The 72,089-nt window shown below is 36.9% G+C and overlaps 3 protein-coding genes and 1 long non-coding RNA gene across 4 annotated transcripts in view; all 4 read left to right on the forward strand.

The window, feature by feature from the left end:
- The first annotated feature begins 27,724 nt into the window (after window positions 1–27,724).
- On the forward strand, window positions 27,725–35,378 carry LOC113721871 (uncharacterized). The gene is made up of 3 exons (XM_072070042.1): window positions 27,725–31,088; window positions 31,465–34,789; window positions 35,303–35,378. Exons 1-3 carry the CDS (start codon window positions 27,725–27,727, stop codon window positions 35,376–35,378), a joined length of 6,765 nt encoding a protein of 2,254 aa, XP_071926143.1.
- An 11,271-nt stretch (window positions 35,379–46,649) lies between these two features.
- On the forward strand, window positions 46,650–53,463 carry LOC113717240 (E3 ubiquitin ligase BIG BROTHER-related). Its single transcript, XM_027241960.2, has 7 exons — window positions 46,650–47,132; window positions 48,207–48,546; window positions 48,646–48,695; window positions 51,670–51,711; window positions 51,839–51,960; window positions 52,396–52,504; window positions 53,233–53,463. Exons 1-7 carry the CDS (start codon window positions 46,935–46,937, stop codon window positions 53,278–53,280), a joined length of 909 nt encoding a protein of 302 aa, XP_027097761.1. The 5' UTR covers window positions 46,650–46,934; the 3' UTR covers window positions 53,281–53,463.
- A 9,354-nt stretch (window positions 53,464–62,817) lies between these two features.
- LOC113715950 (protein FAR1-RELATED SEQUENCE 5-like) lies at window positions 62,818–63,168 on the forward strand. The gene has a single exon (XM_027240253.1). The coding sequence runs from the start codon at window positions 62,818–62,820 to the stop codon at window positions 63,166–63,168; it is 351 nt and encodes a 116-aa protein (XP_027096054.1).
- An 8,376-nt stretch (window positions 63,169–71,544) lies between these two features.
- The window catches only part of LOC140016967 (uncharacterized), a 7,323-nt gene continuing 6,778 nt past the window's right edge, over window positions 71,545–72,089 (forward strand). The window contains exon 1 of the long non-coding RNA XR_011823250.1: window positions 71,545–72,048. This is a non-coding gene — a long non-coding RNA (uncharacterized lncRNA). The remainder of the gene's footprint in view (window positions 72,049–72,089) is intronic.

Consider the following 72,089-nt stretch of genomic DNA (forward strand, 5'->3'; position numbering starts at 1 on the left):
AATTCGAGGAAAACACCAATGAAACCTCTTAAAACCTTTCATTTTCCACTCCAATTCACTACTCATACCAAGGTTACTGTCTATGTGAGGACTCATATTTTTATTTTTAATTTTTATTTATTTTAAAATTATTTGCATTAGTGTTATTTAATTTTATCACTTTAGCATGAATTTTACTTAAATCAAATTTTATCGCTTACGCGTCAAATTTTTCAAAAGTCGCACCGGCACAACTAATTGGGGATTTGGAGAACTTATCTTGGACTAGTAAGGATGAGTATTAATGGTGCAAGAGAAATTACCTTGGAAGATTAGTATTTGAGGGTAGCAAACAAGAAGGAAACTAGTAGTGCATGGCACTATTCGGGCTACTATTCATAGTTGACCTTTTTTCCACCAAAAAGCTAGCTTTCTTCTCACCTTCACATCACAACTCAAGCTTCATCTTCTCTCCTTTTTCTCTCTAAGTGGCCGGCCCTTATAGCTCCAAAACAAGGGAAGAAAGACTCCAACTTTAATCACAAATCTTGCTCAAAGATTCATAAGAAAATCCTCAAAACATTTAGTAGTTGATCTACTTTGAAGGAAGCTTCCATCTTGTGGTGAGTTCTTGGTGGATTAGTGGTGCATAGCTTGGCTCTACCTAGGGTTCAATAAGCCTTGAAGAGGTAACAAATTTCACTTCCCTTAATTTTTATTTTTATGCAAGAGTTAGTAGTGGTTATGGGTTGTTATACTAGGAGGTTTGAAACCCTAACCAAAACTAGGCTAGATGACTTGAGGAAACCCTTGCTTTCTTACTTTATATCTAGGTAGATGTCTTGAGGTGGCCTATTAGGTAGCGAACTTGAGGATTCTTGCTTGTTTGGTTGTTATCTTGTGGTTTATGGCTTGATTTGTGGCATGAATGTTGGAAAGAAGACTTGATGAGGAAGAGGGGAGGCTGTCCAAAATTTTGCTGTTTTGTTCCCTTGAATTATTTTCAAATTTTGTTGTTTAAATCGCTGCAAAAATGTTTGTTATATGTTGGATTGTGTGTGTGAAAATTATCTCTCAAAAATTGTTTCATTTGATCGGATAAAAGTTGAGTTTTTTGAGAAGAGAAGTAAATCTGGAAAACTAGTTCAGGACAGCCGACCAGGGTGTATTTAACAGCTTATATGTTTTTGTACAAGAGTCAAAATCAAGTGCCGTTTGTGGCATATGAAACTAGACTCCAAGGGCTTTCTAATGATATAAAATTCCCCTGCTAATTCGTTTCCTGTGAGCCGTACCGAACCGACAAACTGGACTGATTTGCTTCTACTGTTTACCCGAGAAACTTGTACAGCTGCGTCTTGTAGCTCAATTTCACTCTTCTTGTGAAAGGAAATTAAACACAATTTCTTCTGATGATTTATAGCCTTTTGAATCTAGTTTTCAATAACATAAACTATTTTCAATTTGGACTTGTGTAGCATGAGTTATGACCTGATTTCAAAAACTGTGTCGAAGCTCCAAGACTGAGAATTCGTGGAACAGGTTCCAAAACCCAGTTTTCTTAAAACTGTTGTAACTTGATGTAGGAAGACCCAAATTGAGTTTTGCTTGTTGCGTTTGAAAATAGACTTGAAGTTCTTTCTGTATTCCAAATTTCAGAGAGTAATTTGATTCCTATGAATTCTACTGAATTCTCAAATTCTACTGAAAATCAAGACCCCTGTTTTAATGAAGCAGCAAGTTTGAGTTGAGATTTGAATGGTTTGTGATTTGAATCTGGAAAAAGTGTCTTCTAGAGAATTTTACTTCATTGAATCTATTTTCCAACGGTATAAGATTTGCAAATTTTGGATTATAAAACTCAAGTTATGATTTTTCAAAAAATACTGTCCAAAACAGACTTTTTCCTTATATAGAAGCAAAAACCTCAAAAGTAGTTTGGAAACATTTCCTAGGTATTAAACCTAGTTTACTTGATTATTTGCACCACATTTGATACTTGAGAAATGAATTTCACCTCCTAGTCTTGTGCCCTCGATTTCCATGAAAATGAATCATAAATGGAGCGTTTTAACTAGAGTAATTCTTAAGGAACTTCATTAGTTTTACAGTGGAACTTGGAACTTTTAACTTCCATATTTACTATGAAAATAAGTAGTGTTTGGATGGATTTTGACTCCATAATATTTGAAAACATGAACGCTCCTTTATATTTTAAAACTTGAGCATAGGATTAGAAGTTTTGAGATATGAAAACCATCTTCCCTGTTCTCAATTTTCGTGCCAAAAATTAAGTAGGGTACTTTCTTCTTGGAATCAAGATTCCTTACCACGACTTGACTCGAAAACAACTTCTGAGTTCTCCTTGTTCTCCTTGGGTGTTATTTCAATGCTTAAGGGGAAAAGTCTCTTTTAACTCAACTTGAACTTGTGGTTTTGAATGTGGGTAGCAAGAGGATATTTTTCTCATTAGCCTTGGATGAATACCTAGGTACTCATGATTGTACATGTCTCAGGTGATCACATGAACACCGAGGAGCTCATTTGACCTCTCGTTTTTGCTCTTGACTTTTGGTGAGTGTCAAGTGCATTTTTCATGTACTATGATTGAAATAATATTTGTACAAGTGTTACATGAAATTGTTATGGTTATGAACTTGCCGAGGCGACGGTGTATTTTATCGCCCTTGTCCTCTCCCTCTTGAATACTTGTTACTTGAAATATGAAGTGCGTGACTTGGACTTATACTTGAACATGCTTGTAATCGTGAGTACTGAGCAGCAGTATGCACCACACCCTATTCAGGTGGTAGGTGCCTCTCATCCCAACTCAGTACTATAACCGATTTTAAGTCTATTGGAGCATTGTCTCATCGATCACTTATACTCGCGAGGACGCACAAAACCCATTGGCTAGTCTTGTAACTCAAGCCGGCAAGGGCTTGGTCGAGAAGCTTGGTGAACCATGGGAAATTATAAAGCTTGGTCTTTTGAGATCTTGCTTGGCATACTCGAGTAGTATTGACATCTCATGCGTGTTTGGTTCCAAATCCGAGAGGGTGATATGGTGGATAGAGGAAGTAAGTGGAACTCTACGGGCATGTTACCACTTGAGTTGACGGAGGGTCAACCAAAGATGGCTTGAACCAGTTGTGATGTGGAAATAGCTCTTGAGAGCTTATGTATCCTTTTCATTTGTGTTTTACTTCCTACTTGCTCGTTGATATGAAATTTGTGTTAAGTCTCTCTTAAGTGTGTTATTTGAGTTAGTTCGTGCTACTTGTTTGCTTGCTTGGATTGATTTCTTGGCTTCACTGAGCATTAGCTTACCCCAAGTTGTTTTCCTTAATAGGTTTGGAAATGGAAGTTGGTGATTCTAGATTAACGGTTTTTGGTGGAAGCTAGTACATCTTTTGTATGTTATGGGAGACATTTGAAGTGTAAAATTTTGTTATACTTGGATATTTTGGATTATAATTGTAAATGGTAGCCTTGAGAGTTTGGGACTTGTATATTCGAAGTATTTCTTTATTATAAGTCAATGGTTGACTTGTGGTTCTTTATTAAGCTTGAATGAGTGCGTGAGTCCTGATGAGAGTTGGACAGGCGCCTCGCTGATACCCTAGGGTTTACCCTAGGAAGAGGTAGGGGCGTCACAGTCTAATCATGTGTTTAGGACATTAATACGCCAAGTTCACCACACAAAACCAAGAACAAAGCTATATAAAATCACTCTCTCTCTCTCGGTCAGCTTTGAGCAGAATTTCAGCCATGAAAAAAGTGAAAGGAATGGTGTTCTTACCACTTAAAGCTCATGATTTTGGTTCAAATCTAACAAATACTTATAGCTTAAAGTATTATAGAGTATTTTGAGCAAAATTGAGCTTAAATCATCATGAAAATTTAGAAATCAAGGCTGCAATTCCAGCCCTAAATTTTGGCCAGCAAGCAGAAATTTCTCCACTTGGTTTACACTCCTCCAACAATTTTCCCAATTTTCAACCATACATACCTAGCAATTCCATAAGATTTCATCACCAATAGAACAATAGATACATAAAGCCACAATCTCATCAAGAAAACCCCATAATCATATCTACATACAAACCCTAAAGCTTCATATATAAAGTTCAAGAATCATCAACTTGAGAAACTATCAAGATTCATCACCAAATCATGTCTTTATTCCAACAATCTAACTTGTTTTCAACATAAAGTGAAGAAAGAAGGATTATCTAGCATTTTACCTCTTTTGCTTTCCAACCAAGATGAAACTCAACCCAATCCTCCAACTCTTCTTCCTTTCCAAGCTTAAGCCAAGGTTGATAGAAAATCCCAAGTTATCTCCTTCCTTTTCTCTCAAAATCCATGCAAGATTAAAGCTTTTTCTCCCTTTTCTTCCTCAAGCTCTCAGCCTCTCTCTCTCTCTCACTTCCTCTTGTGTTTGTTTGTTATGTTTTAAGGCAAGAAATGAAAAAAAAATAGTAAAAAAGCTTGGTCAAAGTGGTCTTAAAGAAACAACACTTGGTTCCTATAGTGACACATGTCACAATCTAGTTAGGTTAGCCCTCAAATATCTAGATTCTTTCTTATTGTAATAAACTCCCTCTTTATTTCCAAAAGTTCCTTTCACACCCCATTAAAAAGTAAAATCTCATTTTACCTCACGCACTAACTCTCACATATAAAAATTAATAAAATCATTAAGACTAAAACCATTATCACATCTATAAACAAATAATTAAATAACTAAATGAATAAAATGCAATGGAGTTAAAAGGGATAAAATGACAAAAGTTTTAGGCCCTCACACCCTTGTAAAATACCCGTTTGTCCACTAAATTTAATACACACCTCACTAGTGAGTCCTACTTCCAAAACACACTACGAACTTAACATGTACTAACATATAGAAGAAAAATGATAAAAATCTTGACTCACTTAAAAATATATTTAAGAAATCAAGGCAATAAAGTAAATTAACAAAAATGTATTCAAAGAAATAAAATAAAATATAAAATAATTTTCAAGTCCTCACATAATTAACTAAGTTCCTTGTGAAAGTTTGCATTTTATGATTTAAGTGTGAAAAATTGCATTTTTATGTATTTTAATGGTGAAAACTTCATGTATATGTAGGTTTAATGATTCAACTATCAAATGGAGTGATTGAGAAGATAGTTGGATGATTTTTGATGATTTGAACTGGTTTTAAAGATAATATGAATGCAAGAGAAGAAATGCAATTAAGGGAGTTTTTCAGCTTTGACATCTATTGGTATTTCAGCTACACCTTGAGTTACAGGTATCAAATTGAGGTGATTCTTAAGTCATTTTGAAGCTAACACATAGCTCTATATTTCTTTTGCAGACATCAAAACCCAGTTCATCAGGTTTCCTTGTCAAAAAGTTGAAATGTAGTCAGCAATTCCTATTGTCAAAAGCTGAAATAAGGGATTGACTAGTCGAGGGTATGTTGGTCATTTATTAGTGCACAGAGCTCCAAATTAGATGATTTTTTATGCATTGGAAAGCTAACTCAAAGACTATAACTTTCATGTATTACACAAGAGCTAGTTTAGCCTCCATCATTGAGAAATATCAGTTGAAATTGCTACAAAAATAGAGTAAGTTGAACATTGACTAGAAATGAGCACACCTACAAAAAGCAAAACTTGGGGTCAATATGCAACCTTAGGTCACGTTTTCGAGATCACGTATTCTTGTTTTGCAATTGAAACTTGTTCTGTAACTTATCCCTATTTACACAAGTTTTTTGACTACTTTTCTACAAGAAATCTGGCTAGATATGAGCAAACAATCATAGAATCGTGTAGAAACAACTTTTGGGAGTTTCAAGAGACATGATTGCAACTAGAAACAATTCATCTTAAGCTTTAATTCCTCTATAAATAGAGCCTTTGGAGAGCTTGTTCCACAACTTTCGAAGGCTAAAATCACTACAAAAAAGTGTAGCCTTCACTAGTTTTTTTTAGTTCATTAGTTTAGTATAGTTAGTATAGTTTATCCTTCTTATATTTGTAGTTAGATTTGGATGAAGATTTGAGGAGCAAAGATGGAGAAATAGATCTCATGTGACAAGAGTGACTTCTCTCCTATCACTTTCTCTTTTGTTTAAGTTCATGTTTAACTATAATACAAGTTTGGATTTTGTTCTTCATGTTTAGTTAAAGTTTATGCCTAGAGTTATGGATGAACTTGGTAAATCTTGTTAGTGATATTTACTTGTTTGATAATATTATTTTGAGTAAGTTATTTATCATTTTTGCTTTTCTATACATGATTAACCAACCATTAATTATGATAATCTTAAAATGTTAAGTTTACAATGAGAATTGAAATTTAATACTAGTTCAAGGAAGTGATAAAACTGAGTACACTAACGAGAGTAGAGGTGTACCTTTGTGATTTTAATAACTTGTTTCATGTAATTTCATAGAAAGAATAAGCTTGTAGTTAATTTCATAACCACGAGAGTAGGTATAGTTTAATTATGGTTTAATTACAAGTATAGTTGATTCATTACGAGAGTAGATTTCACGTACATTAGGAAATTACACCATAACTAGCCAAGATAATAACATTCACTTAACCGGTAATTTTATTTACAAGAGTAGTGAGGAATTTCATACCTCTAGAAACTTTGTATTGTTATTTTTATTATTTTGATTTCATATTTGTAGTGTAGATTTAATATTTTACATTTATGATAGTTTAAATAATAAAGAAACTCGAAAAACATCTACAATTGACATTTTTTCCTGTGGTTCGACCCTTAATACTCTATACTTAATCTTGACTTGTATATTTGCGAAAAATAGCATGTGGGAAATTTAGAAATTTATAAATATAAAACTTGACTATGGATAAGTTAATTGTTATATGTATACCCCACGCTCATCAAGTTTTTGGTGCCATTGTTGGGGAAGATTTGTCAATATCAGTGCTAAGAACTAGTTTATTAATTTAGACAATTTTACTTGTTTTTGTTGTATTTTCTGTCTTAATTGTTGTGTTTAGTGTCTTGTTGAGTCATTTGTTTTGTGTTTTTTGTATGTGTCGAGTTACTTATTTTTCTTGACTAAACTTGTTTTTGAGCAACTTTGAAATCATGTTGAGGGACTCAAGGAGAGTAGGAAACATGGGCAAATAATACTTGAGAAATGAAAGATCGGCAATGGATTGTTAACAAGTGCAAAGTTCCTTGAATAGAGGTAATCAAGAAATTATCGAAAGTATGTCGTTTGAAAATGGTTTAAGGACTTTAAAGGCTAAACTTGATTCTATAATGTTAAAATTTCAATTGGGCACCATTACAAATATACTTGAACAAAAGAGGAATGTTAATGCTTTCAATTCTTATCATATGATTTGTGACTTGTGTGGAGGTTATCATCCTACTCATACCTATAGACAAGCACAAAATGTGAATTATTTTGATGAATTTGGACATTGCAATTCTTAATTTGATCAATATGGTGCTAATTTGGGTAATTCTCATGCTTATAGTGATTCTCAATGTTATCATGATTATCCATCAGAGTGTGTCCAATATGAATCTAAGCCATCTTGAGAATTAGCTATAGAAAAGCTGGCAAATGCAACTTCCGACTGTTTTGATAGGATTGAAAAAAGGTTAGATGAATTAACTTCTCACTTTGGTAGAATACAATAACAATTGCATGTTTTGTGTGAAGTTATTTCTTCTAATCATATGCAAAATTACGCTAACATGAATGTTGGGAAAGTTGCATGTCAAAATGGGTTGTATTTTGATAAAAATGATGCATCTAATGTGTGTTTCAATGAGAAAATGTCCATTTCACATGATATTGCCTTCGGAATGAAGTTTGAACCTCAAGAGGTAAGTATGAATGATTCATATATAACCTCTCTTGAGGAGTGTGTTACAAATGAAGGTTCTAAGGTTATAATCGCTAAGAAGGTTATATGGACGTTCCTTTGGTGATTACTCAAATGACACACATTCAAGGTAGTATCTATGAATCACTTGAGTTCGATAAGCCACTTCCACCTCTCATTTCATTTGAATATATGGCTTTTGATATCAAACCTCCATTTGTTGATCCACCACGTCTTCTAATGGTGGATTATTCATTAACACAGCTTCCTTGAAATATGACGTGAAGTAGTCAAACTAATGACTATAAAGAAGTGCTTGTTGGGAGGCAACCCAATATGTTAGTATTTTATTTCAATTTGGTGTGATTTTAGGGTTTAATTATGTATTGATGTTATGTTGTTATGTTTGTTTTATAGGAATGAGAAATAAAAATAAAGGTGACCAATTGAGATGAAAAAGACCAAACTCGATCAAAGATCTCAACCCTTCAAATTGAGTAATTGTGATTTTTGATGCGTTAAAGAGGGTTAGAATGCGTTAATTGGTTATTTGAGGGTTAGATGTATGTTTAGATCATTTTACATATGCGTTAATTGGTTATTTTAACAAATGAATGATCTAGAATGTATTTAGAAAAATGGGGTCAAGGGTGTAATTTTGAGAAAATTATAGAAATTCTGCTCTAAAAGTGCAGAAACACAAAACGCACCAAAGAAAACATGACCTAAGTCGCATTTATTAGCCACGTTTTAAGCAAACTTCAAGGAAAATTTTGAAAACACGGGAACAAAACGCAACATACCTCATCTTTTTTGTCCGTGTTTTAAGCCTACGCAGGAAAATAAAAAATGCAACGTAGAAAATGCAGGTTCATGCCCAAGTTTTCTACATGCGTTTTTTATTCTGCAAGTGTAAACCAGAAAACACACCCTATAAAACACAACTAGAGCCGCGTTTTGTGCCCCGTATTTTCTCCGTATTGTTTTAAAACAAAGAAAATGCAACTCATTTTTTTTTCTTCTTCTTCTTTTTCTCTCTTTCACCCGCATTTTCTTACTTTCACACCCATACTTTCACAAATCACCTATATTACTACATTTCTTTGTGAGAAATCATCAACCAAACATCTTTTAACCTTCATAGATCCTTGTTAACAGATTAAAATCCAAGAAAAACACCAAAAAATTAAATTTTAAAGAAATTGAGAGCTAGGGCTCTTGGTTCTTAAATTCATAAATTGGGGGTCAATTAGGGGTATTTCATAGGATTTTTTGCATTATTAACATCATAAGACATCCTTCTACTTGATTGAAGTAAGTTTCTTCATCAAATTTTCGTATTTTAGAAGTTGATATTTTTCAATTTTTTGAGTTTTCTGACATCGTCTAATTTCAAAATTTTGATGATATTTATTGATGTTTATGGCCTCCAATATGCTTATTAAGGATGTTTGAATATGTTTACACATTCAAATGTAGCAATTTGATGCTTTACAAATTGTTAAAATTTTAAATTTGCTATATTTGGATAAAATTATAAAAGTAGTTTGGATTGTTATTTGAGCCATTTTGATTGTTGATTATGACTAAAAATAGTTGGTTAATGATGTTTTAGCATGTACATTGTGTATAAAGAGTAATTTTGATGAATTTTGTGATTTTTGGAGATAATTTTTGCTCAATCATGTTTATAGCTAAAATGTTGATTATTCTTACTAATTAATACTTGCTATAAATTTGGTTATTCCCAAATTCATTAATTGGAACATATTTGTGACCTATTTTAATTAATTGGTGATTTTGACAATTCTTGAGAAATTTTTGATAATTTTAATGTCATGTCTCTCATGTTTTAATATTGGGTATTGTTGAATATTTAATTGATTCTTTATGACATGAAAATGTGAATTCGTGGTTATTTGAGTCCATTTTAATCCCTAATTATAAATGATAATTCTATAAAATACCTATAGTTACGACAAGTGAAAAGATTTTTCTTTTGTTTATTTCAGTGCGTAACTTTTAATGATTACAAAACAAATGGATGTTACTAGTGTTCTCTCAATAGACCCTTTCAGAAATGGAGCAAAACAGGTTCAAAGATTAAGCACAAAGGATGCTGAAGCTGCTGTCGGACGTACAAGAAAACTGGATCGGATGTCTAACAACCTTTGCGCAACTTCGGACGCATGAAGAACTTCACCTTCGGACATCCGAAGATATTGAGTCATTCTCTCTAAGTTCACTGATCTCGATCGGACACACATCATCAGAGCACCGGAAGTTCGACAAGCGTTGCGACACTTCGGATCAAAGCCTTGGAGGCATCGGACGTTCGAAAAGAATTGAAGAAGAATTCTTAGTTTTACCTCCTACCGTCGGAAGCATACATTGAAGGTACCGAACGTCTGAAATAATTCAAGAAAATTTCTTGAGCTCACTACCTACATTCGGACGCAGGAAGTTGATCTACCGGATGTCCGACACTACCAACGGTTAGTTGACTTTTCAACTGCCTTCTATCCGTTGAAAATATTAATTGAGAAACTTTTTGGTCCTATATAAATAGAACAAAGTCAACCACTTCAAAGTAATTATGCACATTGAGACTACATGAGATCTAGAGTGATTTTAGTGTGAAAATACTCTTCAAAAAAGATTTGTACTCTTAGTTTTGTAATTTTCAATAAGCTTTTCTAATGTGATTCAATTATTTCAATAGTGTAGTTTTGTGAGGGTTATTCGAGTGATAGTAAAACTTCCTTGCTTGACCAAGTGTGGCTTGGGGCAAGGAGGAAGTGATCCTTCCTTTGCACACAAAAGATTGGTTGTAAGTTGATCAACTTGAAGAAGTTTGCTCTATAAAGTGATATTCAAACTCAAGAGGAGTTTGGTATTTGGTTTGATACTCTATCTCTTTTACTTACTGCCTTAATATATAAATTGCTCATCTCTTCTACTCACAAACACTTGTGCTTTCTCATCAATTACTCCATTGTGTGGTCTTTTAGAAAAAGAGGACAAGTACTCAAAAAGTGACTCACAACTTGGCCAATTTTTGAACTACCTAATTCACCTCCCTCTTAAGTTGTCTTCAATCCTTACAATTGGTATCAGGGCTTGGTTTTCTAGAGATTAAGCTCAATCGGCTTTGGAGTAAAAATGACAACCAACAATGCCATATTTTTTGAAGGACAATCCGTCAATAGACCCCCAATGTTCAATGGATCAAATTATGTGAGTTGGAAGGAAAGGATGATTGTCTTCTTACAATCTATTGATATCGAGTTGTGGTTTATTGTCAATGAAAGTCCATATGATGCCTCTATTGTTGATGAAGTCGCTCATAGATCAAGACCAAAAACTAGAAATGAGTTGACTGGTGATGATAGAACCCATCTCACTTTGAATGCCAAGGCTATGAATGTGTTATACAGTGCTCTAGATTCAAATGAGTCTATTAGAGTTAAAGGCTGTAGATCTACAAAACAAATTTAGGATAAATTTAGAGAAATCCATGAAGGGAGTGAGAATATGAGAGAACAAAAGAAGTCTATTCTGGTCACTAAGTATAAATCTTTTAAGATGAAACCTCATGAAAATATTGATAAGATATATTGTAGATTCAATGATCTCATTAAGGACTTAGAAGTGTTGGAAAAGGAATATTCTCTAGGCGATAAAAATAAGAAAATTCTGAATGCTTTATCCAAGGATTGGGAGAGTAAAGTGACTGCTATTGAAGAAACTAGGGATCTAAATTCCATGCCTATTGAATCACATGTTAATTCTCTAACTTTTTATGAGCTTAAACTCAAGTCCAAGGTGCAGGAAGAAGAAGATGCAAAGGTGAGAAAGAGTATTGCTTTAAAAGCCTCGCAAAATTAAGATGACTCAACTTCCTTGGATGGAGATGATATGGAAGTTGATGACAGTGATATTGCACTCATCACAAGAAGTTTCAAGAGAATTCTCAACAAGAGAATATTCAGAAAAGGAGGACCTAACAATTCATTCCCAAATTAGTTCAACAACTCAAGAAACAAAGGGAAGCAAGAGTTCAATAAGAAACAAACTGACAAATGCTTCGAGCGCGGCCAACCTGGACACTATGCGAGCGAGTGTCCAATGAAAAAAAAGAAAGAAGAAAAAATTGAACGAAAATCTAAGTTTAACAACTTCCAGATCACTTGGAATGACTGCAACTCAGAAGGTGAAGTCGAAAAAGAAGAGGAATTTGCCCAAATGACTTTCATGGCCATTGGTGATAAAGAGGTAACTGCTTGTAACTCTCAAACTGATAGTGATGATGAATTTGATGATGATGTTAATTCTGTTATGGAAAGAATGCATAATAGTTTGAAAAAATCCTATGTTAGAAACAAGGAATTAAAACAAAAGATCAATTTTCTGATTCAAGACAATGCAAACCTTTGTCGACAAAACAAGAATCTTAAAAATGAAAACTTGAAAAGGTTTGAAAATGATTTACATGCTGAACTCGATAGAAAAACAAACTTCTGTGACATGTTCAAAAATGAACAAGGGAATTTGAAAAGAAGAATTGATGATCTTAATAAGTTGCTTCAACATAAGAAACAAAACTGCTTTCAAAGGAATGATACAAAACCTCATTTTGACATTCATGAGAAAAGGTTGAATTCTAGTCCAAACGAATTTACTATTTATAAGAGAAGGCAAATCAGATTTGTTAAACCTATCCATGCGAGCAACTCATTGACTATGTGCAACTTTTGTTGTCAAATTGGTCACATGAAAAGTAATTGTTATGTGAGGAAGAATATGAGAAATGGTATGAAATGCATGTGAATAGTTAGGTATAATGCTAACTCTCAAGAACGCAAAAAATAAAGGGTACCAAATATTATCTTGTGAACTTTTGTGTAGGTAAACTTGGTGAATATTATCAAGAAATCAAAATGGTTCATAGATAGTGGATGTTTAAGACATATGACTGGTGATCCATCACAATTCATCAAATTCAAGCCAAAAGCACGCGGAAAAGTAACTTTTGGAGACGATAACAAAGCCAAAACTGTTGGAATTGGTGATGTTGGTAAGAATGATCAAACCTTTGTTTACAATGTTCTTTTAGTTGACAATCTGAGCTATAACTTGTTAAGTGTTAGTCAATTGTGTGATCGAAATCTATTGGGTGTGTTATTTAAAAAGCATGAATGTCTTGTTCTTGACTCAAAATTCAACACTATTTTCAAAGAAAAAAGAGTTAATGACATTTATGTAGTTATTCTAGAAAATGTTGATTCTTCTAGTCTTAAATGTTTTAAAGTTGCAAATGAAGACCCTTGGTTGTGGCATAGAAAGTTTTGTCATTTCAACATGGATTTGCTAAAAGAGATTTTCAAAATGCCAAAAATCAAATTTGAAAAGGATAAAATCTGTGATGCTTGTCAATTTGGAAAACAAGTCAAAGTTTATTTTAAACCCAAAAAAAAAGTGTTTCTACCACAAAACCTTTGAAACTTTTATATCTTGATTTATTTGGTCCTACACAAACTACTAGTTTAGGTTGCAAAAGATATTGCCTTGTTGTTGTTGATAATTATTATTCTAGATACACTTGAGTGATGTTTCTTGCACACAAAGATGATACTTTCAAAAATTTTGTTTCATTATTTGCAAAGGTTCAAAATCTGATTGGGTTGAAAATCATCAAAATCAGAAGTGACAATGGCTCAGAATTTCATTTTTGTGGCTTTCCAGAATTTTGTGATAACAATGGAATTACACATGAATTTTCAATTGCAAGAGTTTCCCAACAAAATGGGGTTGTTGAAAGAAAGAATTGTGAGGACTCGTAAAATTCCTTATATTTTTCTTAAAAATTCCCTTTTATTTGGAAATTATTACTTTATAATAGTCCTACTACTCAATCACCCCATAATAAGTGCAAATGAACCTAGAAAGTAAGGTTTCACTTTTCATTTTTTAAGTTAGCATAAATTAGGGTTTTACGTCTATCCGTAGTGCGACTATCCGATACGAAGTGTGGATCAAATGTGGTGATTAAAAGTGAATTTTACATGATATTAAGTGTGGAATTAGAGGTAATAATAATAAGTTAGTGAATTGTAAGTTAAAACCCTAGTATACGCGATTTAAGAAAATTCGGCTTGAATCGGCGGGTATCGCTCACTATTGATTGACCACACCACTTGACTACCACTTTCTCACCATAAAACATCATTGATATTTGGTGCAAAATATCTCCCTCATCCTCAGCCCTCTTAGCCGAAATATTTGACCAAAAAATGCATGGAAAAGAAAAAAATTTGAAATGGATTTTGGTTGCGACAAGTGGCAACCATCCCTTAAGTGTTGACCAACCAATTTTTCTCCATATTTATCATCAAAAAACACACAAATTGCCCTCATTTTCTTCCTCCTAGCCGCGAACAAGAGAGAGAGAGTGAGCAAGAGAAAAACAACTTCACTTCATCTTGATTTGCACCATTTGAGTGGAAAAAACAAGATTCTAAACCGATTAACTTGTAAGTTGGAAGCTTGGGAAGTTTAAGGAACCAAAACTTTCAAGGAGAAGTGGTGAATAACTCTAGCAAGCTTTGTTTTGAGGTAATATGGCTGACCACTCTTTTCTTTTTCCTTAATCATGTTGGAGTTGCTTAGTAGCTTGTATTTGGGGTTGTAATGCTTATATCAAGTGATTTTTTTGAATGATTTCCTCCTCATACTTGTTATATGGATGGTATATGATGTATATAAGCTTGTATATGAGGTGATAGTGATGGTTTTAAACTAGAAATGGGAATTATATCTTGGTTGTAGCAAATTTCCAGAATTGAAGTTAGTATGCACCCTGTTCTGCCTGGTTCTAGTTCTCCATGTTAGAGGCCGAATTCGGCTTAGTATAAAACATGAAAGTTGTATAGAATGATGTTTTATAGTTTCTTACAAAATTTCAACCCAATTGGAGCAACGTAGCCTATAAAAAAACAAAAATACCCCTGACTACCATAGGTAGAACTTGAGGGACAGTTTTGACATTTCATCAATCTGACTGTGTTTGTTCACCCTGATGTGTACTGATTTAGCATTTGGGCAAAAAACAAAAGTTGTAGTGCCATGTCTTAGCTTTCCAACTCCCCTAAAAACACCTCAATCGGATCTCGGTAGCCTGAGTTATTGTGGATTAACCATAGTACGGTTAGCTACCCTGTTTGTGAGATTCTGGTTTTGTACATTGTGATTTTGACCTAGCTACACTATGAACTGGACTGAGTAGTCTTCATCAAAGTTATAGGCCTTTGTCTTAGCTTCGAAATAGTATAATTTACACCTCAATCCGATAAGCATAGCCTCGGTCGTGTCCGTTACGTAAAACAACGTCAAATCTGTCTTTTGTTTCTTGACTCAAACTTCATTTCCGTACATGTTCCTAGCTTGGTTTGGTACTTGTATAATGTTGAGCCTATTGAACGGCTATGGAAATGAGATGATTTTGTGTATGACTTTGGGTCTGACTGAGGAAAACTTGAAGCCATAAATGGCTGAAAAATAGGTAAATATAAAGGGCGTGCTGCCCAAATTTACGCTCGAGAATTAGAGAACTATACTTGCAACTTGAGTAAAGCTTGAGAGCGAATACCAAGTGAACCACCTAGGATATTTGTGTCTTCTTTTATCAAGGTAAATAAGTTAGATTTTGGCCGAACTTGTACCCTTGGAAAAATGAAATAATGACCACTAGAAATACGTTTTCATTGTTCTTTCAACTCAAATCGTATTTCCAAGTATAATTGCTATAAAATGTCCCCATTTGAAAAGCGAGCAAGTGTTTCACGAATATTCTCCAAATTAATTTCAATTACTTGATTCTTCTTGAACGAATCATTTAAGTTTCAACCTTAGTCGCCTTTCAAAGTTCTTAAACAAAGTTTTATCGCAGATTTGGACTCCAAACCCGGAGTACAACCTAGACGGGATCACTAAGGCACTACATTTTGGTAAGTGCATCCAAATATCTGATTGAACTTGATCTGTGTGTGTAACACTTGTCCAATGTGATTACATGATATATATAAATGAATTGATAAAGCAAGAGTGTACTTTATCGCACTTGCCCTAATATGATTTGTTCTTGTATCGAATGCACTTGACTTGCTATACATGTATATGAATTGTAACTTGCCTGGAATTCCAGAAACCCTATGGTTAGTTAGTCGAGTCGAGCCGGCAAGGGCCTGGTCGATTAGCTAACGAACCCTAGGTAGTTAGTGATGTCGAGTGGAGTGTTATCTCCTCGACTAATCGGTATACTCGAGTAGTACCACCAGTATTTATTGTGGAGTTCGGGCTAGGTAAGGGGTTTGATCGGTGGACGGAGATTGGAGTTAAATGGAGTTCTACTAGACTAGTTTCTTACTTGAAAGTTGACGGAGTGTCAACTACCAATCGATCAAGCTATTGTGAAGCCGATATATGAGAAATTGTATCCTTATATGTGAAATGCGAAAAATTTTAGTGTTTGGTTATATGGAATGTTGTTACTCATTTCTTGACTTGTTTTGCTCGCTAGTTCACTATTATGCTCCTTTTGCTTTATTTGATGAACAATTTGATATTTGAAACTTCACTGAGCTTTAGTTCACTCCTTTAGTTTTGTTTTCGTTACAGGGTACGAGCGGGGCGTAAGACGTGTACAGACTAGCATAGATTAGTTGTTTGACTTTTGATTTGTACTCACGCTATCATTCGTTTAGGATGTTTTGTACTTGGATTGTATACACTTTGAAGTACTTTGGATGTATAGAGGCTTTGTATCTGGATTGTGCATCGATGTATATTATAAGTTTGAATTGCGATGATAATTATTGTCTATGGATGTATGTGTGAGATCCGAGTGAGTGAGTCCTGACAAAAGTTGGGCAAGCGGTCCGCCGAACCCTTTGGTACACCTTAGGGGAAGGTGGGGTCGTCACAAGAATAGAACACTTCAAGAGGCTGCTAGAACCATGTTAAGTGAGTGCAATTTGCCAAAATATTTTTGAGTTGAAACCATAAATACAGCTTGCTATACTATCAATAGAATTCTTTTAAGACCAATCTTGAACAAAACCTCTTATAAATTGATGTTTGATAAAAAGCCTGTTGTTGGATACTTCAAAGTTTTTGGTTGCAAATATTTCATTTTAAACATCAAGGGACATCTTGGTAAGTTTGATAAAAAAAAATCTAATGAAGGAATTTTCTTAGGGTATTGTAAGAATAAGAGAGGTTTTAGAGTTTATAATCGAAGGACTCTGGTTATAGAGGAAGCTATACATATTACTTTTGATGAATCTAATGGTGATATTTTCAAAAGTTGTGGTGAAGATGATGATGCAGGTGTTCAAGAAGGGCTAAAGAATCTCACAATTAATGACCAAGACACTGCTTCACCAGAAAATTACTCAAAGGAAGATGATTCTCAAGACAGTCCAGCACTGGAAGACAATGACAGAGATGTTAGTACACCTAACGATCTTCCAAGAGCCTGAAAATTTGTTCAAAATCATCCTAAGGAGCTCATCATTAGTGATCCATCCGAGAAGGTCAGAACTCGTTCCTCCTTTAAACAATTGATGGATAATTTTGCTTTAGTCTCACATTTTGAACCCAAAAATGTTGTTGATGCCTTGAAAGATGAGAATTGGATTTTAGCTATAGAAGAGGAGCTAAATCAATATGAAAGGAACAAGATTTGGACATTAGTTGAAAGACCTCAAGATCATCCTATCATTGGCACAAAATGGATTTTTAGAAACAAAATAACTGACAAAGGTGAGATAGTAAGGAATAAGGTCAGACTTATAGCTAAAGGATATGCTGAAGAAGAAGGAATAAATTTTGATGAAAAGCCAGGCTAGAATCAATTAAGATGTTTTTGGCCTTTACATGTTTCAAGAATTTTAAATTATTTCAAATGGATGTTAAAAGTGTTTTCTTAAATGGCTTTATTGTTCAAGAAGTATATGTTGATCAACCTTCTAGTTTTGAAAATGAGATTTATTCTAATCATGTGTTTAAACTCTCAAAAACTTTGTATGGATTAAAACAAATTCCAAGGGCATGGTATGAACGCTTAAGTGGTTTTTTGATTGAAAATGGTTTTAAAAGAGGCATTGTAGATACTACTCTTTTCACTAAACAAAGTTCACGTGATCTTTTAATTGTGCAAATATATGTGGATGATATTATATTTGGTGCTAGTAATGAGAGATTGTGCAAGAATTTTTCCACAATTATGCAAAAAGAGTTTGAGATGAGCATGATGGAAGAATTAAATTTCTTCCTTGAACTCCAAGTGGTTCAAACCCGAGAAGGAACGTTCGTTAATCAAGCAAAATATACCAAGGAGCTGCTCAAAAGGTTTGGAATGGAAGATTCAAAACAAGTTGGAGCACCTATGTGCACATCTACCAAGCTTGACAAAGATGAAAAAGGTACAAAAGTTGATGAAAAGAAGTATAGAGGTATGATTGATAGTTTACTTTACTTAACTACTAGTAGACCTGATATCATGTTTGTTGTATGCTTGTGTGCTCGTTTTCAGTCTTGTTCAAAGGAATCTCACTTGAATGCGATAAAAAAAATTCTTAGATACCTAAAAGGAACCTTAAATTTTGGCCTATAGTATCCTAAGTGTCATGAATTTCCTTTATGTGAATTCTCGGATGCTGATTTTGGTGGTTGTAGGATAGATAGAAAGAGTACAACAGGTATATGTAACTTTCTTGAAAATTACCTAGTATCTTGGTTTAGTAAGAAACAAAATGTTATTTCGTTGTCTACAACTGAAGCGGAATATGTTGCCGCCAGAGCTTGTTGTGCTCAATTATTGTGGATGAAAAATACATTGAATGATTTTGGATTAATATATGATTGTGTACCTATGTATTGTGATAATACTAGTGCCATAAATTTGACAAAAAATCTCATTCAACATTCTAGGACAAAGCACATAGACATAAAGTATCATTTCATTCACGATCTTGTCCATAAGGGTGAAATTTGTGTTCAATATGTATGTTCAAAAGATCAAATTGCTGATATTTTCACAAAATGCTTACCATTGGATTAATTTGTGTTCTTGAGAACAAAATTGGGCGTCCCAGAAAAAATATTCTAAAAATTCTCTGATCACTCTTTATCGGACGTCCGACAGTGTTCTTGATCTGTTTTTCAGAAAGTTCTGGTTCGGATGGTTGTGTCAGACGCTTCACTTTGTTCGGCCGTCCGACACTCAAAAACTGCGTCTTATAAGACAGTTCCTTCCTTCATTCAGTTCAAATTCTTACCGTTGTCTCGGACACAACTCTTTGTCTTCTCCCATTTTCAAAATTCAAATTCGTCTCTCTTCTGAACAAGTTCCAAGAAATTGATTTGTCCGACACCATCATATTCCTATTGCCCTTTCAATTCCTCTCATAACTCCCTCCAACTGCCAACTACTCCATAAATCCTAATTCTCACCCAAAACCCTAACCTCTCAAAATTCACTCTCTGTGGACGATTAAAGTATCCATTGTAGTTCATACTGCACATTCAATCAATTTGATACATATTTGCATTACGCTCTACAACAAAAACACACTGCATTGCATCATGGTAAGAATAAGAGAATGATCTACTGGAGTCGGACGCACCTTCAGGCTTAGAGATGAAGATGTTGAGATTGTCGAACCTTCTACCAAATCTTCCAAAAAGGGAACTGGAACTCGTGGTGAAAAGACGAAATAGTCTACAAAGAAGAAGCAAAATGTTCAAACTAGTAAGCCATCTGTTGAACCATCTGTTAAGCAGATGGAGGAGCATCAAACTGAAGAGCATCTAGTCAGTGATAGTGAAGAAGAACTGGAGCAACCCACTAATGCTGATGCATCTGTCACGAAATCACCTAGAATAGTGACGGAATCTCATAATAAAAAGGGAAAAGGTCCGCTAAAAGGAAAAAAACTGTTCAAACTAAAGAAAGGCAAACTGCTAATCCTATTGTTGAGCAAAGTGAGGAACAGCAGGTTGCTGAGCAAAATGTTAACGTTTAGCAAGCCATGTGACTTCCACCAGAAAGTCACCAAGAACAAGATCTGGTGGACAGACTGATGCACCTATTGCTCAGTGAAGTGCAAAGAAGAAACGAACTGCCAGGGAGCAATCTGAGGCTCAAACTGCAGAGGAACCAACCCACTTAGCCAAGTTCATTGATGATGATGCCAGGGAGAGATGCGATGGATCTCGCAGAAAGGCTTTATCACTCAGAGAACTATCATCAAATACGAATTTCGTAAGCTTGACCTTGAACCAGTTCTTAAGCTTTTTGAATTCAAAAAATGGACTCATCTTCTGACCATTCCAAACACATACTATCCTGATATGCTTCATCAATTCTTTACCAACCTTAGGAAGGGTAGATCACACACTGATCTAGTTTCACGTGTCAATTCTATTAACATAAAGTTGAATCTTGACATTGTCAACACTGCTCTGGAAACCAAAATTGAAGATGATTTTAAAGGAAAATTTGTAAATTTCTTTTCATATAAAGAATTTTCTTCTGCTTATCATCATTTTTATATTGCTAAATTAATGACTTATTTTCAAACTCATTTTAATACTCCTGCCGAGGCAAGATTGGAGGATCTCAATTCTCAAAACTTGATCATCTTTTCCAAAATTTTGAATCTGTTGGTCCCTACTGATGGTCATAGGACTGATGCCAAAAAAAATAGAGCTTTACCTATTCTATTGCTTTCTTGAAAAAATCAGAATTGATTTTGGCTTTGTTATGTGCAAATTCTTGCTCAAAATCAGCACTGATAGCCGTAGGAAACTTTTCTATGGAAATTTCTGACTCCTATCTTTGCTCATCTTGAAATTCCCTTTACTGGAAAATTACCAAAAGAAAGTGCATCAACTGTTTTCTCCAAGGATTATTTTGAAAGAAAAAATTTGAAATTTTTTTAGGGTCATTGGTGCTACAAGGAAACTGTTTTGGAGTCTAGGAGAAAGAATTTTCATGAAACTCCTGTTACCCCTAGGACTCCTCGAGATCAGTCCATGTTTGTCTCACCCTTTACTATCCATCCTAGAAAGTCAGCCACTAAGTCCTCTTCATCCAATTCTGAAGTCATTTCTTTGTTTGAGGACCTCAAACAGCACATCCTACTCCTTAAAAATGGTCTAATGATGACCATGTTATCCGAACAACAAGCCACCTTCATTGACAAAAGAAATCTGCTTGTGCCTCCCATTCCTCAAGACAATGAGAATGTGTAGACACCAAATTTTTGGTGTAATTTCATTTACTATTTATTTTAGTTTTTTATTTTGTCGTGTTAGTTTTATTCGATTTTTAGTTTTTAGTTTATAGTTTTATTATTTTTAAGTTTTAGCATAGAATTTCTCGAAGTGAAAAGAAAAGCATTCAAAATATATATATATATATATATATATATATATATATGTTTTAATTTAAATTCAATGTTTTCTTGGGAAAAATGAAAAAAATGAGAATGAAAATGAAAAATGGAAAAAGTGAAAAATGAGGAAAATGAAAAATGGAAAATTGCAATTTTTTTGTTGTTTATCATTTTAAGTTTAGTTTTTTAGCCAATGTTAATTAATTTGTAGTTTTTTCTTCTTAATTTTATTATTATTATTATTATTATTAATGTTATTATCATTTTTGTTAGATTATTTTAAAAAAAAAAAAAAAAGCCAAAAGCTGCGTTTTGGCCGCAGCTTGCAAATGGAAGTTGCGGGAGGTCCTGGGGGGGAATTTTCGGCTGAAGAGGCCAGGTGTCTAGGACACTTGGAGGGGGGATGAATCTAGAATGATAGCTAGGTTTTGAGAGAGAGCAAGAGGGATAGAGAGCTGGGGAATTGACGGCGGCAGAAAAAAAAAGATCTGAGCCGAAAATCTGGAGAGGAAAAAGGAGAGTTTTAGCGGCTGAAAAAAGATGGAGGGAAGAACTGAGGGTTTTAGCAAGGGCAAGAGGTAAAAAGGTTGACGGCTAAAAAACAAGAAAACAAGAGAGAAACAGAGGGGGATTGATGGCCGCAAACAGAAAAGAAAGAAATCTTAGCAAGTGAGAGGAGAAGAAGTTGGCGGCCGCTAGAAAGGCAACAGGCTAGGAAAACAGAGAAAGTGACGGAAGAAAGGCTGGATAGGAGAGAATTTTTGAGGGAGCAAAAGAGAGAAACCAAGGTTGGCTGATGGCTGGGTTTTGAACAAGAACAACAGCAAGGCTAAGAAAGAAACGTAAGACAGGGAGAGGTCAGAATCTCTGGCTCGCATTTGCTTCACCGAAATCTGCAACTTCATCTCCTTCGATCTCTGGTGGAGCAAGTTGAATTTCTTGCGGGTGTCAACTGCAATCTCGAGCCCAAGAGCAGTAAAGAGGTAATCTTCGTTTGTTTTTTCTTCTTCCTGGTCGCTTCAAGATCTGGTCGAGATTGAATGTTCATGTTGTTTGTTCTTCGTGTTTTTCCCACGCTTTTCTTTCCGTTCATTTTTGGGTTAAAAAACTGTTCCTTTTTCTATTGAAGTTGATAGCTTGGTCGAGTCTCTCATCAGTTGCTATGCTAAGATTTGAAGATTGTATGAGATAGAATATTGGGTTTAGTTTGGGTTATAGAAATTCACGTAAGAAACTCAGCTGCAACTTTGCCCATTCGACTAGGCTGCGTTTTTCCCTTTGTTCGCTGTTCTACTTTCCTTTTCCGTTGATTGTTTGAACAGCCATGGCTTTGGTTGCTCAGTTTAAGAAGTGTCCAGTCTTGGGTTATTTTGCATGAATACCTCTGAACTGGGTAAGGAAGAAATGAATTTGTTTGTTGCAGAAATTGCTTGTTTGTTGCCTAAAGTTCACATGTTTGAATTTCTGTGGTTTTGATGTTTGAAACCATAGTCTTGGTTGTTGGGTTAAGAAGCTGGTTGTGTTTTGGATGAGGAAATTACGGCTGATGAACACTATAATTATAGCTAATCATAGCTGGAAAATTGAGGCAGCTTTGGTTCTTCAAATGTTAGTATGTTTCCAGATCAGTTTGTTGCATTTTATGAGTTCGAAAGTCTACTAGATTTTCCCCCTACCTTTGTTTCAAGGTCTTTGCATGTTGTGTTTGAATGAGTGGGGATGTAGCTGAGTCATTTGGCATGAATGTTAGCTGGAATTTGCCGAAGTTTAAGCTTCGAAACTTGCATGAATTGTTTAAGCTGGAATCTGTTGGGTTGTGTGAGATCCCCTGCCGAAATTTGCAGAATACATGAGTTTCTTCATGACTTTTTGCAGCAGCTCCTTCTATGTTTATTGCTTGTCTGGATGTCAAATTAGCATTGTGTGTCATTTATTTTTAAAGTTTGGGTGCTGGATGTTGGATTTGAACTTGGTGTTTGAATTTAGAATAAGAGTGCAGTAGTCCGTTTGTTTTAGTTGCGGAAATGTTTAGTTGCAGAAAACCTTTCAGCAGAAATGTTCTTGTTGCAGACCATACTTCCGTAGCTTTGCATGGATTTTTGCATGAAAATATTTCAAAGATTACACTTTAACCTATCAAGTTCCCCTTTATTTTACTATGACCCCATCAATTGAAAAGTTCTCAATTAGGTCCTTGACAGTTTCAATTGTTCAACTCATTTGCTTGTTTGCTTCCATTGATTACCATGTTTTGTCTAAGTGGTGCTTAATTCATAATTTCGTGAACTTCATGTCCAAATGAGTTTGTGTTTACCCGTTTTTCTTTAAATTTTCCTAAATAAATGGGTACCTTGACTTTTTTCTTGCTCGTGGACCTTTTGTGTGCTAAAATGTTTTCAATTGGCCTTGATGTTTTGATTAATGGTTATTTTTGAGTTTTCAAAATGCATGTTTAAATCATTCATGGACCCTTGTTCATTCTTGGACCTTCGATATTCCATACTGTTTGTTTGGATCTTGTTATTTACTTGGGGAACCTTTTGTGTTTTTTAATGTTCAATTAGGTTCAAATGATTGAGTAGTGCTTGTTTTTGGGTCTTTAGTAGATGTTATGCTTGGGGATTGGATGATCATGCCTTTTGCCTTGGTCTTTAAGTAGTTTTGACTTCATTGAGTTGCAATTGAGGGAAAGTTTGATGTTTTGGTGGATTCAAATTGTTTAGTTTATATCTTATCACTAAATTGGTGCATTAATCCTTTGTTTTTTGGTGATTTTAGCCTAAGTTAGTCTTTTCTTGGGTGACTCTAGCCAAGTTGAGTTTGTTTTTTTCACACACTTGCACACAAACACTTGGATTTTTTATACAATTTCACACGTTCACCTTTTTATACACTTGCACACTTGCACTTTAGCCATCATTTGCATTAATCGACCTCTATAAGGTTTTCCTTTATTGGCCGCCACAATTCATGTGGTTGGGACCAAAAACCTTACAAGAGACATTTTAGAATTTAGGTTTGCATTTTTTCCTTCTTTTTGCATTCATGTAGTGCATCCAAATGTAATAAATTCTTTGGTTAAAACAAGAAAATCTTTGATTAAATCATGCAACTAGCCTTGGCTAGGTCAAAGGGGTGCCTTGGATTTTATCCTTGCCTTCCCCTTTGTCAAATGTGACTCCCGAACCTTTTTCATTGGTTTACGTAGATTAGGAGTCGTTTAAAAAGGGTTTCTCACTACTTTTTCCTATTTTTCTTTAAAAATACATTTTTTAGGTGACTTGGTACACCTTAATTCATTACCAAGTGGCGACTCCGTATTTAGTTTTAAAAACCCTTTTTAAACTATAATTTTGGGTCAAATCGTCGCATTCTCAAAACCCCATTTAGACCCATTTTTCTTTTAAATCACGATTCATTTTCCAATCACAAAAATACATTTTTAAACCATTCATTTATTTCATCAAAAATGGGGCGCGACAGTTGGCGACTCCACTGGGGACTTTCGAGAGTCCGAGCAAATATGATTTAATCAACCTTTTTCTTCTTTTAACCCTTTCATTTATCACATTGGATGTTTAGGATTGCATTTTTTCTTTTTTTTAGGATTTTTGCATTTCGCGTATCAACTCACTTCCTCACACATTCGACTACGATTGTTTGGATGGATGGATGATTTATTTTTGTATGATTTCGCGCTTTGCATTGCATTTGGGGGGGTGTCACCTTTAGAGCCTTGTGTGGTTCTCAACCCCTTCCCTCAAAATAGGGAGCACTTCATACGTGCACGTTTATTTATTGTTATCCCCATTTTATTTTATTTTCGTGGGCGTTTCCCACACCGCCTTGTAGGATTAGGATCGATCGCCTTGGGTAGGCGGCTGGTGTGCTCTGCGCCCATAGCGCTACCTAAGGGATCACTCGAGCCACCGATCAAAGGCCCTGGGAGTGATGACCCTTCGCCTTTAGGTCTGAAGGCTTGGGAGCCGAGACTTATCGAGTCTAGTTGCATTAGTGAGCCCCAGCCTCATGCATCCATATTAGACTCGCCTAGGGTAGAGTCGGCCTCACCTTTTTTTAAGCACATTAGGCACGAGGGAAGGGGTTCCACCCCTTTTACTTGCTTTATTGTACTTCTTTTTCTTTCTTAATTGCTCCCAATATGTTACGTGTACTATCAATTGTACTAACTATTCTTGTGTTTTCTTGGCTTGCATTCATGTGCCATAGCAATAAGAGGCCTCTTTGGCACTCTTTTTGTGACTTACCCGCTAGATAGCTCACATGTTTAATTTCAGTCATTACACTTAATTTTCAATAACTACATTTCATTTTTAGACCTCTTTCCCCCCGATGCATTATTTATGCCCTTTAGGCCATATTTGTTGCATATTTTACTGCTTTAAATAACTGGCATCACGCATAAACCATAGAAAGGGAATGCCACGTAGGGAATCCCGTGTTTAGGAATAAGCCGCCACATGTCTCGGATATTTAATCCAATGGGACTTACACGTTTACTATTTCTGCATTACCTAAAGGGTAAAATCCCGAGGTAAGGTACTAAAGTGAATTTCTTCCCCAGATGGCTCCGTGTAGAATGCTCAATCAGATACCTCGTGAGCTAGTAGATTGGAAGAACAATATGGCACATGAAGTGAACAGACTTTTCCCGTATATAGGACATTTACCTAGTCTCTTGAACATAACTCCGAATGTAGCCATTGTCCAAGCTTTGCTCGAGTTCTGGGATCCAGACAGCTCTGTTTTCCGATTTGGAGAGTGCGAATTAACACTAACCCTGGAGGAGATAGAAGGATTGTTACAAGTGCCTGGGAAAGGTCACCCTATGGTATACCCAATGAATGGCACCAGAGAACAATTTTGTAAGTTCTTAGGGTTAAAACAGTTTAGCATGAGTCAACACCCGGACGTAAGATCATGCCCGCTGGAGTTCTTATACAAGCGATTCGGGGAAAAGGAATCCTATGATCATCACCACGAGGACTTTTTCGTTAGTAGAGAACAGTGGGAAGAGAAACGAGTACTAGCTTTTGGGATAACTCTGATTAATCTACTCCTGTTTCCGAAAAAGCATGGGAAAGTTACGTTTTCAACGGTCAACATGGTTCAGAGTGTGTTTTTGGGAATTAGAGGAAAAACTCCTACCTTAGTACCCGTTATCATTGCTGACATTTTCGCCGCTGTTACTGAGTGCCGAAAGAAGAGAGGGTTTTTCTATGCATCCAACCTGGTACTTCAAATATGGGCGATGGAGCATCTGTCAAAAAGAACACTGAATCCGTTGGGATCATGCCTTCCAACAGCAAATTGGGTTGAGTCGCACCGAGAGAGGGTTAGAAAATACTATCGAATAGAGTCTCCGAGTTTGTTTATTCAGGAATTCAATGCTTTGACTTCGGATAAGATACAATGGGTTCTTGATTGGACGAAAGTAAGGGATCCAGCTTTCAGGACAACACAACTTGATTTTATCCCGTTAGCAAGCACCGGTGGATTGATTGTGTATGTGCCACAACGAGTTATGAGACAGTTTGGGTATCCGCAGCGAGTGCCGACCATACAAAGGATGGGGAGCATCGAACTCAATACAGTCACCGAATGCCAGACTATGGTGCTGGAAGCTTGGGGGAATCTGTGTAGTCTGGACAACCTGCATTTGGACCAAGTGAATAAAGTAGAGCCTAAGGTCGTCTTAGAGTACAACGAATGGATCAAATCAATAATGGAACAAGGAAGAGAAAGGGCATCGTTGGTCTCCCTTAGTCTTGAGGAGCAGAATGAAAAGTTGAGGAAAGAGTTGGAGAATCGTCAGTTGCAGATCATGGTAGCCGATCAAGCATTGGAAGACGCCCGCTCACAATTGAAGAAAGAGGCCAAAAAGACCGAGAACTTGGAAAAGGCATTGAGTGCATTTGGCAAAATCCAAGATGAAATTCGGAAACTTAGTATCGGGAGTTCTAGGGAGTCCCAACACACTAAACTAGCTAGACATGAAGACTTTGTAAGAATGGTCAGTCGAACCATCAATGAAATTGTAAAGAAGGATTAAGCTTATCCATGATTAATGAGAATTCCTGTTTTTATATTCACTTACAGGTTTGAAAAATGGGATTTACCCCGAAGGCTTGCATCATGCTAGGCCTACCCTTGGCACAAAAAAGGGCTCCCCAATAGGACATGCATCCGAATTATTTTACTTTTTACTAACTCCTGTCTTTTTCTTTTTTTTTTTTTTCTTCTTTTTTTGGCAACAGTCAATCAAGAAGGGCATCTAATAAGGGTTTTCCTACGTCTCCAGGTAATATTTAAATATAGCTACCCGAAGAAGCCCCATTATCACCCGATCGCGTAGCCGAGCTTCGAGGGAAAGTGTAAACATGAGTACCCATCCGGAATCATCTGAAAGGCCCGCAACATCATCAACTGATTTGGCAAATCTGGGAGCTCAGCTGAGCGAGGTTCTCAACCGGTTTAATGAGCTAAGTGTTGAAATGATGGCCCAACGGCATGTAATCGATCAATTGGTAGCTAGTGGCGCTAGCGGTGAGCAGCAACATGCACCCTTACCCCCGGGCCAATCTGAACCAATACTCTTACCATATGCTCAAATCTCGGTTTCTTCACAAGCTATGAATCCACCCGAAGAAACCTTTACTTATCCCACTCATGGCCCACCACCTACATATGCACCTCACATCCAAACTAATCCTCCTCAAGTCCAAATTTCCCAGAATTATCCGCCCATTACTGTGAGCATGCCTTTCGAACCACAAGGACCACATTATTACGCCACCGCTGAACCATTCACCCTAGATACCGCCGTTCAAGGGAAAACTGAAGTTGGGGGGTCGTCCGTGCCCGTGGACAAGAATTTACTAAAGAGATTGGATCGGTTCGAGGAGTTTATAAGGAAAAGCCAAGGTGTGAGCAAACAAGGAGGTTTGGACTACAACGAGCTGTGCCTGTTTCCGGATATGCAGTTGCCGGTGGGTTTCAAAGCACCCAAATTTACCAAGTACGACGGAACGGGGAATCCCAAAACCCACCTTCGGATGTTTGCAAACAAGCTGGGAAGACCAATAGACGATGAGAATCTGCCGGTACGCTTATTTCCCGAGAGTTTAGAAGGCGACGCGTTGGATTGGTATTCCAATTTGAAGCCTGAAGATATGAAATCTTGGATGGATTTATCGACTGCTTTTGTGAGGCAGTATGAATATAATTGTGAGCTCGCTCCGACGAGGACCACATTGGAGGGGACCAAGAGGAAGCCATCGGAGGACCATAAGACATATGCGAAGAGATGGAGGAAATTGGCCGCCAAAGTGGAGCCGCCTATGACTGAAAACGAGATTGTTCGCACGTTTATTAAAGCTCATGACCCACCCTACTTTGAAGAGATTTTCCGTATGACTGGGTGTTCCTTTGCTGAAATTGTTAACAAATTGGAAGAGTATGACGAGTTTATAAGGGCAGGCAAGATTGTTAATGTTTCAGCTTTAAAGTCACAGTTGGAAGCTATGCAGAGTCAGAGTGGCAGTAGTAAAAAGGCTCAATTTAAGAAGAAAGATGAGGAAGCCTCTTTTGTCTGGGACCAGGGTTTTTCTTCTCGGCCTAGATACCAACAAAATCCCACCTACTCACCTTGTTACTTATATCAACCACACCCACGCCCTGTTTACAATACCACTATCAACCACCCCCGTCCTCGACCAAATTATCCAAACACACCATCGACGCCATTTCATGTTTCCCCACCAAACTTGCAAATTAGACCTCGCCCTCCTTTTAACCCAAGACCTATTCCATCTCCTAACCCAAATTACCAGTACCAACAAACCCGTGACACCCAAAATCCAACCCCATACCGAACCTTTACCAATCTAGGTCGACCTGTTGACCAGTTATATGAGCAATTAAAAGCTGCTGGGAAGATTGGTACGGTACCCCCTAAGACCTATCCCAGGGGATTTCCCCCTGGTTATGATCCTCAATCGTTTTGCGCTTATCATTCGGGATCCCCTGGACATCCGACGGCCAATTGCTGGGCACTTAAGCATAAAATTCAAGATATGATTGATGCTGGAGACATAATTCTGAGAAGGAAAGATGAACAAGGGCCAAGTGTTAGCAACAATCCTTTTCCTCAGCACAAGGATACTGTGGGGACTATCACCATAGAGGAAGGGATTGAGGACCCTACACAGTACATTGTAGACGAGGCCGAGATCATGGGGGTCATTGGAGAACCGTTTATATTGGAGGAGGAAGCCTATAAAGTTGAAGAGAATACTGATCCTTTTATTTTGGAAATGATACCCTTCGAATGTGAGCCTTCGGAACTCGTGGTACTTGAATTGCCTGAGCAAACTCCTGTTCTTAATTTACAAGAGGTCCCGTGGAATTATAGCGAACCTACACTGTTAATTGGAGAGAGGAAGGTGCCTAAGAAGGAAGTGGATGCCATCACTAGATCAGGGAGAATCATAGGGGAGCCTGCAGTTGATGAGTCCTCAAAAGCAAAAGAAGGTGCTACACCAACGAAACCCATAGTGACGGATGAAGAGGCTTTTAATTTCCTTAAGATGTTAAAGAAGAGTGAGTATAAGGTAGTCGAGCAATTGGACAAGATGCCCGCTCAAATTTCCATGTTAAATCTGCTCTTAACCTCGGAACTTCACCGAGAGGCTCTGGTCAAGGTCTTAACTGAGGCTCAAGTGCCTAAAAATATTCCAATTGACAAATTCGCCAATGTAGTTGAACATGTTTTGGCTTCCAGTCGGATTTCTTTTTCTGATGAAGATCTAACTGCCGAGGGGATTGGACACAACAAAGCTTTGTATATCTCAGTCCGCTGTAACGGGAAACTCTTGCCAAAGGTTCTGATAGACAATGGCTCCGCTCTCAATATCTGCCCTTGGAATACTTTGGTTAAGTTAGGATTTCAAGAGACTAAATTGCGGCCGTCAACCACTGTGGTGAGAGGATTTGATGGCGCAAAAAGTGAACCAATGGGGGAAGTGGATTTAGTGATAGAAATCGGACCTGCCCAGTTTCAGGTCATGTGCCAAGTCATGAATTTTTCAAGTGTTTATAACATTCTCCTTGGACGGCCTTGGATTCACACCTCGGGCGCTATACCCTCTTCACTTCATCAGTTGCTGAGATTTGTGGTGAATGATCAATTGATCACAGTTTTTGCGGAGGATGATTGCACAATGATTGTTAACTCTGGACCAAATGAGGAGGATAGTAAAACATCTCTGTTTTCTTCTCACCATGTGGCTGACATTGTTTCCGTAGGATGGATATCTAAGGAGAAGCCCGTGGTGGAAATGAATCTGCCAGAAGCTAGTGTTATGATGGCTAAAGAGATGATTCGAGGAAGATATGAGATGGGCAAGGGCCTCGGGCGCAACCTGCAGGGAGTTTTGGAGCCAATAGAACTTCAAGGAAAGAAGGATACTTTCGGATTAGGGTTTCAACCTACTGCCAGGGATAAGAAAGAAATGATGAATCGTAAAAAGGCGGAGAAGGAAGGAAGGCAGCTTATCATGAATGTCCCACCATTGTATTGTACTTTTCCTTACCCATCAGAGGTGATCAAATCTGAAGTAGACCCGATCGAGGAAGTGGAGGTTGGGTTCTCTGAGCTATTTGTGGGGGTTATTTCTGAAAGGGAGCCGTTGGAGGAGCCAGGATTTCCAGAGGTGCCTATTGAAGCAATGAAGAACTGGACCCGTGATCCTCTTCCCTCCTGCAGGGAATTTCGGTAAATTAGGGGATTGCCTTTGGTCGACATGAGACAAATCGTTTATACTACTTATCTTTTGTCTTTCAAGTTTGTAAATAGTTTTCAATCAAATGTTTTCCAATGCAAGTCTTGCGTTAATTTTCTTGTTAAGTAGCATGTCATGATGTTATCCTTTACTTTGAATTTCAATGAAATGCACAGTGTTTATGGCCCAAATGGATTTAACTTACTTCCTATTGTACTCATTTCATTTTTTTTTCAGATGGCCAGAAATAAAACACATTGACCCTTTGGATATCACTATTCTGGAATTTGATGATTGTAATCTCGATATCTCTCACGAATTTGAAATTTTGGAATCAGAAATTCAAGACGAGAGCGATAACGAGGAAGAATCTGAATCTTTATTAAAGGATTTTGAACAATATGAGGAGAAATCCAAACCGAACTTAGAAGAAACAGAAGCTGTTAATATTGGCACTGAGACTGAAGTTAAGGAGATAAAAGTTAGCATTCATTTGAATAAGAAACAGAGAAAAGAGATGATTGAGTTCTTGACCATGTTTCAAGATGTATTTGCCTGGTCCTATGATGATATGCCTGGAATTTCAACAGATATAGTGGTCCACCGATTACCGACTGATCCAAGTTTTCCACCAGTAAAGCAGAAACCTCGCAAGTTTAAGCCGGACATGAGCCTCAAAATTAAGGAGCAAATCGAGAAACAGCTCAATGCTAGAATTATTATGGTGTCTCATTATCCCATTTGGCTTTCAAACCCTGTACCTGTTCCGAAGAAAAGTGGAGAAGTGCGAGTATGTGTCGATTACAGGGATCTTAACAAGGCCAGCCCGAAAGATGATTTTCCATTGCCGAACATTCATATTCTTTTGGATAATACCGCAGGGCATGAGATTGAATCATTTGCTGATTGTTTTGCTGGATATCACCAGATCTTAATGGCTGAGGAGGATAGGGAGAAAACTGCTTTTATCACGCCATGGGGGACATTTTGTTACCGAGTAATGCCGTTTGGACTAAAAAATGCAGGCGCTACTTATCAAAGGACTATGACCACCCTTTTTCATGATATGATTCATAAGGAGATGGAGGTTTATGTGGACGATATCATTATCAAATCCGAGAGAACGGAGGATCATTTGATTGACTTGGGGAGGTTATTTGAAAGATTGAGGAAATATGATTTAAAACTAAACCCTGCAAAGTGTGCATTTGGGGCCCCTGCCGGAAAGTTATTGGGATTCATTGTCAGTAAGAAGGGTATTGAGATAGATCCGGCAAAGATTAAGGCCATTCGTGAGATGCCAGTGCCAAGAACGCAAAAAGACGTGAAGAGTTTTTTAGGAAAGATTAATTTTATTGGGAGATTCATTGCCCAATTGACCCATACGTGTGAGCCTTTGTTCAAATTATTAAAGAAAAATGTGTCCTTGCAATGGAATGAGGAATGCCAGCAAGCGTTTGATAAAATTAAAGATTACCTGTTGCACCCCCCGGTTTTAGTGCCACCCAAACCCGGGCGACCTTTGATCATGTATCTATCGGTGTTGGACGAAGCTATGGGGTGTGTATTGGGACAACATGACGAATCGGGGAAGAGGGAGCAAGCTATCTATTACCTTAGTAAGAAGTTCACTGCGTATGAGGCCAACTATTCTTTTCTTGAGAGGAGTTGCTGTGCTCTAGCTTGGGCCGTCCAAAAATTGAGACATTACTTGCTCAGTCATACTACTTACCTTATTTCCCGCTCCGACCCTTTGAAATATTTGTTGGGAAAGCCTATGCCGACGGGACGTATGGCGAAATGGCAGATGATTCTTTCGGAATTTGACATTATTTTCACTACTCAAAAGGCCATCAAAGGCCAGGCTGTGGCCGACCATTTAGCTGAAAATCCGCTGAAAGATGACTATCAACCACTTCACACTTATTTTCCGGATGAGGAGGCCTTGTTCGTGGGTATAGCAGAAGATATGAATGATCAATGCCCGGAGTGGAGGTTGTTCTTTGACGGTGCATCAAATTCCTTCGGGGCCGGTATTGGAGCTGTTCTAGTATCGCCTGAAGGAAAACATTACCCTGGTTCGGCCAAACTCCGATTTTCCTGTACTAACAACATGGCTGAATATGAAGCTTGCATTTTTGGGTTAAAAATGGCATTAGAAATGGAGATTAAGGATTTACTAGTATTCAGTGATTCAGATTTGCTTGTACATCAGACTCTTAAGGAGTGGATTACTCGGGATTCAAAGATCTTGCCCTATCATTGCAACTTACTGGAGTTAGCCAATAAATTTAGGAGTTTGGAGTTTCGGCATATTCCCCGTGTCAGAAATGTCTTCGCCGATGCATTGGCCACTTTATCTTCAATGATCCAACATCCGGATGAGTTAATAATTGAACCCATCCAGATTCATCTACAAGGGAAACCTGCTCACTGCCTAGTTGTGGAAAAGTCTTCCGATGGCCGTCCCTGGTACAATGATATCAAGGAATTTCTCAAAACAGGATCCTACCCATCTGGGGCTGATATGACTGCCAAAAGTTTCTTGCGTAGATTATCATCTAAATTCTTCTTGAATGGAGAAGTAGTATACAGAAGAACGTCGGATTTGGGCCTTCTGAGGTGTGTTGACGAAGATGAGGCGGAGTACCTGATGAAGGAAGTACATAGTGGAGTGTGTGGATCACATATGAATGGCCATTTATTAGCAAAGAAGATCATGAGGACTGGATATTTTTGGCTTACTATGGAGCATGATTGTATAGTTTTTGTTAGGAAATGCATCAAGTGTCAATTGCATGGAGATGTTATGCACACTCCCCCTACAGAATTACACAGTATGACTGCTCCTTGGCCATGTTCGATGTGGGGTATGGATGTGATTGGAGCCATTGACCCTCCCGCTTCAAATGGGCATCGGTTTATTCTGGTGGCAATTGAATACTTTACTAAGTGGGTCGAAGCTGAGTCTTATAAACATGTGACTAAGAAGGTGGTAACAGACTTTCTAAGAAAGAATATCATTTGTCGTTTCGGAGTGCCGGAGACATTAATCACTGATAATGCCAAAAATCTCAACAATGACATGGTGGATGGTTTGTGCGCACAGTTCAAAATCAAGCATCGAAACTCCTCTATTTATAGGCCACAAATGAATGGAGCAGTAGAGGCTGCGAATAAGAACTTGAAGAAAATAATCCGTAAGATGATTGAGAGACACCGTGATTGGCATGAAAAGCTCCCTTATGCGTTAATGGCATATAGAACTGTTATTCGGACTTCTACTGGGACGACTCCCTACAATCTCATGTATGGAATGGAAGCAGTTTTACCAGCCGAAGTCGAAATCCCTTCTTTGCGTATTTTAATGGAGGCCAAACTGGAGGAGGCTGAATGGATTCAACAACGTCACGAGCAGTTGTCTTTAATCGATGAGAAAAGGTTAAATGCCATTTGTCATGGTCAATGCTATCAAAAAAGGGTAGCCCGTGCTTACAATAAGAGGGTCAGACCACGGGTGTTCACAGAAGGAGATAAAGTGTTGAAACACATTTTGCCAGCACAAGAGGAAGCTAAGGGGAAATTTGCACCAAATTGGCAAGGCCCTTTCATCGTCCGGAAAGTTTTGCCCGGAGGAGCGCTCATTCTTGCAGAAATGGATGGGCAAGTGTTCCCTCAACCAATCAATTCAGATATGTGTAAGAAATTCTTTATATGATAAATGAAATCTTCCTTTTAGGGTTAATGTGAGGAACGGATTAAAAGTCAGGCCTTCTTCCTTCCCAATCAAACATTCTATCCCTAGTTGTCCCTTTTGAGCCTTCAGAGCAAATTATTTCGTTTGGCATCCCCTGAGAATCGCAAACCCCATACTGGGGCAAGTTTGAGTCGAAAAAGCTAAGAATGAGAAAGAAAGGAAAAGAAGAGAAAAGAAAAGAGAGGATTCAAAAGGAAAAGCTATAAAGGAAAATGAAAAGAAAAATGAAAAGAGGAAGATCTCGATTGAGAATAAACTGGGGCAATTATTAGTAAGGTTAATTTGAAAAATGCGATCTCAGATCATTTAAACCACACTTGAAATCCGCTTTCAAGCCTTAATCTTTTCTAAGCACCCCACCAGACCCCATTACAAAAACCTAAAAGTCCTGACTTCTGTTCTTTATACTGCCTTTTTAGGACAATTTCTAATCAGGTGGCACATGATGTCAAAAACATCTTCGCCTATTTTGCAAGGGAAGAATTGTTATACTGATGCCATTATTTCTTAAAACACATCTCCAGATTGATATGGGCGATAGACAAGATTGGTTTGCTAGGTGAAAACCCGCAAGGGCACCTAAAAAAAAAAAAAAAAAAAAAAAAAAAAAAAAAAAAAAAGGAAAAAGAAACACAGGAAAAGAAAATAATGGGCGGGGGCAACCTTAGTGAAAACCCGAAAGGGCGCTGAGGTAGGGTTTCATAAGGAAAAGTAAGTTTGGATTTGAAGAGCTGGTGACTTAGTTCATTGGAATTTCTCCTCACATTGTGGTTCTGTTGTCAAGTATTGGAACTCCGAAGAGATGATGTCCAAAGGGTCAAATGTAGCACTTTGTTCGAAAGCCAAAGTTTTTGACTTATCAGACACGAAATTTGAGTATACAGGCTTACTTATTTGAAATGATTTTTTTGTGCAATAAAAGTAGAGGATTGTGTTTATATTGTTAAGATCTTTCATCATTATGTGCAACTAGAATGTTTTTCATGTGTTGCATGGTCGCATTTGTCTCTTTTGTTCTATCAAATGGCAATCCCTATGATTTATCGAAGAGAATAGATACTAGATGATACGTGGGTCTGCATATTATGAGAATTTGACATGGTTTGCAGGGCCGGGTTGAAGTGCTCACTTCGTCGAACGAGAAGCCCAAATGCTCATGTTTACACTTTTCTTGAAGAAGAGGTTGATCGAATGATGGCGGTATTATCTATCATTATTTCTTTTCTTGCAGGTCGGACAATCCGATAAGCATCACACTGGGGCAATTTTAGAGGAAGTTGTTTACCATTTGTTTTCTCAAAAGCCTACGAAAGTTTATATGAATAGATCAACTGACCGCTTTTATGTTTCGTTGGGCATGGGTTTTATCCCTCCGACCTCGGCAGGCTTGGGTTTTATCCCACTGACCGCTTTTATTTTCGTTGGGCATGGGTTTTATCCCTCCGACCTCGGCAGGCTTGGGTTTTATCCCACTGACCGATTTTATGTTTCGTTGGGCATGGGTTTTATCCCTCCGACCTCGGCAGGCTTGGGTTTTATCCCACTGACCGCTTTTATGTTTCGTTGGGCATGGGTTTTATCCCTCCGACCTCGGCAGGCTTGGGTTTTATCCCACTGACCGCTTTTATTTTCGTTGGGCATGGGTTTTATCCCTCATGGGTTTTATCCCTCCGACCTCGGCAGGCTTGGGTTTTATCCCACTGACCGCTTTTATTTTTCGTTGGGCATGGGTTTTATCCCTCCGACCTCGGCAGGCTTGGGTTTTATCCCACTGACCGATTTTATGTTTCGTTGGGCATGGGTTTTATCCCTCCGACCTCGGCAGGCTTGGGTTTTATCCCACTGACCGCTTTTATTTTTCGTTGGGCATGGGTTTTATCCCTCCGACCTCGGCAGGCTCGGGTTTTATCCCACTGACCGCTTTTATGTTCCGTTGGGCATGGGTTTTATCCCTCCGACCTCGGCATGCTTGGGTTTTATCCCACTGACCGCTTTTATTTTTCGTTGGGCATGGGTTTTATCCCGCCGACCTCGGCAGGCTCGGGTTTTATCCCACTGACCGCTTTTTTTTGACCATCTGCTTGATCATTGGATTGATAGTTAGTCTGTCAGTCATTTTGTATTTCATGTTTAGAAGTTCTGAGAGTTTGACTTCTTCTACTTTGCAAAGATCAAATATAGTCAATGCACTTGCATCCGAACTACGTTTGACCTGATTCCCGTTATGGGATACGTAGGCAACTCTACATGAGTTCGGTCATATTTTCTGCAATGTTATTACATCATTTTGTCCAATAATTTCAGCCGAGTGTTGACTTGTTTGTTTTATTTTCAGAAGCAGATAGAAGAGACAGGTAAGTATTTGGTGTCTACATTTTTGAGGGAGCAAAAGAGAGAAACCAAGGTTGGCTGATGGCTGGGTTTTGAACAAGAACAACAGCAAGGCTAAGAAAGAAACGTAAGACAGGGAGAGGTCAGAATCTCTGGCTCGCATTTGCTTCACCGAAATCTGCAACTTCATCTCCTTCGATCTCTGGTGGAGCAAGTTGAATTTCTTGCGGGTGTCAACTGCAATCTCGAGCCTAATAGCAGTAAAGAGGTAATCTTCGTTTGTTTTTTCTTCTTCCTGGTCGCTTCAAGATCTGGTCGAGATTGAATGTTCATGTTGTTTGTTCTTCGTTTTTTTCCCACGCTTTTCTTTCCGTTCATTTTTGGGTTAAAAAACTGTTCCTTTTTCTATTGAAGTTGATAGCTTGGTCGAGTCTCTCATCAGTTGCTATGCTAAGATTTGAAGATTGTATGAGATAGAATATTGGGTTTAGTTTGGGTTATAGAAATTCACGTAAGAAACTCAGCTGCAACTTTGCCCATTCGACTAGGCTGCGTTTTTCCCTTTGTTCGCTGTTCTACTTTCCTTTTCCGTTGATTGTTTGAACAGCCATGGCTTTGGTTGCTCAGTTTAAGAAGTGTCCAGTCTTGGGTTATTTTGCATGAATACCTCTGAACTGGGTAAGGAAGAAATGAATTTGTTTGTTGCAGAAATTGCTTGTTTGTTGCCTAAAGTTCACATGTTTGAATTTCTGTGGTTTTGATGTTTGAAACCATAGTCTTGGTTGTTGGGTTAAGAAGCTGGTTGTGTTTTGGATGAGGAAATTACGGCTGATGAACACTATAATTATAGCTAATCATAGCTGGAAAATTGAGGCAGCTTTGGTTCTTCAAATGTTAGTATGTTTCCAGATCAGTTTGTTGCATTTTATGAGTTCGAAAGTCTACTAGATTTTCCCCCTACCTTTGTTTCAAGGTCTTTGCATGTTGTGTTTGAATGAGTGGGGATGTAGCTGAGTCATTTGGCATGAATGTTAGCTGGAATTTGCCGAAGTTTAAGCTTCGAAACTTGCATGAATTGTTTAAGCTGGAATCTGTTGGGTTGTGTGAGATCCCCTGCCGAAATTTGCAGAATGCATGAGTTTCTTCATGACTTTTTGCAGCAGCTCCTTCTATGTTTATTGCTTGTCTGGATGTCAAATTAGCATTGTGTGTCATTTATTTTTAAAGTTTGGGTGCTGGATGTTGGATTTGAACTTGGTGTTTGAATTTAGAATAAGAGTGCAGTAGTCCGTTTGTTTTAGTTGCGGAAATGTTTAGTTGCAGAAAACCTTTCAGCAGAAATGTTCTTGTTGCAGACCATACTTCCGTAGCTTTGCATGGATTTTTGCATGAAAATATTTCAAAGATTACACTTTAACCTATCAAGTTCCCCTTTATTTTACTATGACCCCATCAATTGAAAAGTTCTCAATTAGGTCCTTGACAGTTTCAATTGTTCAACTCATTTGCTTGTTTGCTTCCATTGATTACCATGTGTTTGTCTAAGTGGTGCTTAATTCATAATTTCGTGAACTTCATGTCCAAATGAGTTTGTGTTTACCCGTTTTTCTTTAAATTTTCCTAAATAAATGGGTACCTTGACTTTTTTCTTGCTCGTGGACCTTTTGTGTGCTAAAATGTTTTCAATTGGCCTTGATGTTTTGATTAATGGTTATTTTTGAGTTTTCAAAATGCATGTTTAAATCATTCATGGACCCTTGTTCATTCTTGGACCTTCGATATTCCATACTGTTTGTTTGGATCTTGTTATTTACTTGGGGAACCTTTTGTGTTTTTTAATGTTCAATTAGGTTCAAATGATTGAGTAGTGCTTGTTTTTGGGTCTTTAGTAGATGTTATGCTTGGGGATTGGATGATCATGCCTTTTGCCTTGGTCTTTAAGTAGTTTTGACTTCATTGAGTTGCAATTGAGGGAAAGTTTGATGTTTTGGTGGATTCAAATTGTTTAGTTTATATCTTATCACTAAATTGGTGCATTAATCCTTTGTTTTTTGGTGATTTTAGCCTAAGTTAGTCTTTTCTTGGGTGACTCTAGCCAAGTTGAGTTTGTTTACTTCCTTAGTATCACCAACGGGGAGGTATAATCTCTTTTACCCCTTTTGTTTCTCTCCTATGTGGACTAATGTGCTATTTGAAATCTGCATGTCTACTTGCTTTCCTAGCCGCTCCTTATTTCCTTTCATTTATTTCATTTACTTTTGATTTTTATTAATGGGGTATGTGTACACCTCTTGGCTTGTAATAGATAGGGCGTAGCAAGTAATTTGGTCCATTTTCCCTTTCCCCTTTGTTTTAGTTAGCAAATGTAATGGTTGCATGCCTATGTGTTATGTGTTAAAAGCTTTATTAGGATCTTGCATCTAGTCGAGCATGCTAAGTGTTATGTGCTGTGTGTTTATAAGTGATTCGCATGTCTACTCACTTTTTATAGAGTGGATGAATGGGATGGATGAATGTACGTCACCACACTAGTCCAACGCTAGTTGTGGCTTCTTTTATCGTTTCCACTAGTCCAACGCTAGTCGGAATTCATAGGAGGGGCTAGTCCAATGCTAGACCCAATAGGTTTTTTTTTCCTTTTTCATAAAGCGCATGATCACCACATATCACGCATTTTTCCTTAGTTTATCATTTGGTATGTTCCTCAAACCCCTTCCCCTTCACTTTAGGACTTGCATCTCATGCTAGTTAGGGTTCATTTGCGTGAAAATCCCCTCTTGATAAGGGAAACGAGCGAGTGTGGCTACTCGATAGCCTTAGCACGCTAGTTTCGCCTTCTAATCAAAGGGAAAATAGAAGTCGAAAAGTTAGGAGTCAACCCCCCCGTACCTGACTTGTTGCATTCCTCTAGGGTCATACTTTCATTTTTATCATCTACATACTCTTTTAACCACATTTTTTCACATTTCTCAAAACCATACTTTCTCACTACATTTTTCCTATCACACGCTCATTTTCACCTCACAAATGGAATTCCACTTTACCTTATATATCTATTATTCTATTTTCACACACTTGCACACAAACACTTGGATTTTTTATACAATTTCACACGTTCACCTTTTTATACACTTGCACACTTGCACTTTAGCCATCATTTGCATTAATCGACCTCTATAAGGTTTTCCTTTATTGGCCGCCACAATTCATGTGGTTGGGACCAAAAACCTTACAAGAGACATTTTAGAATTTAGGTTTGCATTTTTTCCTTCTTTTTGCATTCATGTAGTGCATCCAAATGTAATAAATTCTTTGGTTAAAACAAGAAAATCTTTGATTAAATCATGCAACTAGCCTTGGCTAGGTCAAAGGGGTGCCTTGGATTTTATCCTTGCCTTCCCCTTTGTCAAATGTGACTCCCGAACCTTTTTCATTGGTTTACGTAGATTAGGAGTCGTTTAAAAAGGGTTTCTCACTACTTTTTCCTATTTTTCTTTAAAAATACATTTTTTAGGTGACTTGGTACACCTTAACTCATTACCAAGTGGCGACTCCGTATTTAGTTTTAAAAACCCTTTTTAAACTATAATTTTGGGTCAAATCGTCGCATTCTCAAAACCCCATTTAGACCCATTTTTCTTTTAAATCACGATTCATTTTCCAATCACAAAAATACATTTTTAAACCATTCATTTATTTCATCAAAAATGGGGCGCGACAGTTTTGGGTCAAATCGTCGCATTCTCAAAACCCCATTTAGACCCATTTTTCTTTTAAATCACGATTCATTTTCCAATCACAAAAATACATTTTTAAACCATTTATTTATTTCATCAAAAATGGGGCGCGACAGAATGCATACCAAAAGCAGCCTAGAACTGAGCCAACTATTGAAACTGTGAGGACCCGTAAATTTTCTTTATTTCATACTATTTTATCTTATTTTCTCGCATGTATTTCCATCATTATACCCTATTATATTGATGTTTTTGAGATTTTTATGCATAAATATAGTTTTAAAATTATTTTTTTAGTATAAGTTAGTTTTTAAGAAATTAAGAGTGTATACCGGATGTGGGACCCGCTAGTGCAGTAAGTGCGGTAAATTCGGCCAATTAGGTTAAGTTTTGTATACCGAGAGTAATTTATTAAGTGCTAAGAGATAATTAGAGGTTACCTAAATGGATTAGTATTGGAGAGACAAGATGATAAGTTTAAACCAAAAAGGTGACAAGTGTCACCCTCCTATTCAATCTTGGGCTTTGACTACTATTCCTTAACTTTACTAAATGTTCAAATTGGACCCAAAATCATCTTCATTCTTCAACCATTTGGGCGAGCTTCTCAAGGAGGAAAAGAAAGGAAAGCTTTCACCTTGGTTCTTCATTTCTTGCTCCAATCTCACAACTTAACCGTTACAACTTGAAATTACTCCATAAAAACCCTTAGTTAAGTAGTATTGAGCTAGTTAGTGGAGTGGTTTGGAAGGGAGAAGTGCTAAGTTGTCTCTTTTCTTGAGCTGGTAAGGTGAGTAGCTAAGGAATGCTTTCTTTGATCTTGTTAATGTTGAATTAGTGATTTGTGTTAGTTAAATAGGCGTTTTTGTGGGTTATTTTATGACTTTTGGTAGAGATTGGGAAATTTTTATTTTTATTCATAATTTTTCTATTTTTATATGTTTAATGTTGGTTGGCCATGGATGATAGCTTAGTATGGTCTAGAATGAAACTTTGGTGTGTTAATTGTCGCTATTTGCGAAAAATTTCCGCTTTGTACGGAAAATTTCAGGTTTAGGGTTTTAATTTGATCATGATTGGGGGTGGTTTTGGAGCTACAATTGGTTGTATTTTAACAGTGTTTCCTAGACTATGATTGGTATGTGCAATTGTGATTGTTTGTTATGGAATTTGGTGGTTGATGGTACATGGTAAAATACGGAAATCTAGGTGTAGCTTTATTGAGGGTTATCTGAGTGATAGTAAAACTTCCTAATTTGACTAAGTGAGACTTAGGGCAAGGAGGAAGTGATCCCTCCATTGTATTGAGTTGATTATTTTTCATCAAAGAGAAGGTGCTCATCTTTGTGATTGGTCTTCAAATTTGAGGAAAGTTTGGTAGACAATCGGTTTGATACTCTATCTTATTCCTTTTGTTTAATAAAATTCTCATTACTTATATACACTCTTATTTCTGATCAACATTGCTCTCTTTTTTAAATTTACTTGGCTGATCATTACTAGAAAAGAAGGTAAATTTTTATTAAAGAAAAAGTGCATAAACTCAATAAAGTATTTTTAATCAACCTAATTCACCCCCCCTCTTAGGTTGTCTTTGGGCTTTACACGAATATTACCATGAAATCTGATGGAGAACTGGCCAATGAATTCAATACAATGAATGAATGACATGAACACTGAAGGAGTTTCACTTGCAAATGTTTTCTAATGTCGGAGGGATAAGGAAAATGGTTGGCGAATGAATGAATGACTCCAAATGAGCATGTATCATTTCAATGAATGAATGATTGATTCTTTAATGACTGTTTATTACTGTGCCAAGTGTGCAAAGTGCTAAATGTAAATGTTTCCGTATATGCCTATTTGATTGCTTGTTTGGAAACCTCACTGAGCTTTTAGCTCATCCCATTAGTTTCCTTTCCTTACAGGGGTGGAGGCTATAGCAAGTAGTGTATATAATCTCTCGCACTTGTACTTTTGTAGATGAAATGTATTTGGAATCTTTAGAAATGTAATCCTATGTTTTACTCTTGGCTTGTAAATTAAGTTTGAATTGTTGGTTGGAAATGGAACTTTTATGTTAATTTCGAGGCTTGAACAACTATTTCAAAAATGTTAGTGAGTGAGTTCTCGCGAGAGTTGGGCAGACAATCCGCCAAACCCTTGGGTGCGCCCTAGGGAGAGGTGGAGTCGTCACAAATTCCATACCTCTAGGAGCTTTATATTGTTATTTTTATAACTTTTATTTCATGTTTGCAATGTAGATTTAATATTTTGCTCTTATGATAGTCTAAATAATAGAGTTTGAAAAATATCGGTAATTGACATTTTTTCTTGTGAGTTCGACCCTTAATACCCTACACTTAACTTTCGACTTGTATACTTGCAGAAAATCGCGTGGTGAAACTTATAAATGTAAAATTTGACTGTGGATGAACTAATTGTTATATGTATACCCCACGCTCGTCACATAAAATGAGAAGAAATATATATTTCAAATCATTCTAAACCTAACATAGACATATGATTTACCAAATAACAATTGGAGTTTAAATATACACTTAGCTTGTTAAACAAGTTGTTAAGGTGTTTGTCTAAAGTTTTACTATAACTTACTATAGAATTTTTACAAAAAGTTTTATTTGTTTGGAATGTTTGAAAGATAGTTGTAAAACTTTGCCATCCTTCGCACATCACCCATGCCACTGAGCGCTACCATTTACTCCACCAGCAACTGCCACCACACACCATTTCCTCCACCTGCCACCCTCGTGTTCCCCTTCCCCCCACTCGCCACTCCTCTCCCTATCATGTATCTATCTCCCCTTTTCTCCTTTTCTCTCCCTTATTCCCCGCTGCCCCTTCCTACCCCTGATGTAGACCTTCCATTTTTCTTCCCTTTTTGCCACTACCTCCTTCCCCATTGTCCTTTCCTACCTTCGATCTTGACTAGTTTGATTTTGGATCAAATCTGGTCTAGATCAAGGATAGGTGGTAGTGAGAAAGGGAGGAAAGAGATGGAGAAGGAGGGAGTGTTGAAAAGATAGAAAAAGAGAGGAAGGGGGAAGGGAGTGGTTCATCTGGGGATAGGAAGTAGTGGGGAAAGGGAGAGAGCGAGATAGGAGGAAGGAAGGAGGGAGGTGTGGCTAGATGGGGAGAAAGAAGAAGACAGGAAAAGGGATGGGGTGCTGGTAGAGGGAAAGGCGGAAGATGGAGGCAGCTAGAAATGGAGGATTGGGTAGTAGAAAGAGAATAAGGAGGAGAAAGGCAGTAACTAATCTTTAGGGGTTGAGTGGTGGTAGTTGTATAAAGAGTGGTGGTAGTGGTGGTGGTGGTGGGGTGTTTTTTTGGATGTATTTTTGTTGGGTCTTTTTATACTTCCTCCATCATGTTTTTATAGTTTTGTTTTTTTATCTATTCTAAATTATAGTTTACTTTCCAATTAAGGAATATAATTAACTTTTAATTTCTCGAAAATACCCTAATTTAATGTAATTTGCTATCTATCTTATTTAATATTGTTAACTTTTCCAAAGCGTATTGGTATGGTGCACCTTTCTATTAATATTGTTGTTGTAATTAATATAAAGATATAATAATTAATCATACTCCTAATACTCTAACACAATTATTGCAATAATTGTTGTAATTAACATAAGAGTGTTTTAGGAAAACAGCAGGTTAGATTTATTTTTCCAAAAAAGTTAATTAATTTTTCTTAAATTATGTAAAAAAAAAAAAAAAGAAGACTATCAAAGTGGCATAGAAGAAGAAAAATTTTTGAATGTTTTAAGGTGTTTTTGACATGTTTGTGTCTTAAAAACATTGTCTTTTTATAATGCAGCAATAACCCATTTACCAAGTAGACTCGTATTAATATTCATATATTTCAATTTTTATGTGTGACTGTTAAAAGTTTCACTACTACCGCGTACATGTCTACGTACTAGTGCTTAAGGCACACTCGATGCTAGCGCAATAATAAATAAATATATTAAAAAATTTTAAAGATATTTGTTGATTTTTTATGAGATTTATTTTTATATTTTTATAAAACATACGGAAATTTGACATTTACATAAATAAAATATTCAAATAAATTATTTTGTGACAATGGGTAGTTATAAAAAAAGAAGCAGAAGTAGATATGATAGTTGATAGGAGAAACGAAGATAGATATGACAGTGGGTAGGAGAGACAAAAGTAGACATGACAGTGGATAGTCATATTTAGAGGTAATTTAGGAAAATCATAAGATAACAACTTTTTATTTACACCAAAAGATTCCTTACCCCTTTATATATGGTATAAATAGAGATAAAAGTATATTTGAAATCACACAAAGTTAACATCAAATTGGTGTTAATACCTACACGGGATTTATTATTGTAAAGATGTGAGATTATGAAATTTATGAGTTCACATACAAAAGAAACAACTTAAAATATGCTAGCATGGACACAAATATATAAACTCTAAAAAATCAGAAACTAGATATATATCTGTTGTATACGTTGTATGCTGTTAGAGTAGAAATTTCCTTGAAATCTACACCATATATAAAGTCTGAGGAAGGGGTTTGGGATTAACATTAGTGTTAATATTTATTATCATTTTATGAATTTTCATTTTTGTCTTTATAAAAATTACTTTTATTTTAACTACCTATAACTATCCATGACTATTTTTTATTTTAACTATTTAATTATATGTTTTTAACATAACTAACTAACGATATAAAATTATTTTATGAAAAATATTTAATAGATTAAAGTTTGTTTCAATAATAAAAATTTTTATTTAAAATATATAACTATAAATATTATGAATTTTTTATTGCACACGTAGTGAATGTGCACAAAGCACTAGTTAATTATTAGGGTTTTTATCAGTTTACCCTCTTAAAATATATCCCAACTATCAGTTTAGTCCCTAACGTTAATTTTTAGTCACTGAAGTCCTTGGACTAACGGTCAAATGAGAAGGCATTTTATAATTCACGTAAAAAGACATGTTTAGATCCAACTGAATTATAAATAGACAAATATACCCATAAATTGCCCTGCTAATATGTGAGAATTGCTTCAATTTGGAAAAACTCGCATGTTCTTATAATTTGGAAAATTATGAAAAGAAAAGGACCTGTAGGCAAAATTTTTTTACTAATATATCACTTGAGAAAAAATAGACTTTATAATGGAATAACTATAAAATTTTCCTTCTAAGATTGTCTTTGCTTGATGACGTGCAAACAGGTTATGAAATTCCACACTTCGATATCATCATATTTGCAATGTCTTGACAAGGTATTGCGCAAAATAAAAAATTTTGTAAACAATTTAAGAAAATAGAGGAGAGAAAAGCTTTCTAATCCTTGTTTTATACTTAAAGCACAAGGAGAGGGTATTTTTGTCATAAAATTTTTCACCAAACTTTAGTTAGTTAGCAAGGCAATTTATGGGTATATTTGTCCATTTATAATTAAGTTGTATCTAAACATATTTTTTCACGTGAATTATAAAATGGGGTTCTTATCAGTTTACCCACTTAAATTAGTCCAAGGATTTAAGTGATTAAAAGTTAATGTTAGAGACTAAACTGATAGTTAGGGTATAATTTAAGAGGATAAACCGATAAAAATTCTAATTATTATGCCTTCCCTGTACAAGAGTGGAAGAATTTCAAATTAAAGCATTTGAACAGCAGCGCACTAAAAGAATCAAACACCAAATCTCCACACTTCCTTTGGGCTTTTGTCTTTCTCATTTTTTGCTTCTCTCAGTTGCTTTTCCTTCTCTCTCTAATCATCCCTTTCTTCTACGTCTCCGATTTCTTCCTTTTCCATCTTATCCCTTCCCACTTTTCAGATTGGACGCTTTCTATATATAAACTATTTTTATTAACTAATTTCTATTTTTTCCCAATCATTGATAATAACTTTATTCTTCTCGTTTAATTTGAAGAATTTATCATTCCAATAATAATGGAGGATCGTAAATCCGAAAATAATTCCATCAACCAAGAAGAAAACCCTAGCACTATTCCAGTTAATAATTCTGCTGGTAACAGTAACAATAACGATACAGAACGAGGCGGCGGTGGCCGCCGGCAGAGAACGCCGTTCACCGACCTCAGTCAAGAAGACGCCGATCTTGCCCTAGCCCGGACTCTTCAAGAACAGGTACCAGAGATTGATTTTGATTAGAAAAGCAATTATCTTGGAACATTTATGCCTTTATATATTTGACGTTCAATTTTGCGAATTCCGGTATTTTTTTTAATATATGCACTGCTTTTAGAAGAGCTGTTTGGGTTACATGGTTTATGAGTTATTTTAGCTTTTAATGTTGATATTTAGGGCTTCTTTTTGTTATGGTTTATTGGTGGGTTGGGGGGAAGGGGGTTCTGGCAATTTGAAATTTGAATAGCACTTTGAGTTGGTGGCATTTTGGTCAGATGAGTTTGGAATATAGAGCTCTAATGGTGGTATATTTGTCTGTGTGTTTTGGTTTCGTGAGAATTCTTGAGAATATGTTACTTTTGATATTTTTACTGTACGTTTTTGTTTGGGCGGGGTTTATTGGTTTTATGGTGTTTGCGTATTGCTTCTATATTTAATGTTTATTTTTGCATAACGAAATATGCTTTTGGGGAAGTAATCTGTGGGGCATTGATGCTGTCAAGTTTAGATGTTTTGTAATTAAATTGTTTAAGAAGCGGGAAGGATTTAAAATCCAATTAGACTGTTAGTGTTTAAATGGCCTGTGAGGTCATCGTCCTAAATAGGAAAACAGACTTTCAATTAGAGTATGTCGAATGTGTCTTTCCCTACTATTAGCACTTAAGTCAGGAGGAACTTTGCTTTGAAGCACGAGTTTTTATGAAGTTTCATCAATCTATCGTACAACATTTTTTTGGGTTGTTGTTGTTGGGGGGGTGGGGGAGCAAAGATTTTGCAGGAATTGTTACAGAATATAAATTTCTGCTTGTGCTGTGTGCACTATTTCAATTCGGATCATTCTGACCGTTTCCTTATATTGTAGGTCAAATTAATCTTTCATTTTCATTACTAAAATGAATGAAATGTTTCCTTTTTTTTTTGTTAGTAACAAGATATTTTACATCTAAAACCAGATATCAACATCATTGAATCTTTAGAGTAAATGTTCCTCATGGGACATTGATCTTATATTTTAGTTGCTTATTGGTTTTGCTGTTTTGGGTTTATCAAACAAACTTACTGGTTATGCTACAGGAGAGAGCTTATATGATGTTAAGAATGAATGTTGGTGAGGGAAGTGATTATGGAAGTTGGGAAGGTGGGAGCTACGGGCATGTAGATGACGAGGATGATGATTTTGATGATCCCAGCGAAGAAGAATATGATGGCAGTGAAGTAGAAGAGGATGAAAATGAGGAAGAAGAAGATGCATTTGATGTTAATGCACAGGATGAGGAAGAGGAGGATGACAGCCAGAATGTTGAAATTGATCCATCTGCTTATTCAAGTGATGAAGCCTATGCTCGAGCATTGCAAGATGCGGAAGAAAGGGAAATGGCTGCTAGATTGCTGTCCATGGCTGGAATAAATGAAAGTAAGTGGCTTCATCAAATTTGTTCTTGCTTGGACATTTTTCTTTTCTTAGCAGTACTCTTTGGAAATTTGAGTTAATGAAGTTTCTGGTGATTGTTAGTGGTTATTGGTGAAGCTGATGATGAAGAAGAAGATGATGGTAATTCTCAGGTGATTATTTTTTTTCTTAACCAAAATAACAAAAAAGATCTGAGTGCTACAAGTTCTCTGATGGCTTAGTCTTCGATGATTTTGCTGCTGAGTTATCTCTGTACAATATTTATCAGTGTGTCAACTGCTTAGAAAGTTGTGTTGTTCATATCTGACATTTTTCTCCTTTAGTTGAAAGCATACTAGATGGCCATCAATTTAGCAAATTTTGTAATGTTCATGGGGAAAAATTATATAACTTTGAGATGCTGATGGATCTATGATAAGATTGTTGTTTACAACGGAATGGTAGACAGAATTCCCTATCTTTCCATTGCTGGAATTAAAACTTTTCCTTTTATGTTACGGATCTATGATAAGATTGTTGTTTACAACGGAATGGTAGACAGAATTCCCTATCTTTCCATTGCTGGAATTAAAACTTTTCCTTTTATGTTACGGCTGGTTGAGGGGGAAAGCAAAAGGCCAAAGAACGAGGCAAGATTTGGAGCTGCTCATACTCTAGGTCGTAGCTTTCAAGTTAGATTAATCTATTGCTATTTGAGGAGCTAGGTATTCGAGAAGTGAAAAGTTGCCGTTCAACATTAATTGTACAGCAAGAAATAGCTACACAGAATGTGATTCTATATTGGCATTTTAAGAGCTCACTCTTATTTGTTTATAAACTAACACTATGGTTGTACATGTTTTCAGTGTCATTAAGTTGTCAATCTCAGCTTATTGTGTACTCAATAAAGATTAAATGCTATTGTTATAGGAAATGTATTAATTTTACTTGACCTTAGTTGTATAAAAAGCATTTGAGCTCACTTTACAGTATACATGTGAAGCTTAAATACTTTAATAAATGATCAAGCTTGAGCAGCATAGTGTATGGATTGGCTCAGTTGAGTTGCCTACCTGCAAGTGAATGATCTGCATCGTTCTGAAGTGTGGTCATGTGTCAAACTTTGTGGTGTGAAGTGTCTTCGGATTAACAAGGTTGGATTGCTGCTCTATTTTTTAGTGCTTTAGTTATTTGACTTTAGGACTGGGATAACAAACTTCAACAAATTTTCTCGACTCTTAGAAACTTCTCTAACTTTTTTTTCCTTACACATTTAATCTTTCACTCTTGGTTTTCCCTTTTATTCACATGGTCTCAATCCCTCTCAAGGATATAAAAGATTTAGTTCTGAATGATAATTAGCTGATGATGTGCACCTGGTGAAGAAAGAAAAAGGTAAAGAAGAAGAATATATAGCATGTCGGAAGTGTTTTGAAATGATGAGGGCTAAACTTATGCATCACGTCTAGAAAAAGATTGAAGGAATCCTTAAACAGTTATGTTGGCCACATAATCTTTAAAGAAAAAGCGGAAATGGACTAAGGTCTTCGCTCACTGGCATTTCATAATTTTATTTTATTTTTTTATTTTACTTCTGGGCCTCAATCTCTGATATACTAGTGGATTGATATCAAAGTTCTTGGATTTGCAAGTGTGCTAATTTGGAACGAATAAGTAAATCCTTTTTTTTGGTGTGATTTTTAATCGATTATGTAAAATTGTTTATTATCTGCTGTAGAGAACCTCAGTCTTTTGAGTTTTGTTGAAATAAACAGATCATTGTAAGCACAGTTCAGAGTTCATAACAAATTTCAATTCTTAAACATTGTGCTGTTCAATAGGAATTTGAATTGCTTCGAACAAATATGAACTGCTGATTGCCAAGTCGTTGAAATTCGGGCTATGCAAATACGCCTACTTAACATTCTCCATCTGTCCATCATATAGATTTTCCTATTTATACATGAAGAGGATTAAAGAAAGAGCTGTCATACAGGGTTTGAACCTTTTTCATGGTTGCTTAGCCCGTTTTCATTATGGTGGATCTTTGCTTGTGCTCTCATTTGAATTAGATTCTTGTTCTGCATCTTTTGTGTTCTTTTGCATTTCTTAAACATCTAGGTTTGCTTATTTCTAGTATGCTTAATGCTATAGACCGATTTTAGTTCCCCCTTTACTTTCTATTGTTTAACTTATCCAACAAAATAGAAAGTGCCTTTCATCTACTTGTTAGAAGCAGAATTTTCTTTATGAGTGATGCAAGTGTTAAAATGAGATCTTTACTTTGCATTTACCCTTTGTGCTTTATGAATTAATAAGTTTCTGTCATCTCTTTGCAAATCCTGCCTTTGTAGTTTGTTTCATTATTTAGTCGTTTTTAAAATTTTTTCTAAGTCTTGATAATTACTACATATAGTAGTGTAATTTATGTGATCTACAAAATTCCTTTTATGTGCAGTTTCAAGGCATTTTCCAGGTCCTGATGTATTTTTTTTTGCTGCGTTTATTTATTTTTGCATGTTTAACACGCGTGCGCACATACACACATATATATCTGCATCTGTATGTATATGTATATGTTTGGGTGTGCGCTTTTGATTCTCCTACTATTGCAATTGCATAATGTTGCCTCAAATCTCGTCTGGGATTTCCAAATAGACGTATTTTCAGTGTAAACATTATTTTTTTTCCTTAAAACATCTCTCCTGGGCGGAGGCTGGAGTGCCTGGCTAAGAGACAAAAAGAAAAAAGCAAACCAATCAGGAAGTTTTGGTCAGACACACAAGCTACACCTGCTATGTTGATTCTTCAAAGTTTTGTTCTGCATGTGGTCAAGGGACATTTTTTTTATTCAAAATTCATGAGCATGGAACAAGAGTAGGGTTTTAGCTCTGAGTAGTTGGTCACATTTGCTTTCTTAAATGTTGTTAAGCCTAGTGAGCTTACGTAGTTTTACTTGTGCTTGAATGGAGTAGCTTGCAGTTAGTTTAACTGCACAATCGTTCAACCTTCTGATTCCTTCTTGAATACCATTTATGTAGTGCAGTCACCACTGAAATTCAAGCTTTTCTGGATACATGATTTCAAAGATTATGAGATTAAACTTTCTGGTGGATATCATGAATGATCAGCCTATTGGTTTTTCAGGATGCATGGGAAGAAGTTGATCCTGATGAGCTATCATATGAGGTGAATCTGGTGTTTGAAATTGGTTTCATTGGATTTTAGTATTTTACTGTTACAACAATGAGTATAGTGGTGGCTGTTGATGGGATCATACTTCTAACTTTTCTCATGTACTTTGTATTTATATTAGGAATTGCTTGCCTTGGGTGAGGTTGTTGGGACTGAGAGTAGGGGTCTTTCTGCCGACACAATTGCCTCTTTGCCAGCAATGAGCTATAAGTCTCAGTGCACAGAGGCTGGAAGCACTGATTCGTAAGTATGCATAACTGATGTGACATACTGGCATTTACCAACATTGTTGCGGATATACGAATGTCATCTATGGTTTTTAAAGTTATCCCTTCTGTATGTCTCTTACCATTTCAAATCTCCACCAAGCGTCAATATTAGAGATTTTATATTTACACCTTTATTGGATGGTATGTTGGGAAGGTCAGTGAAATTGGAATATAAGGCTGAAAAAGAAAAACAGCTAGAAAAAATTTCCATAGTGGATCAAATTAATTTTGGAACTAAGAAAGTGTTCATATTAGGACAAATCTATGGACTAGTGGTCTGATTGACTCTGAGTTCATTATTCCGAAGATATTCGATTTGTTGAAGTTTCACCAAATGCTTTGTGCTTTGTACTTTACATGTAACCAGTTATCATGTGGTAATTCAGGAATTGAAAATTTTTTCTTCCAGGTGTGTAATTTGTAGGTTGGACTATGAGGAAGGTGACAGATTGACAGTGCTTTCTTGCAAGCATTCTTACCACCCGGATTGTATAAACAATTGGTTAAAGATAAATAAGGTATGTTGGCCGGCTTGGTTATCAGTTTTTTGAGTTGCATCCAATGGGTATGTTGTTTGAACTTGACCTTTGTAAGAATTAACAGAACCTCAGGATTCTTTATACCTTGGTTAAGTAAAGAGAAGCACAGCATTTGTATTTTTACAGTGCCCTAAGGATCCAAAAGGGCAGGTGCAAAGGCAAAAGTTACATACCTGTTTTAGAAATTTTACAAGCCACAAAAGTGCTTGTAACTCTTATTGACAATAATAACATTTGATTGCTTAAACTTACTAATCTAGGCATGATACAAAATACCTAAAATGATACAAAATACTTAAAAGACTACTAAAGTGTTCATAGTCTTAGAACAAGAATAATTAAGTTGAAGTGTTACCAAGGACACTGACTTGAGAAGACTCCTGTTTTGATAGTAACCTGGATTTTTCTTCAAAGTGCTGTTATTGACATATTAATGACCTCATCCAACTCTCTGGTGTCTAAGTCCTGTTGTTCTACTGTTTTCACAATGTAGTCTGCTTTTCCCAATTGGTCTGTATTTCCTCCTCCAGACCATGCCATGTCCAACTTCATTTTCTTTTGTCATTTGACCCCAAAAAAAAATCAGCTTCCAAGTGTATGAATTAAGTTGGCTTCCAAGTTACATTTCTTCAACCATCAGCTTGATTCTTCTTGTTGCTGACTTTGAGGTTGTCTTTTTATGTTTTATTTCTTCTTTTTGGCTGTAGGTTTGTCCGGTCTGCAGCGCTGAGGTCTCCACTTCGGGAAACAGCTAGCAGGATCTGAATGCTTTTTTATTATAGAACAGGCCAATACTCTGCATAAATTTGCAGAAAGTGGAGTGATTTGTGATAATTACTGTTTTAAACATAAGCCTCCTTGTTGGCCTTAAGATCCTTGTATGTGCTTTTGTATCCATTGTTGATTCTGCAGAATATAATTAGCCACATTCGTTTTCACTTGCCTTTTTTGGGCAGCATTTCTGCTTCCGTTTTTCCCCCAACTGTTTTGGATTTTGGTTTTGTGTCTGGACTTATATTTTGATTTTGGTTTTGTGTCAGGACTTATATTTTGTTTAAAGTCAAGCAAAGAGTGCATAGTTCTCTTGACTATCCGTTGGACCAGCTCTTTCCGTCCGCTTGTACCCAAAAACAGCGACTTGCATCAATAAGGCATTCTACGCTGACAACTGTGAAAAAGTAGATTGTTCTTTTGCTGGAGATCTTGCTATTGCTAGAGTAGATGTGTCAAATCCTTTGCATTTGCAACTTAATGAATCAAGAACTTGCTAAAAAGAAAAAGTGGTTTACTCTACCAACCTACATTTTTGACACGTGATATTTAAAATGGAAGAGAGGATAATTTGGTAAAGAAGGGATACTAAAAGTTGCCTATTCCCCTCTAACACTGCTTTTGTTGAATTTTCAATTCTACATGCAAGGACCATCAACGGTATCTTACTTTTAAAGGTTATTTCAGTAAAGTTGTTTGATAAGTGACCAGTTTTATTCCCATTGACCATGAATCGTAAGTTACTGTTAAGGGTCTTTTCTGTGGGATTGTTTAATAACTAAAGTTAATGGTTAATTTTACCCACATAAGTCATGAACAGCTAAGGGTCATTTGGACTAAAGTAGTTTAATAATTGGGGTTAATGGTCGATTTTTCCTCCGAACCAGTAAGCCTTTTGCATATAATTTACGGTTCCATTACATGTTATTAATATTGCTTAAGTATACAATGGCTGACGCAAAGGCCCAAATCAATGCATCCATTACATAAAACCCACGTTTTAGAAATTTTTGTTGTCACATTTTAGGTCTTGATATCTGTTAGGTTTAAAACTCTTTACTTATAACCTTTTGATTAAGTTCAGTAGTTAATTATCAAATTTGAGACAAAAAATATTAAAATAACATGCGAAATTCTGAGTAATGATAAAAGGAATAATAGAATTTCAAAAAGAGGATATAAGTTTGTTATAATTCAAGATAAGGGAATTCATCACTATTCAAAGTTTATTAAAAAATAAGGGACATTGAGTGAATTTACCCCAATGCCATTCTAATTTGAATGATGACGCGTATATCTATGAACTCCATGGATAATGTGGTAATGCCACATCATTATACTGGGCCCAAATAGTGGAGCATTTGATGACATGGATACGGGGCAGGAGCAGTCGTCCGGTCGTCTGACGACCGCTCCTGAACGGTCTCCTCACAATAAAAGATGTGAGGAGACAAATGAGCCAAGTCAGCAAGGCTCAAGCAGGGCACAAAAACGACGCCGTTCCAAATAAAAAAATGTTGACTTCCAAACGGGAGCACACGAAGCAAACGGAAGAGAAGAAGATTTTGAAATTCAAGTTGAAATTTTGAATCAGCCGCAGAAAACAAAACTGAGGGAAGAGTCTTGGCGTGCTTCTGAAGGTAGTCTACTCTGACCGACCGCTCACTGAAGGTGGAAAGCTGAAGTTCGGGTGGGATTCGACCTACTGGGTGTTTCTAGGTGAAGTGGCTGTAGTCTACTCTGATGAAAGTAGCAATTGACAGAAAAATGGGTGGAGAGGCAAGCGGCAAGGTAGAAGCAAACAGATATGAAGCCAGAGTTTGTCCGTAAAACTGAATAGCAGAAGCAGCTGTGGTCTTCAACTTGGTATGGGAGTGTTGTATCTATTTTGAATGCGTGCAAGGCAGGCGGTAAGGTAGAAGCAAACAGAGGAAATTCAGCATCTCACAATCCCAGATTTTGTCCTTCAACTTAATAGCAGAAGCGGCTACGCTCTCCGACTTCGGTGAAATGTAAAGCGTATTAGCAGATCAAGGTAACGTGACTGAACCATGTCAGTAATTGTGGCCAATAATTTATCACCAAAATGCACATTTGTTAAATGAAGGATGAAATTAGAATCAATGAAGACATAATATGAATTTGATAGAAGAATAGTGAAGTTGTACTGTATTTGTATGTGTGTACCGTATCTGTATGTGTGTGAGCATTCAGCTTTTCAGTGATGGACTATAATGGGATAGTAGTTTTTGAAATAGGGGTATGTATTCAAGTAAGCGTCGAACGGAATTTGTGAGAACCCGTAATTTTCTCATTTTTCTAGGGTTTATTTTCTTTAATGGCATGTTTTCTGCATTTTCTTTATTAGGAAAATTTTCCTGATAATTTTTATGAGTAAATATAGTTTTTAGATGATTTTTCTAGTATTGGTTAGGTTTTGAGAAATTAAGAGCGTATACCGGACGTGGGACCCGCTAGTGCGGAAAGTTCGGAAAAATTCGGCCAACTAGGTTAAGTTTTGGATATTGGGGTTAAATTATCGGATGCTATGAGATAATTAGAGGTTGTTATATGGATTGGTATGAGAGGGAACAAAAGAATATGTATGCATTAAATAGGGTGACAAGTGTCACCATTTGGTTGGTTGTATTTTATGACCACTATTCATTTTCTTACCAATTGACCAAATAAATCAAAAAAATACCAAAAATTCACCATTTTCTTCCTCCTCATAGCCGGCCTCTTCAAGCAACAAAAGAAAGAAAACTCTTCAAGTTTTTGGTTTCAATCTTGCTCAAATCTACCAAATCAACCACTTAAACTTGCTTTTGTTCCATAAAACCTCTTCAATTAGTGTTGGTGAGGTGATTGGTGAAGTTGTTTGGAAAGCTAAGGTGACTAGTTGCTCTCTTTCTTGTGTTGCTAAGGTGAGTTGTGAAGGAACCCCTCTCCTCCACCTAATGATGTTTAATTTGTAACTTGAGGTAGTTGAAGTAATGATCTTTCGTGTTATTTCATGATTTTTGGTTGAATTGGTGAAGTTTTATAATTATTGGCGAATTTTCTATTTTCATATGATTATTATTATGTGGGCATGTATGATGATTGGAAATGATATTTAAGGAAGCTAGAAGGTGGAAAAAGTGGTTAATTGCAGGAAATTTCTATTTTGGAAGAAAATTGGAAAAGTTAGGGTTTCATTGTCTTATATTCTGCCCGGCACTGTACCTCATAATTAGAGGCCTAATTTGTGAGGACTCGCAAAAACTATTATTTTTAAGCCTAACTTATGGCTTAATAAATTATTTAATTGGATTTTTACCACGAGAAATATTTTCTAGTCTTATTAGACCTAAATACATGATAATATAACTTCGTTATATTTTTAAAGTGACTCGTTTCAAAAATTAATTTCTTGGAGTGCGTTTAGTAAAAATAGTGAATAGTGCTCGGAGATTTTACCGCGTAGGAGCACAATAAGTTTGGAATATTGGAGACTTGTACTATGGTCCTAAAATAGGTAATTTTATGAATAAATACTCAAGTGATAGTTAGTAGTACAATCGTTATAAGAATTTCTCGGAAGTTTCGCGTTATAGCGTTAAAATTGACGGTACGCGTTTTCAAACGCGCGACTTTATTTGAGGGACTTTAGACCCTTATTTCGGGACAATTAAGAGTGAATAATGTTTATATGAATATAAATGCATTAGAGGTTTAGTGCACTAGTGAACCAAACGCGCGAGAAAATCGAGCCCTAATCGTGCCAAACGCACCCTAATGTGAGTTGACTAATGGGTGATTTGAGGCCACAAGTTAATGTCTTCTCTTGGAAGTTTAGAAATCTGATCACACTCTCTCTCCTCCTTCCCAAGAGTGCCGACCAACTCTCCCTCCCTCTCTAACTCCATTGTTTCAAAAATTTCTTACTCAAACCACCACCAAATCATCTCCAAATTCAACCAAACTTGCACCATACTTAGCTTAACACTAGGAGATCATTTGGAGCTGCAAAAGGGTGCTGGAAATCACCGTTTCTTGGAGCATTTTGACGGACAAAAATTCTGATCTAGTACATTAAGAAGGTATAACATGATCCATCACATTAAACTTGATTTATAGTAGTAGATATGCATCTCTAAGTACTTGCATGTAAGTAGATGACTTGATATTGTTGGAAAAATGTGAAAGTGGGCTCTATGAACTCCTACTCTTGGGTTGTTTCTGATTTGATGATTGATGGTGGATATATTGTTGGTTTAGTGGTTAAAATGATGGATTAATCGTGTGTAATTCATAGAAACTCCATTGGGTGCAAGAAGCAAAAGTTTCCGATTTTGCCCCTGCCTTGTTCGGCCATTTTAAGGCCAATTTTTAATGATCTAATGGCTTGAATCTGATGTTTATATGACGTATTAGATGTGTGAAAATTTTCATTGAAAAATAATGAGGTTTGGTTGGGCAAATGAATTTTTTTTTGTGAAACTAGCAAATCTGGAAACTGTTCCCGTATGGCTCTGACCAGCGGTGGTGTTTCGGCCATAACTCCGTCCTCGGATGTCGAAATCATGTGCCGTCGGTGGCGTTGGAAACTAGACATTCCAGGCTTTAATTTGAGATAAAATGCATGTTCTGATTCTTTGTGAGTGAGCTGAACCAAACGTTTTAAGATCACTGTCCTGTTGCTCTGTTCAACTGGAATGAAGTGATAAGGCAGCAAATTGATGCCCGATTTTGAATTAGTTGAGTGCCAAATTTTGAAATGATTTCTTCTGTGATATTATATCCCTATGAATGTATTTTTCAACAACATAAACCATGCCCCATTCTGAGTTAAATTGGCTGAGTTGTGACCAAAACAAGAGGACTGCCCTGTTTTGGAAAAACCGTAATACTTGGACTGGTTTGGGACAAAACTTGGAAGTGATCTTATTAATTGAAGTTCTTGATGCTAAACACTTACCAAAGGTATCATGGATGTATCTTAGACCTTTATTTCACAAATGAACCATGGTTGGATAGCTTTTTTGATTAAACGATTTGAATTGGGGAAATGAAAGTCAAAAGGCAGATTGCCTTAGAAATTTTCCTGAACTTTGGATGATTAATTAACTATCTTTCCGAAGGTATTTTTCCCTGAATTTTGATAGAGAGATACCTTTCATATAGGAGTAAAATACTACCAATTTTGGTACCAATCCAAGTTCGTTTCGATACCTAATTAAATTTCTAGTGTTGGAGGTTCAAATCTGGAAATTCTTCTCCAGTCTTGAATTCCCCCAACTTTGAGCTACCGTATCTCGGTACTCGAAACTCCGATTCTTGGTCCGCTTGCTTTACTATAAACCTCACTTGTAACTCTAATTGAGTTACAAATTTCAGAGGCCGGTTTGCAACGTGTAAATCGTGCCGAATTTTCAAAGTTGGCCGAAATCCAACTTAATTCTACTTTGTAAACCGAGTCTGTACCTTCAAGCTCGTTTTTGAGCACTTTTCACTTCGATTCATGGAAAAGTGTCTTCTAGGAACTTATAGTACTTTTTAAGAGGTTCCAACGGTATAAAGTTTTCCAATTCTCGACTTGTGTCGAGTGAGTTACGAATTTTCAAAAATTTATAATAAAACTGAAAATTTTCAATTTTCAAAGCAAAGGAGTTTTTCCAAAACACTTAATTCTCTTAGTATTATTCAAACGTTTTGCCCTCGATTTTCATGATAAAAACTCAAATAATATTGTACTTAATAAAATGCAAGTTGAACCTCGATTTACGAGTAATTGAGGTTCATTTTTGTGAAATATTCTTTAGATTGTACTAGTGTACAATCTTCCTTGATAATTGGGATATTTGAGTGATTATCCACTATTAATTGCCAGGCGCACAATGAGACCTTCAAGAGGATTTTACAGTGGACACTTGAACTTCCAGAAAATAATTCTTATTGAATTGCTCGGTGAGTGTCAAGTGTGTGAATCCTTGATACTTGCTTATTTGTGGTAATTGTTGGAGATTTTAAAAATAAGGGCGGGTGTGTACTTTATCACACTCGTCCTAATTTCAAATGAATGATTGAAATGTACTGAATGAATGAATGAAATGCAATGGTATGTTATGACTACATACGTCGTTGGAGTAAATCTCCTCGACTTTCAAATGAATGGGGGACGCCCAAACTCATAGGCCGACCTTGGACTCGAGCCGGCAATGGGTTTGGTCGGGAACTTGGGCGAGTCATGAGATATATAAGCTCGACCTAATGAGAGGTCTTGCTTGGCATACTCGTGGAGTATCGCCTTATAAATGACTTGTGGGCCCTTGAGGTGTATGGTGGATGGAGGGAAGTAAGTGGTGATCTACGGAAATAGAAATACCGACCCGGTTGACAGGAGGGTCATCGCGGGAAGGTATACGAATGACATCGGCAGAGCGAGTGGAACTTAGCTCCTGAGAGCTACTATATCCTTGAATTGTTTCTGAATACTTTTCCTGTTCGAATGGTTGATTATTGAAATATCACAGTTTTATGTAATAAATTTGGGATTGCTATTTGAACAATGTGCTTGCATGTGTGTTTTTGGCCTCACGAGCGTTTAGCTCACCCTATAGTTTTGTTTTCCTTAACAGGACCGAATCTCAGAGAAGTATGGAGAAACCCTTCGTTGTACTTTTGTTTAGGATTTCTTCTATATTTTGGCTAGACCCTGGTTTGGGTTGTACTTTTGGAATTGAAATGTAAAAATTTGGGTCCTGACGTGTATTTAGAATTTAAGTCGTATTATGATTACCCGATGTACTGGTTACATGTTAAGTGACTTGTTAAGTTTGAACGCTTCCGCATTATTTGTATTCATGCTGCTCTCTTCGAAATATTCGTTTCGGTTTCAAATGGAATGCAATTGCTTGAATCCTGGCGAGAGTTGGGCAGGCGTTCCGCGGATACCCTTTGGTTCGCCTTAGGGAAATGTGGGGGCGTCACATAATTGGCCTTGGATTAAAACATGAAAGTTGTAGGAAATGATATTTTAGAGATGCCTGCAAAATTTCAAGTCAATCGGAGCAACGTAGCTTGTGAAAATACTGAATTACCCCTGCTGCCCTGTTTCTACCCGAATTTGATAATTGCGTCTGTGATTGGTTAATTTGAGTGGGAATACTTCTGATTTGGTTGTTGATATCTTCTGATGAATTGTAACCTTGTATCTTAGCTTTTAGATGGCTTTGGAATCACCTGATTTGGACTTAGGTAGCCTGACTTATGATGTTTGAACCAGAATGCGGTTTGTGAACCTGTTTTTGCGGTTTTGGTGTAGTATATTGCATTTTTGACCTGGTTACACTCGAAACTGGACAGAGTAGCCTTCTGTAACATTGTAGCCCTATCTCGTAGCTTCAAAACGGTGTATCTTACACCTCCATCCGATAATCATAGTGCCATTGGTGCCAAAACCGCATAATGATGTCAAAAACTGTTTTTCTAGCTTAGTGCTTAATTCCATTTCCGGATTTCCCTGGTTTACTCTAATGTTTGTACATTCTTATGGAACCCTATTTTGATGGTATTTGGTAGTGGTGTATGACTTGGAATTGAATCTTATTGTGCTTATTTGAATATGTTAGGACGTGACGTTGGTGCAAGACACTCTTAGGCGGAGGTGCATGAAATATAATTTGCTTAATTGGTGAGTGTACTATTCACTTGTTTGTTTACAATGTGGCTTTGCTATATGTGAATGTGATGCCTTGAAGGCTTATTTGTCCATTGAATGATTAAGGTGAGGGTGTACTTGATCGCTCTCACCCCCTTTTGATATTATTACTGATTGTCTACTGTTTCACTGTGATACTGGATATATACATGGAAAACTGATTTTGGTGTCGTTTGGACGAGTATCCAACGACCTTTACTGTACTACTGAACTCAACCCCATTGGTAATCGATTGAATCGAGCCAGCGAGGGCTTGGTCGTGAAAGTCGATGAGCCATGGGGACTGTTATTTGGAATCTTGTAGTAGTGAGACTCTTGATTCTGGTATACTCAAGTATTACCAAATTTCTACTGTTTGGAGTTCGGGCCCGGTAGGGGTATGTTGGGTGGAAGGAATAGAAGTAAAGTGGAGCCTACAGTTGGTTACTTTGTAAACATTGACGGAGGGTCAATGAAGTTCGATCAAGTATACGAGCAAGGAAAGGGACTCTTGAGAGCCGTCCGTATCATTTTACCATCTTGTTAATGTGTAATCTTGGTTTATTTCTTTTGACCGCTTTATGCCTATATGACTTGGTTGCTTATGTGATAGTATACCACTGGGCGTAAGCTCACTCTGTTCCTTTTGTTTTCCTTACAGGAAAATAAATACTTTTGGACTGGATTTGATAGTTGGTTGCCGAATTGAGCTAGACGTACATATATTTTGTATAGCTCATTGATTGAAACCCTAAATGCATTTTTGGGTCCGTTTTCTCTTTTGATTTGGCAAACCGTACATGTATAAACTTATGGGATAATTTGTATGCCATTTTGGTATGTAAATTCTGAATTTCAAGATGTGTATGTTTGCGTGATATTTGGCCGGATTTTGGCGTGACCTGTACTATTCATAGTCGGCTCCGATTTTTTTTCATTTTTTTAATTATTTTGTGTTTTCGACTTGTTACGCGGGCTTGTATGTTCCGGAACGTATTAGATCGATGTAACTGCACCGTTAGTTCTGGCGAGAGTTGGGCAGGCAGTCCGCTAACCCCTTTGGTTCGCCTCAGGGGAAGGTGGGGCTGTCACAGAATTAGGGAAGGATGAGAGAAACAAAGTCACATTTAACAAGTGAATGAATGTACATCCTGTTGTAAATTAGTTACATGTTATAGCCACTGTATTACAATTGATATGAATCATTGTGCATCTAGTAGTTGGTCCATGCTCATGGGCAATATTAGTTTGCCCCTCTCCTGACAATGCAGTATGTATAAAATGGAGGCGTAGAGTTGAATGAGGTGAAGCAGAGGAAGAAACACATATGTGAATAATAAATGGGTGAACCTTGTGTTGTAAGTAAATTACATGATATAAAAAATATATTACAATGAGTAGAAAGTGCTTGTTTGGCTCTCAAAATGTAGAAATAATAGAAAATGCGGAGTTGGCTTATGCGGCTGTCATTAACGAATCAAAATATAAGGTCTAGTGAGCTAAAAAACCTAGAATCAAAATATAATCACCGGCGTGGATGTACATACCGTTAAAAGAGACTTACATCGTGTGACCAATACATTACAGTCTGTATAAGTTAGTGTACATGGAGTTGTATTTGTACATAGATAATGTCGTTGTCTTAGAATAAAAGTAAGGTGATGTGAATCATTAATCATATTGATAAGTGTAATAATAGAATTTGGTATACGAGTAATGTGTGATTCATAACACATTATGAATGGTAATATACATTTATGTTGTCATTTATGTACATACTATTCATAAAGTGTTGCAAATTAGGGTGTTTGATGCATAATTGGCAGGAGCAGAAGTAATGGATTGCAGCAAATTGGCAGAAGATGGGACTCCTGAGTTAGGAATAGAGTTCAACAGTGAAAAGGATGCATACAAGTTTTACAACAAGTATGCCTTTAAAATGGGTTTTAGTGTACATAAAGACTATCTGAATAAAGACAAAGACGGCGTGACCACGTCTAGGAGATATAGTTACTGCAAGGAAGGTGTGAAGCGCAAGTACGAAAGTGATGTGATGCCAAAGAGGACACGAGTGGCGACGAAAATAGGGTGTGGAGCTAAAATGGTTATCGTGTTGTTTAGAGGGACAATGAAGTACCGTGTGCATGACCTTGTCTTAGAGCATAACCATGAGTTGCACATTACTTAATGGTGGCAAGTCCATTATTATTTATTCTTTTCTTGCAGGAACACTGCGGTCACAAATGAAAGCGATCATTCTCTTTTTCAAACCTAAAGCAATGTTATTTGCAAAGTTGGATTATAAGGACCAACACCAGTCATCGCTTCAACTACAGAGATCCAATCTCCCTCTAGGTACAAACTTTTGAACTACTCTCAGGTAAAAATTCAATTCATTGTCTCAAACTTCCCCAGTGAATCCCGTTTAAATTCCTGTTCGGGTCAGTCCTGTTTAAATTCCTGTTCGGGTCAGTCCCGTTTAAATTCCTGTTCGGGTCAGTCCCGTTTAAATTCCTGTTCGGGTCAGTCCCGTCTTATTTTTCATATTCGGGTCAGTCCCGTTTAAATTCCTGTTCGGGTCAGTCCCGTTTAAATTCCTGTTCGGGTCAGTCCCGTTTTAAATTCCTGTTCGGGTCAGTCCCGTCTTATTTTTCATATTCGGGTCAGTCCCGTTTAAGTTCTTGTTCGGGTCAGTCCCGTTTAAATTTCTGTTCGGGTCAGTCCCGTTTAATTCCTGTTCGGATCAGTCCCGTTTAAGTTCTTGTTCGGGTCAGCCCCGTTTAAATTCCTGTTCGGGTCAGTCCCGTTTAAATTTCTGTTCGGGTCAGCCCCGTTTAAATTCCTGTTCGGGTCAGTCCCGTTTAAAATTCTGTTCGGGTCAGTCCCGTTTAAATTCTGTTCGGGTCAGTCCCGTTTAAATTCTGTTCGGGTCAGTCCCGTTTAAATTCCTGTTCGGGTCAGTCCCGTTTAAAATTCTGTTCGGGTCAGTCCCGTTTAATTTCTGTTCGGGTCAGTCCCGTTTAAATTTCTGTTCGGATCAGTCCCGTCTAAACTCCTGTTCGGGTCAGTCCCGTCTTATTTTTCATGTTCGGGTCAGTCCCGCAGTAGAATTCCTGCTCGTTGGAGTCTTTTGCAGCCCAATAACACAGGTAAGTATTTGGTGTCCACTTCTTTGTCTCAAGTTTTTTCAAAACTCAAACAAAGAGGGGCAAACTGTAGACACCAAATTTTGAATAATTTGTATGTGGCATCTACTTCATGATTTTGTTTTTTTTAGATCGCTTGCATTTAGTTCATTATTGTGTGTTTTGCATTTCTAATTGTTTTTTTTATTTTAGTTTTAGTCATTTTGCCCTTTCAGTTTGTCTATTCATTTTTGTTTTGTCATTTTAGGTTTTTAATCACTTTTAAGTTTTAGATTTTAGTTTTTAGTTTTTAGTTTTTAGTTTTTAGTTTTTAGTTTTTTTAGTTTTTAAGTTTATAGAGTTTTTAGAAAGAAAAGAAAAATCATTTTAGTCATTTTGTTTTTATTCAATGCTTTCTTGAAAGAAAAATGAAAATGCAAAATCATAAAAAGGAGAAAAGAAGAAATTAATGAAAAAAAAGGGAAAAGAAAAAAAAAAGGAAAATTTGTTCATAAAAATATGTTTAATCTTTGGGCACTTTAGTTATTTTTATTAAGTTATTTTGAGAAAAAGAAGCAAAGAACAAAAAGAAAATCAAATTGGAAAATTAAAAATTGCCATTTTTGTTTAGTTTCTTTTGTTTAAAATTATTTTTGTTTTGTTATTCTTATTATTACCTGGTTTGTGTAATTTTGTTATTATTGTTATTTTTATTTTATTATTTATATTTTCTGTAATCTTCAAGTTGTTTTCTTAAAAAAAAAAAAAAAAAAAAAAAAAAAAAAAACGTTTGCGGCAGGCAGGCTGCATTTGTCTTTGCAGTCTGCCAAGGACATTTCATGCGTGCCATGGAGGGGCAGGATGAAGGCAGAGGCTGGCCTTCATCCTGACCATTCAGTGGAGGGTTTAAGGAACTTGGAGTTCCATATAAAAGGGCAAAGAAAAGCATCAGCCGCAGGAGGGATTTTTGAGGGAGAGCATCGAGGGGCAAACAGAAAAACTAAGCAAGGGTTTTAGAAAGGGGTTTTCAGGGCAAAAACAAGAAGGGAAGGCAGGGATATTTTAGGAGAATCGGGGAGAGCAACTACGGAGAGGTTACTGACGGCGAGGGATAGCAAGAGAGAACCAGGAAGTCTGGGAAAGTGAAGCCACGTGAAAAAGAAATCAAGCAAGAAGGAACCAAGGGAGGAGAAGCCACTTCATCAGCACAAAAGGCATCTAGTGGGCTCTCGATTCCAGGGACAGTGCGATAATCCTGAGGTAAATCCAGTTTAGCTTCATGAAGGTTTGAGTTCATCACATCTGTCTTGCATCTTTTAGTTCATCTTTTTCTGTAGTTTCTGAAGCTTTCTAAAGCTTTCGGGTAGGTAGATGTTCAATGATTGCATGATTTGTTTAAAAGGCAGCAACTTTTGATGAACCTAGCTTTTGTTTACCACAAGTTTCTTTCTTTTCTGCATTTCTGTGATTGGTAACATAGTTAGATCTTCGGGAATTAGACAATGTTATGAGGGTTGTGTGATTCTAAATAGGCTGAGATCATTACGGTGGATCTGTCTATTGTGAAGTTTGTCTGAGCTTTCTTTTCTCCTTCGCATGAGTAGACTTAGTTTTGATTGAAATGGCTGCAAAAGGTTTCCTTTGTGTATATGGATGGGGATTTGCTGTAATTTTGTTGCTTGGAGTTAGAGTATGACGTTCGGGTATCTCGTTTGGAGGTTGTATGAACTTAAATGCCTGAACTGAAAAATTGAAAAAAAAAAAAAACGAAATCTGGTGCTCTTCAAGGCCAAAATTGCTGGTTGAGTTTCTTGCCGGTCCCATAAACCACTAACCAGATGCGTGAACTGTCAAAACATTTCTGGTTTAATGTTTGAGATCGTAACTTTGCTGCTTGGCTGGAATTTGGCCGTGTTTTACATCTAATGATGAACATCATAAGCATAGCTAATCATAGCTGCATTGGTATGGAAAAGAAGGTGCTTTAAGAATTTGTTTGTTTCTTTCTGCATTTGCATTCAGTGGATGTAGAAGTTAGGTGGGTCGTCACTAGTTCCATGTCTGCATGTTTAGGTGAATTGATGTTGCTCATATTCTGGAAAACCCGAATTGCTGCAGGTCTTATCTCCCATATTGCAGAAGTTTTTCTTTCATATTATCTTGCATGAAGTTGCATGAATTTCATGTGCTTGCATTTTAAATGCACTAGATCATCTTCTGATTTCTGGTATGAAGAGTTGCTAAAAACCTCACCATTGCCTGCTGCGTTTGATGTCTGCCTATTGTTGTGCCCGCTGCCACAAACATTTGTCCCAGTTTTCCATTTGCTCAAGTAGCAACTTTCTTACCTCTCTGGGAAGCTTTATAGACATTGCTCAAGAGTTTTGTTTTGGATTTTCTGGGTTGCTATAAGCTACGAAAGTAGCAGCATAAATTGCAGAAGTAAAGGAGTCTTTGACATTTGTTTGCTTGCATGCAAAAATCAAGAACTTTGTCTAGATTATGCTAACTAAACGTTTGAGACATTTACTGGTTTTGGGTTGGTAAACCCATGAGCTTGGTGCAATTTTTTCCTTTGTGTGTGAAGTTCGTGTGTGTGAAGCCGCAAGATCGCAACAGGAAGCCGCGAGTGTCATCCTTTCTTTTGCTGCATTTCATCTTCATCATTTGTTGTTTTCTTTTCTTCCCATAACAACCCATACAAGTTGGTTTTTGATCATTTTTCCTTTTTTAGCTAAATCTGGTGTAACTAATTAAGGATAAAGTTGCATGTTTTCATCTGAAGCTACAAGGGTTTTGGTATAAATGTTTCACGATTTTCGGCTGCACAAACAAGAAGAAAGCATTGCAGGAATTTAAGCTCTCGTACCTTTGCATGGTCTTGCATGAAACTATTTTCTAAAATTGCATTTTGACCCCTTGGCTTCTAACCAATGCTACTATGACCCAACAAATAGAATAATTTCTTCAATTGGACCCCTGTGATTTTTGCAGTAATGTCACAAAAGCCCACCGATACTCTAAATTCTTGTAATTGGGTCATAAAATAGTTGCATTTTAACTCTTGCTTGACCTTCCGTGGTTCTTGGACTTTCAAAATTCCTAAAATGTCTCAATTGACTTTATTTGATTAGATTAGTGGTTGCATTTGGGTCTTTGGTTTGTAATTGAATTCTAAGTTTATTGCAATTTTGAACAGTTGTTTGGCATTCTATCGTTTGGGAAATCTTTGAGACTCTTGAACATTTCATTTGGACTTGAATGACTTCATGTGTTTGCAATTAGGTCCTAAAACAACGGCAACATAACCTCCATGTCTACTTTAGTTCCATCCTGGCTCAATTACTTGAATTATTTAATTAACCTTGCCGTTCTGGGATCTTACTTGATGGTTATATGTTTTGGGTTGACCCTTGGATAGATTGGTAAGGGGTTTTAGGATGAATTCAAAGAGTTTCGAGAGTTTCATCTAGGTTCATGTGGTAATGTGCATTTGTGTGGATCTTGGATGTTTTGATGATTCAATCAATAGTTGGGATCTTTATTTCATGAATATGGAAATATTAGGCATTTAAACGCTTCTAATTGTTCAATTCCATGTTTATGTGTTTGATTGCTTGACCCTTGCTTTGTTTTGGACCTTTAAAGTTCTTACATGTTCGATTGACTCGAATGTTTGGGTAAGGGTTGTGTTTGAGTCCTTAGTAGGAAATTTCTTTTTGATGGTTTGATAGATGTCATTTGATTTATTTACATTTCATCATTAAATTGGTGCGTTAATCCTTTGCTTTGAATGGTTTTAGCACGTGCTATCCCGTTAGTTGGTGACTTAACCCAGTTTAAGTCTCGTCCATTTAACACTACAAAAGGGAGTGGTATAATTCCTTTTATCTTTCTTGTTTCTCTTATGTGACTAATGTGCTAATTGAAATTTGCATGTCTATTTGCTTTCCTAGCCTCTCCTTATTTCCTTTCAATTATTCCATTTACTTTTGATTTTTATTAATGGGGTATGTGTACACCTCTTGGCTTGTAATAGATAGGGCGTAGCAAGTAATTTGGTCCATTTCCCCTTTCCCCTTTGTTTTAGTTAGCAAATGTAATGGTTGCATGCCTATGTGTTATATGTTAAATGCTTTATTAGGATTTTGCATCTAGTCAAGCATGCTAAGTGTTATGTGCTACGTGTTTATAAGTGATTCGCATGTCTACTCGCTTTTGTAGTATAGATGAATGGAATGGATGAACGTACGTCACCACACTAGTCCAACGCTAGTTGTGGCTTCTTTTATCGTTTCCACTAGTCCAACGCTAGTCGGAATTCATAGAATGGGCTAGTCCAATGCTAGACCCAATAGGTTCTTTTTTTCATTAAGTGCATGATCACCACATATCACGCATTTTTCCTTAGTTTGTCATTTGGTATGTTCCTCAAACCCCTTCCCCTTCATTTTAGGACTTGCATCTCATGCTAGTTAGGGTTCATTTGCGTGAAAATCCCTCTTGATAAGGGAAACGAGCGAGTGTGGCTACTCGATAGCCTTAGCACGCTAGTTTCGCCTTCTAATCAAAGGGAAAATAGAAGTCGAAAAGTTAGGAGTCAACCCCCCGTACCCGACTTGTTGCATTCCTCTAGGGTCATACTTTCATTTTTATCACCTACATACTCTCTTAACCACATTTCTCCACATTTCTCGAACCATACTTTTTACTACATTTTACCTATCACTTGCTTATTTTCACTTCACAAATGAAATTCCACTTTACCTTATATATCTATTATTCTATTTTCATACACTTGCACACGAAAACACTTGAATTTGTTTTACAATTTCACACAAGCACCTTTATACAATTTCACACAAGCACCTTTATACAATTTCACACTTGCACTTGCATTTCTTGCACCTTTCATATACTTTCACACTTGCACGTTTGAATCTCATTTACATTAATCGACCTCTATGAGGTTTTTCCTTTGTTGGCCGCCACAATTCATGTGGTTTGGGACCAAAAGCCTCACAAGAGACATCGTAGAATTTAGGTTTGCATTTTTCTTTTCGTTTTGCATTCATATAGTCATATCCAACGTGCGAACATATATTGGGTAGAAAATTAGGAAAGGTAAGGTTAAGTCGCGCAACTAGCCTTGGCTAGGTCAAAGGGGTGCCTTGGATTCTATCACTTGCCTTCCCCTTTGTCAAACGTGACCCCCGAACCTTTTTCTTTGGCTTACGTGGACTAGGAGTCGTTTTAAAAAGGGTTTTACTACTTTGTCTTTAAAAACACTTTTTGGGTGACTTGGTACACCCCAAATCTATACCAAGTGGCGACTCCGTTTTTCATATTTAAAAAAACCCTTTTTAAATTTCATTTGGCCAAATCGTCGCTTTCCAAAGTCCCATGGCCTTTTACTTTTCATTTTGCACACGTTCACACCACACTTCACACACCATCACAACAATCATTCATTCACTCATCAAAAAATGGGGGCGCGACAGTTGGCGACTCCACTGGGGACTTCCTAAGTGGGTCCAAGCATTTGACTTAGCCATTCGTTTCCTTTTTCTACCCTTTTTATGCATTGCATTTGGATATTAGGATTGCATTTTTCATTTTTAGGACCTTTTGTCTTATGTACGTAATCAAACCAATTCCTCGACTTATGAATGTATGTTTGAATGAATGTTTACTTGTTATCTCGCGCTTGCATTGCATTTGGGGGGGGTGTGTGTCACCTTTAGAGTCTCGCGTGGTTCTCACCCCTTCCCTCAAATAGGGGAACACTTCATACGTGCATGTTTACTTGCTTTATCCCATTTTATTTTTATTTTCGTGGGCGCCATCCCACACCGCCTTGTAGGACTAGGACCGATTGCCTTGGGTAGGCGGATGGTGTGCTCTGCGCCCATAGCGCTACCTAAGGGATCACTCGAGCCACCGACCAAAGGCCCTGGGAGTGATGACCCTTCGCCTTTAGGTCTGAAGGCTTGGGAACCGAAGCTTATCGAGTCTAGGCATTAGTGAACCCCAACCTCATGCATCCATATTAGAATGACCTAGGGTAGAGTCGGCCTCACCCTATTTTCAGCACATTAGGCACGAGGGAAGGGGTTCCACCCTTTTTACCTGCTTTATTGTATTTCTTTTCTTAATTACTCCCAATGTGTTATGTGTACTATTAATTGCACTAACCATTCTTTTGTTTTCTTGGATTGCATTCATGTGCCTTAGCAATAAGAGGCCTTTTTGGCACTCTTTTAGTGACTCACCCGTTAGATAGCTCACATGTTTAAATTTCAGTTATTGCACTTAATTTTCAATAAGTACATTTCATTTTAGACCTTTTTCCCCCCGATGCATTATTTATGTCCTTTAGATAATATTTGTCACATATTTACGTCGTTTTAATAAATGGCATCATGCATAAACCATAGAAAGGGAATGCCACATAGGGAATCCCGTGGTTAGGAATAAACCGCCTTGTGTCTCGGATACTTAATCCAACGAGACTTGCATGTTTACAATTTTGTTTGGCCTTCGGGGTAAAATCCCAAGGTAAGGTACTAAAAAGTGAATTCTTCCTCAGATGGCTCCATGCCGAATGTTAAACCGTATACCTCGTGAGCTGATAGATTGGAAGAACAACATGGCGCATGAGGTGAACCGATTGTTCCGATACATAGGGCATCTACCAAGTCTTTTGAACATAGCCCCAAACATAGCTATCATTGAAGCACTGCTTGAGTATTGGGATCCTAAAGGCTCCGTCTTTCGATTTGGGGAATGCGAGTTAACACTCACTCTGGAAGAGATAGAAGGCTTGTTGCAAATGCCTGGGAAAGGAAGCCCTATGGTGTACCCAACTAGTGGCACTAGAGAGCAGTTTTGCAAGTTTCTAGGATTGGGACGAGCTAGCATGAACCAGCACCCGGACGCAAAATCATGTTGTAGACACCAAATTTTTGGTGTTTTATTATTTATTTATTTACTATTCGTTTTTTATTTGTTCTATTTTTATTTGTCACAATTAGTTTTATTTACTTTTAGTTTTAGTTATTTTAGCCATTTTAGCGTAGAATTTCTCAAAGGAAAAAGAAAAAGCATTCAAAAAAAAAAAAAAGAAAAAAAGAAAAAAAGAAAAAATATATGTTTTAATTTAAATTCAATGTTTTCTTGAAAAAAATGAAAAAATGAGGAAAATGAAAAATGGAAAATTGCAATTTTTGTTGTTTATCATTTTAGTTTAGTTTTTTAGCCAATGTTAATTAGTTTGTTGTTTTTTCTTCTTAATTTTATTATTATTATTATCATTTTTGTTAGATTATTTAAAAAAAAAAAAAAAAAAAAAAAAAAAAGCCAAAAGCTGCGTTTTTGCCGCAGCTTGCAAATGGAAGTTGCGGGAGGTCCTGGGGGGAATTTTCGGCTGAAGAGGCCAGGTGTCTAGGACACCTGGAGGGGGGATGAATCTAGAAGGAGGGGGGCTAGGTTTTTGAGCTAACAGAGAGAGAGCCGCAAACGAGGCTGAACGGCAAAAGAAAAAAAAAACAAGAGGAGAAGAGAGGATAGGAACGGCTGAAAGCTAGAAAGAGAGGAGGAAGCCAAGAGAGGCGAAAGACATCCGAGGGAAGTTGGAAAAATCTAGGGGAGCAACGGCAAAAAGGAAAACAGCGCAGGGGGGATAACAACGGAGAGTCTTGGGAGATAGAGGGGGAGCTAAGTGAGTGAGAGAGAGCTACGGCTGAGTGGAGAGCTTTGGGGGAAAAAGGAGAGAAACGAGTAGTAAAAAGAAAGGTTTCAGAAAGGGAAAGGATGGCCACGGCTGGAGGTTGCAGAAAGAGCGCGACCGGGCCTTCATTCACCTTTGTCTGATCTTCCTTCGAACCTCTGTAAGGATCATTTGAGCTTTTCTGGGTCATCCACACGTTCCATTCCTTGTTAAGGTATCATATTCACCTCTTATAGTTGAAAGTTGCCTCCTTTA

This window comes from Coffea arabica, chromosome 11c (genome assembly GCF_036785885.1).
Source record: "Coffea arabica cultivar ET-39 chromosome 11c, Coffea Arabica ET-39 HiFi, whole genome shotgun sequence".
NCBI lineage: Eukaryota > Viridiplantae > Streptophyta > Magnoliopsida > Gentianales > Rubiaceae > Coffea > Coffea arabica.

Excerpts from the sequence above, each read along its gene's own strand:
- LOC113721871 (XM_072070042.1), top strand. The coding sequence starts at position 27,725 with ATGAGTACCCATCCGGAATCATCTGAAAGGCCCGCAACATCATCAACT. Across the intron at positions 31,089-31,464 it reads AGCAATGAAGAACTGGACCC|AAATTCAAGACGAGAGCGAT; the intron begins GTGATCCTCTTC and ends TTTTGGAATCAG. Across the intron at positions 34,790-35,302 it reads ATTCTTGCAGAAATGGATGG|GACAATTTCTAATCAGGTGG; the intron begins GCAAGTGTTCCC and ends CTGCCTTTTTAG.
- LOC113717240 (XM_027241960.2), top strand. The coding sequence starts at position 46,935 with ATGGAGGATCGTAAATCCGAAAATAATTCCATCAACCAAGAAGAAAAC. Across the intron at positions 48,696-51,669 it reads AAGATGATGGTAATTCTCAG|GATGCATGGGAAGAAGTTGA; the intron begins GTGATTATTTTT and ends TTGGTTTTTCAG. Across the intron at positions 51,712-51,838 it reads CTGATGAGCTATCATATGAG|GAATTGCTTGCCTTGGGTGA; the intron begins GTGAATCTGGTG and ends TATTTATATTAG.
- LOC113715950 (XM_027240253.1), top strand. The coding sequence starts at position 62,818 with ATGGATTGCAGCAAATTGGCAGAAGATGGGACTCCTGAGTTAGGAATA.